This window comes from Pituophis catenifer, unplaced genomic scaffold, assembly GCF_029215685.1.
Source record: "Pituophis catenifer annectens isolate HBS135680 unplaced genomic scaffold, rPitCat1.0.hap2 SCAF_2, whole genome shotgun sequence".
Lineage (NCBI taxonomy): Eukaryota > Metazoa > Chordata > Lepidosauria > Squamata > Colubridae > Pituophis > Pituophis catenifer.
Window position 1 is genome coordinate 19,355,089 of NW_027256882.1, and position 72,089 is coordinate 19,427,177.

The 72,089-nt window shown below is 39.3% G+C and overlaps 3 protein-coding genes across 3 annotated transcripts in view; all 3 read right to left on the minus strand.

The window, feature by feature from the left end:
* Window positions 1-26,294: 26,294 nt before the first annotated feature.
* LOC139309963 (vomeronasal type-2 receptor 26-like) lies at window positions 26,295-27,197 on the minus strand. Its single transcript, XM_070934144.1, has one exon. The coding sequence runs from the start codon at window positions 27,195-27,197 to the stop codon at window positions 26,295-26,297; it is 903 nt and encodes a 300-aa protein (XP_070790245.1).
* Window positions 27,198-43,506: 16,309 nt separating this feature from the next.
* LOC139309965 (vomeronasal type-2 receptor 26-like) lies at window positions 43,507-54,785 on the minus strand. The gene is made up of 4 exons (XM_070934145.1): window positions 54,528-54,785; window positions 47,482-47,694; window positions 45,131-45,257; window positions 43,507-44,411 (listed from the first exon to the last, which is right to left on the minus strand). Exons 1-4 carry the CDS (start codon window positions 54,783-54,785, stop codon window positions 43,507-43,509), a joined length of 1,503 nt encoding a protein of 500 aa, XP_070790246.1.
* Window positions 54,786-63,242: 8,457 nt separating this feature from the next.
* Window positions 63,243-72,089, minus strand: part of LOC139309966 (vomeronasal type-2 receptor 26-like) — a 13,826-nt gene continuing 4,979 nt past the window's right edge. Inside the window, exons 2-3 of the mRNA XM_070934146.1 lie at window positions 64,866-64,992; window positions 63,243-64,147 (exon numbers count right to left, since the gene is read on the minus strand). Of these exons, the coding sequence (XP_070790247.1) occupies window positions 63,243-64,147; window positions 64,866-64,992 (1,032 nt within the window). The remainder of the gene's footprint in view (window positions 64,148-64,865; window positions 64,993-72,089) is intronic.

Below are 72,089 nucleotides of genomic sequence, written 5' to 3' on the forward strand. Positions count from 1 at the left end.
ATTAAATGGAAAGGACGAAAGAAGATAAAGAGATGGACTTTAAAAAAAGCAATTTTGAATCAGAATGAGTTTAAATTGAAAATGGATGAACAAATGTGCTTATTTTTTCAAGACAATAAAAAGGAAGATATCAATAACCAAAATTTATGGGACACTGCAAATGCCTTTTTGAGAGGAATTGCAATAGCTTATATGGCCAAAGAAAATAAACAAAAAAGGCAAAGACAGAAAAGTTTAGAAAAGGAACTTAGTAGATTGGAGGAGGACTTACAAAAGGAATCACAAAAACAAGAGTTGAAACAACAAATAGATGTCACTAAACATAAATTGAATATTATTGAGAAGGAGAGTTTGGCCCAGCAAATAAAAAGCATCAAATATATATATATATATTTTTGGAAAACACAAATAAACCGGGTGGCTAGCGTATAAATTACAGAAACAGAGGGATACAAGATGGATCAATAAATTACACAATGACGAGGGCAAATTAATACATCAAAATGAAGGGAAGAGAAGTGTAGCCTATGAGTTTTTCAAAAATTTGTATGAAGATAAGGAAAAGATAGATGAAGATAAGATATGGCAATATCTTCAGGAAACGGGACTGCCTAAAGTATCAGTAGAATGCAAGGAGATGTTAAATAAAGATATAACACCATTGAAAATTATTGGAGACAATTAAGAAATAAAAAGCTAATAAAACACCAGGCCCCAATGAATTGCCGTCAGAGATTTATAAAAATCATCAGTAGATATTAAGTCCAATATTGTTAGAAATATATAATGAAGTTTTAAATAAAGCAAAGATCCCAGCCTTGTGGAAAGAAGTGACAATAACTTTGGTTCCGAAGGAAAATTCTGACCTGACGTTTATTAAAAATTACAGACTGATTCTCTGTAGAATTCGGATTATAAAATTTTTATGACAATTATGGCCGAAAGATTAAAGAAATTCTTAGAACATTTTATCCATTCTCATCAAAATGGCTTTCTGCCCAGACGATATATAAGGAATAATATTGGGATCATGTTAGACATCATAGAATACTATGAGCTTCACAATGAGAAGCAGATAGTACTAATATTTGCTGATGCACAGAAAGTGCCTGACAATGTCAAATGGGAATTTATATTAAATCAATTAAATTATATGGATTATATGGATTTTGGGGAAAAGGTTTTAAGGATGTGTAGAGCAATTTATTCTGAACAAGAGGCTAAAGTGGTAATCAATGGGGAAACAATGAAGAATTTTCAAATCCAAAAAGGTATGATAAAAGCTTGTCCTCTATCACCGCTACTGTTTATTTCATCATTAGAAATTTTGAATAGAGTAATTTGAGAAGATGATCAAATTAGTGGTTTAGAAACGAATTTTTTTTATTGAAAAGTTTTAAATGTTTTACAAATAAATCCCCCCTTCCCCCACCCCTTCCCCTCTCCCTCCCCCCCCCAACTTCCCAGAACAAAATACAGGGTTGCATTTAACAAACATAATCTAACATAAGCAAACTAACTATAAACTCTTAACTTCCCCTTACTCTTTAACTCCGCCATAGGTACTAAGATATCAAAGTAGAAAAAAAAAATCATCTAAATATTTCATTCATAAGCTATTTGCAACTTTTTAGTCCCGTATTTGTTTTGTATATAGTCAATCCATCTTCTCCATTCCAGTACATATCTTTCATTCGAACGGTCCTTCAAATATGCAGAAATTTTAGCCATCTCTGCCAGATTGGCTACTTTTAATGTCCATTCTTCAATAGTAGGCATTTCTTCCTTCTTCCAGTATTGCGCCACCAAAAGTCTGGCTGCCGTTATTAAATTCAAAATCAAATTAGCCTCTATAACTGTACATCCTTCAATTATACCCAGTAAAAACAACTGTGGAGTAAATTTTATCTTCCTTTTAAGAATATTTTGTATAATCCACCATATCTTAATCCAAAATTTTCTTACATGTCCACCATACATGAAAATACGTTGCATCATCACATTTACATCTCCAACATGTAGGTTGTAAATTCGGGTACATACAGGCTAACTTTTGGGGATCTAAGTGCCATCTATAAAACATTTTGTAAAAATTTTCTCTTAGATTTTGGGCTTGAGTAAACTTCACATTTCTAACTCATATTTTCTCCCATACATCCATAGATATTGATTCCCCAAAGTTTTGTGCCCATTTTATCATACAATCCTTCACTAACTCAGTTTCTGAATCTATTTCTATCAGTGCGTTATACAACCTTTTAATATGCATTGGACTTTGATCTCTGATTTATTTTATTAAATTTTCTTCATTTTGCACAATACCAATTTTCTGATCTTCTTTCCACCTAGTATACAATTGCCCATATTGAAACCAGGTTTGAATTTTCCTTTCTTCCTTTAATACCTCTAAAGATTTTAATTGCAATATACCTCTTTCCAAAATAAGAAGCTCTTTATAAGTAGTCACATCTTGTTTCTGCTCCACGAAATGAAATTTTTAAAGTGCAAGTGTTTTGTTTTTGTTTTGTTTTTTGCTTTAATTTATATGCTGCCCTTCTCCGGAGACTCAGGGCGGCTTACAATGCGTTAAGCAATAGCCTTCATACTTTTGTATATTTATACAAAGTCAGCTTATTGCCCCCACAATCTGGGTCCTCATTTCACCTACCTTTGAAAGGATGCAAGGCTGAGTCAACCTTGAGCCTTGGTGAGATTCGAACTTGCAATAATTGCAAGTAGCAGATGTTAATAACAGTGCTTTAGTCCACTGTACTTCAGGCTTTTTCTTTGCGGACGATCTTGTCTTTATTATTGAAGAGTCCAAGCAGTCTGGTGTACGGCTGATGGAAATACTGGAGGAATATGGGGCAGTAGCAGGCCTAAACAAAGATAAAACATGATGGAGGAGGGAAAAAAAAGTTAGATGGAAAAATTGATATTCAGATAGTAAAAAAAAATAGATACCTAGGAATTCAATTGACTCCAAGATGTGTTACGCTCAAAGAAGAGAATTATGATAAATTAATTGAACAAATTAAAACTGATTTAGAAAGATGGAAAAAACTACAACTTTCTTCGATGGGGAGGATTGCCACTATTAAGATGACCGTTTTATCTAAAATATTATTTTTATTTTAATGTATACCAATTCAGCTTAAAAAAGATTTCTTTACAAATTTCAATAGAATTATATCAAAATTTATATGGCAGGGCAAAGAACCAAGAATTAAATTAAAATTATGACATGATGCAAAAGAAAGAGGGAGATTTGGCCTTCCTGATTGGGAAAATTATCATTAAGCAGCAACTTTGGTACGGGTAAGCAATTGGTTACATCTTAAAAATACCCTTAGATACTTGGATCAAGACTAAAAGAAGTAATTATATAGAAATCCCCAATTGGATATCGATAGTAGAAATGTTCACACATCCAAATCTTATTAAAGTAGGAAGGGTAGTTACATGTAAAGAATTTTTAAATGAGAAAGGAGAATTGAATTCAAGAAATAATTTAAAGGAAGAAGGAATCGAATTAGAATGGTGGGCTTATTTACAAATACAATCTAAATTTATGAAGGACAAAAAGGAATGGGGTATAAAAATAGCACAAACAGAATTGGATAAAATTCTATTAAGTACGGAGGGAAAGACTATAAAGAAACTATACCACTATTTATTAGAGCAAGACATGCTTGAAGAACAAATAAAGGAGATTATGATAACCTGGAGTAAATGTTTTGATTATAGTATTGATTTGGATATTTGGCAGAATCTATGGGAAAAAACATCAATATTACATTGGCGGATTCATATAAAGAAAACCTATATAAAATGTTTTACAGATGGCACTTCCCACCCAGAAGATTGGAAAAAATTAACAAAAAAATATTCTTCAAGATGTTGGAAATGTGAGATGGTTACAGAATTCTATTATCATATGTGGTGGGAGTGCTCAAAAGCAAAACACTTTTGGCAGCAAGTAAAGAGCTGGCTAGAAGAGATTTTAATGGTTAAAATAGAAGTCAAACCAGAATTTTTCTTATTGGGAATGATAGACAGTAAATATAATAAAAATGTAATATACCTAATATTACATATATTAACAACTGCAAGAATAGCATTTGCTCAGAAATGGAAGAGTAAAGAAACACCATCAGAGGAAGAAGTGCTATGCAAAATCTTCAATTGTGCAGAAGTGGACAGATTCACTTTGGAATCAATGTATTATGAAATCTGGACTAAATTTTATGAATGGTTAGACAAGAGGAAGAATGCCAAGAAGAGAGTGTAATGAATGTCTACAAATATATATGTCACTGTATATTGAATTTGCAAATAGGACTATGTAGTAAGCTTGACAGGTAATGAAGTAAGATATATGTAAATTTGTATATAGATTAAGGAATATATTACTTATTAATTTGAATTTGACAGAAATGTTAGAAACCAGAGATGTCAAACCATGTCCATTGTTTTTAAATTTGAATTATTAGTAAAAAACATTTTATATATATATATATAAAAAGAAATTTAGAGAATTGTCTTACATTTATTTCCTGGAAGGATTATTGCAATACTCTCTACATGGGCCTCCTATTCTAAATAACTGGAAGGTATCTCTGGTCCACAATGAGGTGGTATGGACATGGGTGCAGCTCATTACACCAAATTTACCACTGGTCCAAGTAGTCATTCCAGATTATTTGCAGGACTACCTTTCTCTTCCAGCCGTCTACATTTCAGGCGTCCTCTGATCCAGTAGGGTTCTTAGTAAGTGTGCCTTCTAAGATGAACTGATTTATCATTTACCAGGAAAATTCTACAGAATACACAGGAAACCATATTGGTCCTAGGATTTTCCCCAATTTCATAGACCTTAGCTCTGTATGGTTTAGAAAACTATGTTCTTTCTATCTTCTTTTTGAGGAGATACTAAGAAATAAATTTTACAAAACGCTGCTGGTATCAACTGCTATCTCAAAAAATGTTACTTGAACTCTAAAGGATAAAATGTTAAAGAAATATTGGTTTTTGGTTTTCTCAGATACAGAAAAATGCATCAAGTGTCCACATGATCAATATCCAAATAAGGAACGAATCCAATGTATCCCCAAAGTTATAACCTTCCTGTCCTATGAAGAAGATCTGGGCATCATCCTTGTGTCTTTTGCTCTACTTTTCTTCCTAACTACAGTCCTTGTCTTAATTATATTTATTCGATACCGAGAAACGTCTATTGTCAAAGCCAACAACCGGGATCTCTCTTATATCTTCCTGATCTCCCTTCTACTTTGCTTCTTGTCTTCTCTTCTCTTCATTGGTCAACCAAGGAAAGCCACCTGTTTTCTCCGACAAACTGTTTTCAGCATCATTTTTTCAGTTACTATTTCTTCTCTCTTGGCCAAAACAATCACAGTGGTGCTCGCTTTCCTTGCTACAAAACCAGGAAACCGAGTGAAGAGGTGGTTGGGGAAGAGTTTGGCCAACTCCATCATCCTTTCTTGTTCTGCTGTCCAAATTATCATCTGCTCCATCTGGCTAGGAGTTTTTCCCCCATTCCTTGACTCTGACCTCTACTCCCAGCCAGGAGTAATCATCCTGCAATGCAACGAAGGCTCTGCTGTCATGTTTTATATCACTCTTGGCTACCTGGGTTTTCTGGCTTTCATCTGCTTCACGGTGGCTTTTCTTGCCAGGAATCTGCCTGGTGCCTTCAACGAAGCCAAGCTGATCACCTTCAGCATGCTGGTCTTCTGCAGTGTCTGGGTGAGTTTTGTGCCCTCCTACCTGAGCACCAAAGGGAAATACATGGTGGCTGTGCAGGTCTTCTCCATTTTGTCCTCCAGTGTTGGGTTGCTCAGCTGCATCTTCATTCCCAAATGCTACATAATCATTCTGAGGCCAGACCTGAATACAAAGGAGCATCTTATGACCAGAAGAAATGCAGAAACGTGAAGAGAGAAAATCCAACTGAATAAATGTAGGAAATGTTCCAAGCAGTTCTTCATGCAGGAGTGAACCAATGATTTTTCTTGAAAAAATTAAAGGGCAGTTATACAATAGTGCTGTATATACAAGACTGTACATTCTTGTCCAGCAAAATAAAAGATAGTTGCATAGATCTTTTGAGTTTTTGAGATACTATATCTATCTTGTGCCCTTATGTTACCTTAGCCCTAATATGCCCCACCAAGATATTTTAAACAGGATACTTGTGCAGTAAGAATGTTGTTGGTATGCCAAACAACATCAACAACAACAACAACAACATGCAGGGTGGGGCTTTAAAATACCATTATTTTAATTGTATCATAGTTTATCTACAATTGTGGTTCTTTGCAGTATTAGACCCAGGATTTTAACATCAACAACATAAGGAGAATGGAAAGAACCTTCCAGTTGTATTAAGAGGAGCATAGTCTGGATTAACTTAGATATTACCCTGTTTTTCCCAAAATAAGACATCCCCTGATAATAAGCCCAATCAGGCTTTTGAGCGCATGGCAATAAGGCCAAGTGCTTATTTCAAGGTTCAAAAAATATATAAAACAGGGTCTTATTTTTGGGAAAACATGGTATGTAGAAGTTAAGCAAGAAATGAGCTAAAGTACAGTTTGATGATATTACCAGAAAAAGAATTCCAACAGAATTGCAGACTCTGTTCTCTAATTGACTATCCTATGGATGTTGTAAGGAAGAGTGGGGAGGTTAGACAAAAACACCCAGTCAGAAGTTGGGATAGTTTTTAAGTCTTCTGCTTGTGGACACTCTAGAGATATCTGATCAGTCATTTTGTCATAAATATGGGCACTGGCCTGATCGAGAAGACCTTTTCTTATTTTCTTAAAATGGAAGCTTGCAAGGAGTTCCTATTCACAGAAAGAAGTCATCCTGAAATCATTTATTCTTGAATATCGCAAAAATATGTATGGTTGGATGTATTGTATTCTTGGCTGTATCATATCTGTATCTTGCTAACATGCTAGAAGTTCTCAGCCTTCCTCATTCTCTTCTTGGTCCCAGTTGAATGTGCACCATCTCACAATCCAGACCATGAGGTTAATGAAATACTTTTTGGGACAAGATCTTTTAAATCCCCCATCCCTCCTCCTCCTCCTCTTCCTCCTTCTCCTCCTCCTCTGTTGCCATCTTGTCTAGCCATCCAAGGAGAACTGATGTCTTGTATAAGAAAATGGAAATGCTTTATCTGAAGATTATAGAAAAGTAGAATAGAAGAGTAAAGAGCCTGAATGATACTAGAATTTTTTCTTTCAAAAGACACCTGACCTGAAAAGGCATGGAAGGATTATTTTAGTAGTGTGCAATAGTGTGATCAACTTTGAGAGCAAAATAAAAATAAAATTATTACTCTTGTTTCCCAAAAAATAAGACCCTATGCTTATATTTTTTTTGCCACCAAAGAAAGGCACCAGGTCTTACTTTTTTGGGGTGGTGGGGTGGTGGATATAGTCCACTGATTCCCCACACTTGCATGCATCTCCCCCAGCCTCTTTTTTGCTATCAGAAGCCTCCAGGAACTTCTTCATTTGGTAAGGCCAGCAAAGCTTTCCTGAAGGCCTCTGCAGCCGATAACAGAGCTCTGGATCGATCCAAAGCTCTGTTATCGGCTACAGAGGCTTTAAGGAAAGCCTTGCTGGCTGCAGCAGAAGAAATGGGCTGAGGTGTGCAAGGCCTGGCTGCAACTGTCTAAAGGTAAATAGAAATCACTGGATCAAGTGGAAAAGAAGCCCAGAAGAAAAGACCCTCCTTCATTGGCTGGGATTGTGTCTCAGAGGGGACAAGAAACCCACCAAGAAAACCTGAAGTGTTTCCTCTTTGCAAGAGCACCACTTGCTCCGAGTGCCTCCCCATTGCAGCCTGCAATCTGGAAGAATCCCATTCCTTAGTCTCAGGGGTGAAATCCAGCAGATTCTGTCAGGTTCTGGAGAACCGGTAGCAGAAATTTTGAGTAGTTCAGAGAACCGGCAAATACCACTTCTGGCTGGCCCCAGAGTGGGGTGTGAATGGAGATTTTGCAATATCCTTCCCCCAGGAGTGGGAAGGGAATGGGGATTTTGCAGTATCCTTCCCCTGGCGTGGGGTAGGAATGGAGATTTTGTGGTATCCTTTCCCTGCCATGCCCACCAAGCCACGCCCACCAAGCCACGCCCACAGAACAGGTAGTAAAACAATTTGGATTTCACCACTGCTTAGGCTGCTGCATACTTCCAGCATTTCAGGGAAGAAGTTGCTCCTCACAGCCCCTCCTTCCACAAAGCTTGAAAGCAGCCATAGTACTGCACAAGGGGTCAGATCCCCTCTAAGTCAATGCCTGGGGATACAGTCAAAATTTAAATGGTCTTTTAAAAAAGGTCAGGACTGGAGCTCAATAAGTCTCAGGGAGGATGTTATTTTATAGGGCAGGTGTTGTGACAGAGAAGGGCTGTTTCCAAGGTCCTCGGTTTTCAGAATTGGGGAGGGGAATATAAATAGCAGAAATAAAACAGGGATTTGAAAATTTGTGATCTAAGTCAGGGTTGAAATGCTACAGGTTGTCTGGTTTGGGCAACCTAGTAGTAAAAAGATGCTTTAAAAAGTAAAAAAAACCAAAAGGTTCTGACGATCACAGCTGTGCCACGCGATCATCGTTACCTTTTTTTTTTTTTTTTACTTTTTAAAGAATTTTTACTACCTATTTGCCCAAACTGGTAGTAAAAAAATGCTTTAAAAAGATTTTTAAAAAGGTTCTGATGATCATGCGGCACAGCTGTGATCGTCGGAACCTTTTTTTTTTTTTACTTTTTTAAACCATTTGTTTACTACTGGTTTGAGCGAATAGGTAATAAAAATGCTTTAAAAAGTAAAAAAATAAAGTTGGTCACGGCCACCCAGTCACATGATCCCCACCAAGCCACGCCCACCGAACCGGTAGCAAAAAAATTTGCATTTCACCACTGGTCTAAGTGCTATTGCTATAGCTATAATGGATTTTCTTTTTTTGGTCCAGGCTAGCTTTTCCTTCCTTGTCCTTGGATTCACATCTCTGGGGGTTTCTCTTTCCAATTGGAAAGCTTTTAATGATCCCTTTTAATATCACATACTCCCTTTCTTTCACAACCTGTGGAGCCGTGGTCGGTTTCAAAAATTTTTACTACCAGTTCTGTGGGTGTGGCTTGGTGGACGTGGCTTGGCTTGGTGGGCGTGGCATGGGAAGGATACTGTAAAATCTCCATTCCCACCCCACTCCAGGGGAAGGTTACTGCAAAATCTCCATTAATTGATTATTTGATCATCTGTGGTTTTGGGGTGCAGTTCCATCAGTATGCTGATGATACTCAGCTGTGCATCTCCACCCCAGACCACCCCAATGATGCCCTTGAAGTGATGTCCTGGTGCCTGGAGGCCATGCGGGTCTGGATGGGGAGAAACAGACTCCGACTCAACCCCTCCAAGACTGAGTGGCTGTGGCTTCCGGCATTCCGATATAGCCAGCTGGTGCCATCGCTGGCTATTGGGGGCAATTCATTGGCCCCCACAGAGAGAGCTCGCAACTTGGGTGTCCTCCTGAATGCGCGGCTGTCTTTAGAAGAGCATATGATGGCCGTGGCCAGGGGGGCTTTTTGTCAGGTTCGCCTGATCCGCCAGTTGCGTCCCTTTCTGGATCGGGACTCCCTGCGCACGGTCACTCATGCCCTCGTCACTTCCTGACTGGACTACTGCAATGCTCTCTACATGGGGCTCCCCTTGAAGAGCATCCAGAGGCTCCAGCTGGTCCAAAATGCAGCTGTACGGGTGATTATGGGAGCGATGGGGCGCTCCCATGTAACACCTCTCCTGCGCGAGCTGCATTGGCTCCCAGTGGTCTTCCGGGTGCGCTTCAAGGTGTTGATTAACATCTTTAAAATGTTCCATGGCTTAGGACCTGGGTACTTACGGGACCGCCTTCTGCTACCGACAGCCTCCCACCGGCCAGTACGCTCCCACAGGGCGGGGCTCCTTGGGGTGCTGTCGGTCAGACAATGTCAACTGGCGAACCCCCGGGGGAGAGCCTTCTCAGTGGGGGCTCCTGCCCTCTGGTATGAGCTGCCCCCGGAGGTACGGAGGATCCCAGACTTGCGCACCTTCCACCGTGCCCTGAAGATTTTGTTATTCCAGCAAGCTGGGCTAGTCTAATTTTAACGGTTTTAAATTTTAAGTTGGATTTTAATGGGATGTTTTTAATTGTGGACCAAAGTATTTAATCTGGTTTTAAATTGTTTTTAACTTTTATATTTATGTATTTGATCTTGGCTGTTCACCACCCTGAGTCCTTCGGGAGAAGGGCGGTATATAAATGTAATAAATAAATAAATAAATAAATTTAATTAATTATCTGTCAATTAACCGGTTCGGTGACATCATATTGTCATTGCTACCGGCTCAGCAGAACCAGGCTGAACCGGGAGGAACCCACCACTGGAGAAGAAGCCAAGTTTACTTAACAACTGTGTTACTAACTTAACAATCTCAGTGGTTCACTTCACAACTGTGGTAAAAAAAGTCTTAAAATGGGGCAAAACTCACTTAACAAATGTTTCACTTAATGTAACAGAAATGTTGGGCTTAATTGTGGTCATAAATCAAGGACTAGGTATATAATTAATACATGTCCTCAAGTATATGGATCATTCTAGAACAGCTGTCAAATAAATTGAACAACAACAAAATTATTCATAAACTCCTAGGAAACAAGAAGTTGGTTACCAGAATGAAGAGTTTTTTCAAGATGAAGGTTGCCAAGCTAATCTATTCCCAGGTAGACTTGACAGGAAATATGAGAACATGAGCTACGTAATTGTACTTTATCAGAATGCTACTGAGAGAATTTTACAAGTCTGAAAGTTCAAATCTTCCACCAATTCTTTTTTTCAACCTGAAAAGTTAGGGAGGATCCTTTCTGAGTTTCTTCCTTTGCCCATTATACAGCTGCGGGTTCCCCCACCTCTTTTCCAATCATCCCTTAGGCAACATCTCTTCTCCCCATCACAAGAATTATTCTCACATCTCAATACAATTCCTTAATAGATTATGGGAATGTTATTTCAGCAAAATCTTAATACGTCTTGATTAGGAACCAAGTTAAAGTGAAGCCTGGGTGGCATGATAAATAAGTGGATAAAAGTATACTAAAATGTACTTGAATATTTTCCAATCTCTTAAATCTTTCTCGTGAAATTATGTAGCTATGAATAATAATTAGTCCTTGTCTTCTGTTCTTCTATATTGTCGTTAATATAGCAGAGCAATTGTGATTTTTTTGATGCAAGATTTATAACAATTCTGAGACAAAACTAATTTGATCTTGTTTTAAAAATATCAAGTTTCCCAATATATATTATATACATACATACATACATACATACATACATACATACATACATACGTGTGTGTGTATATAATTTCCTGAAGGACAAGCATGCATGAGTAAAAATAAAAATGTCTGATTTTAGCTACTGGGACTTGAGAAACTGTAGTATCTTACTGTATATAAGAATATTAAAGATGCACCAGAAAAAGGATGATCAAGTTGATAAGAATTTGTGAAAATGATTTCAAAATAGCAGTTGATTGCAAATCAAATCTCAATTGGCAGTGATATGCTCATGGAAAGAAGACAAATGCATCCATTAAAAATCTCTGAAAATCTCTGGTATGGGAAGTCCCATTCTCAAGTACAGTATCAGTTCTTCTCGCAGGCACCATGCTTGGAGAAGACATTGCAAAAAACCTGGATAAGTTTTAGGTATGGGCAATGAAACCAAGAAAGCAATCAAAGGAGCCATTTTGCTCTACGGGAGTGAAAAATAATGAGTCTGGGAACACCTTTTCCAACTACAACAGTGTCTTTGTTACGATATTTTCAGGATCAGACTCAATAAATGAATTAAGAATTAGATGTTCAAATAAAACACTGTTTATTTACAGAAGGCATTCTATATTCACTGAATAATCACAGATAGAAGCACAGAAGGAATGCATACAGCTCCTTATATATACATGGGGTGGAGCTAGATATGGGAGTGGTTAAATATGAATATATTAAGTAGTGAAGAATAAGTTAACCCCTGATACCCTGGTCGTGTACTATTTACATAATAAAGAATAAGGCATTTACTTGTGACAAATCCCCCTCTAAATGCCGATTCGATATACTACAACAATTACATTCAGATTCAGAACAATATAAAACTTGTAACTTAGAAGTCAGGTATTTATGCTGCTTAGAAGGCAAAGGCTTTGTCAATATGTCAGCTATTTGCTCTGATGTTTCGCAATGAACTGCTTTAATAAATCCATCCTGAGATAACTGCCTCACATGTTTGAATTTTATATCTATATGTCTGGACCTTTGTCCAATAGCATCAGATCTAGATATTTCAATAGCAGCCTTGTTATCTTCATGCATGATAAATGGTAATGAAGGTTTCTTCCAAGTGTTTGACAATAAGTCATTAAACCATATGAGGTTATTTGAGGCTTTAGACAGACAAACATATTCTGCCTCAGTCGTTGAGGTGGCTACTAAATCTTGTTTACCAGTGTACCAGTAAACTGGACAATCGTTAAGGAAAAATATATAGCCAGATGTGCTTTTTCTACATGTGGTATCGCCAGCCCAATCCGCATCGGCATAACATGTGAGGATGGGCTCTTTGACATTATTAGGTTCCAATAATAAACAGAAGTCCAAACTATTCTTCAAATATCTCAATATTCTTTTGACAGCTTCCCAATGATATAATAATGGTTTGCTGACGTGCCTAGATAACAAGTTGAGAGGCAAAGCAATGTCAGGTCTAGTCCAATTGGAAATATATAGAAGGGAACCGATGACTGATCTGTAAAGTGTATTATCTTTAAATTCAGGGGATGACTCATCTGTGTTCCTCAAAAAATCAGTTTGCATGGGAGTGTCACAGGGCTTAGCATTATTTAAGTTACATTTGTTCAGAAGTTCTATAATCTTATCTCTTTGAGAAAGTTTGAATCCCCTTTTTGTTTTACTGATTTGAACTCCAAGATACTTATTTACCTTACCTAATGATTTCAAAGAGAAATGTTCATTTAGTTTTGTTACAAATGTCTCTCTCCTCTCTTTATGTTTACCTATATACAAAATATCATCCACATAAATTAACACAAATTCTAGAGAATCACCCTCTCTTTTGACAAAGAAACAATTATCAGCAGTAGTAGCATTGAAATTCATAGTTTTGAGTACATTGACTAAACATTCATACCATCGTTTGCCAGATTGTTTCAACCCGTATAAACTTTTGTTTAGCAACCACGTTTCATTTTTGTTTGTGTATTGACTATGAGGTGCTCTTACATATATTTCTTTATCTAATTTTGCATGTAGATATGCAGTCTGTATGTCGTATTGGAATACATCAAGGTTAAGTGCTGATGCTATAACCAGAGCTGTTTTAACACTCTCAGTTCTTACTGTGGGAGAGTATGTGTCTGTGTAATCCTCGGGATATTTTTGTGCATAACCTTGTGCAACTAGTCTAGCTTTGTATAAGGTGTTGCCTCCCTCTAAGTTTTTGATTTTATATATCCACCTGGTGCCAATAACAGTTTTATCTTTAGGTGCAGGTGTAGGTGTGAATACATTTAATTTTCGTAAACTATCCATCTCTTTAGTCATGGCTGATTCCCACTTTTTCTTTTCTTCGGAGGGAAGTTTTAACACTTCCTCGTATGTGTTTGGTGTTGATATTTCTCCATCCATATACATTACATAATCTTTGTGCTTTAATGTATAGACAAACCCATAACGACTATAGTCATCCACAATGGTTAGAAAATAACGTTTTCTATATGTGATCGATGGTGTTAATGGACCAACTAGATCCATGTGTACCAAGTCAAAAATTTTGTTGGTTGATCTTGTTGACTTTCTGGGTTTGGGACTAGTTTTGAGTTTTGTAGATTTACATACTGAGCATTCCAAATAGTTTTTACAATTTTTTATTTTAACACCCTCAGCATGTTCAGTCATCTTTTGTACTACAGGAAAACTGGCATGTCCTAATTTCCTATGTAAGACATGAGCACACTCATCATGAATTGGTTTACCAATTTTAGGTTTTTTGTCATTGGATGTGTCTTTGTGATTATGAATTATCTCATGTTCCTCATTGTCACTATTACTATTGTCTCCATTATCTATGTCATTGTTATCTTCCATGTTGGAACCAATGTTGTGTAACCATCTCTCTTTTGTCATTAAATAAGGTAGACCTCCTTTGATAACCACAGTACCTATGTTTATTCTGTTTTTCTCTAATGTTGCTCTTCCTTTTGAGAACACAATATTTATGTCAGAATCTCTGCTTAGTTTTATTGCACTAAGTATGTTATGAGGTATTTCAGGTATTAACAATACCCCCTCTATTTTTCCTAGGCCAGGTAAGGTTATATTCCCTCTACCTATGACTTGGACCTTTTCTTGATTAGCTACTTTAATTACAAATTTATCTTCTACAAATGAAGATAATATATTTTTATTATTTGTAGTGTGATTTGTTGCACCAGAATCGATAAGCCAATCGTTGTCCTCTGGCTGTAGTATGTTAGTGTTGTCATGTTTGCTTAACCCATTCAGTGAACCAGACCTTCTATCTTTTGAATTATCCCTGCCCCCTCTATGTTCTCTATAGTTGGGTGGACTTCTATATCTATGTCTATCAATGGATGACTGTCTGTTGTGGTATCTATTTCTATGGTCTGATTTTTGTCTTTCTCTGAGGAGTTTAGGACAATCTCTCCTATTATGTTCCTTGGATCCACAGTTGTGGCATCCAATTGGTTCATGATATCTTTCTTGAAATGCTACCTTTTTATATTGTTTATGTTCCATGTGATTTTTACAACGACTCCTCCTTGAATTATCTTCAGCTATTAGCTTATTAGATAGATTTTCTATGGATAAATATCCTAAATTGATTGTGTCTAAATGTGATATATAGTTATCCCACGATGGGTCTAGTGAGTTAATGATAACACTCTTCATTGTTTGATCTGAAATTATCTCCCCCCTTAAATGCAGTTCTGCTCTGATTTTGTTTAAAGATATTAAATGTTCACTTATGGTAACCCCTGGCTTTATCCTAGCTGAGAAGAAATCTTTAGACATTCTTGTTGTAGTGGCTACACTTTCACTGTGAAATAATTTAAACATGCATTGAATAATTTCTGAGACAGTCAGATTTTGCTTAATACTGTGGTACATGGCAGGAGAAATACTGGAAATTAATAAGAAAAATGCTCTATGGTGTAGGCAGTCCAATTTTAGAGTCCAAGGTCTTTTTGGGGGGTTAGTAATAAAAAATAATAAGTTTTCTTTTAGAAAGACAACCTGGAGCTGCTGACACCATTCTTGCAAATTAATACCATCTATTCTCAGTTTTGGGAAGTCATTGGGTAAATTCCCAATATTGTTGGATCCGTTACTTACAACTGGGGGTAGTCCGTGATCTTGTAAGTGTTGAAAGTTGCAAAATGGCGTAGGTATGCTTGCAACGAGTCTGAATGGTTCTCTCCGCTCTTCATGTCCTCCGAAGCTGTCTGCGTAGTCTTGCACATGCACGTTGTTCATTTTGCTCCTGAAGCCGTCGTGAGAGGTTCTCTCTGCTGCAGCTCCCCCGCATTGCTCTTCCTCTGAGGAATCGGTCTCCAGCTCGATCTTGGGAGTCCTGGTGGTAGCAGGCGCTCACTTTCTTTCGTTGAGGACGCTGGTCCCTGGGATCGTCTGTGGTGTGGGGTGGTATCTGCAGGGCTCTCTGGGTTCAGGCGTCGGTGCTCTCGTCATTTGGATAGAAGCGGGTAGATTTTGAGATGTTTGCTTGCTTGCTTGTCTTTTCTTTGTTTTTTGACTGCTGTCTTTCGTTGATTCTTTAGTGATTTTCAATTTTGGTCCAAATGCTGCAAAAAGCGTTTTCATTGTTGACTTTACCCGCATATCTATTGAAGCTTCTTCGATTTCTGTGTCTGATTCTTCTGAGGTGTAAATTTTCTCCCTTTCATTTCTTGCATCGAGTAAGGCTTTTCGCGCCAGATATTTTGAATCCTGCTTTCTGATTGGCTCTGCTTCGCTCATCTTAGGGGTCTGTTGAAACCAAGATGGCTGCCATTCGAAATTTTGCGCGGGACTGTTAGTTTTCTTTTTCGCTGTATTTTTATCTGCAGGCAGATCGCTCACCGTTTTTGAGTTTTTAGATTCATCCGTAACAATGTGCTTCTCTCTCGCTGCTCCGTTGTTTTTTAATATGTCTTGGAGGTTCACGATGAGATTTTCATCGTTCTTTTGGCTTTTTAAGAGTTTTAGTATCTCTGACCTGAGTTCGTTGTTTTCTATTTCGTTTTCTTCTTGGTCATGAGTTTCATCCATTATTTCTTCATTGTCAGTAGTACAGTCTTCAGATTCTCTCGATATTGCATTCGTGGACTCATCGATCATTTCTTGATCTGCTTCCATTTCTTTGCTGTATGCCCTGGTGTTGGGCCTTTCTCTTTTGTTTCTGGAGTTTTCTCTCTCAGACATATTTAAAGTTTTATTGAGTCAATTCAACCATCCTCTGCTACCAGATTGTTACGATATTTTCAGGATCAGACTCAATAAATGAATTAAGAATTAGATGTTCAAATAAAACACTGTTTATTTACAGAAGGCATTCTATATTCACTGAATAATCACAGATAGAAGCACAGAAGGAATGCATACAGCTCCTTATATATACATGGGGTGGAGCTAGATATGGGAGTGGTTAAATATGAATATATTAAGTAGTGAAGAATAAGTTAACCCCTGATACCTTGGTCATGTACTATTTACATAATAAAGAATAAGGCATTTACTTGTGACAGTCTTAATTGGAGAAGGGAGGATACAGCACTCTTCCAATAACTGAAATATGTTACACAGAAGTTTGAGATCTTTTCATTGCTATTCCACAGCAATTTCAGAACTGAGCCAGTGAACCAGACAACTTGAATTTCCACTGCACAGGCTGTCTTAACAGAAAGATAGAACAGGCATCACTGAGCCACGGTGGCACAGTGGTTAGAGAGCAGTACTGCAGACTACTTCTGCTGACTGCCTGCAATTTGGCAGTTCAAATCTCACCAGGCTCAAGGTTGACTCAGCCTTCCATCCTTCTGAGGTGGGTAAAATGAGGACCCAGATTGTTGGGGGCAATAGGCTGACTCTGTTAACAGCTTAGAGAGGGCTGTAAATGCACTGTAAAGTGGCATATAAGTCTAAGCGCTATTGCTATCAGTCAGAGAAAATTCAAGTGGGATTCCTGCAGAGAGGAGGGGGTCTCCTTAAAATTTATAAAGGTAAAATTATATGATGCTAATCATAAACTATACATGCAGGAATATATTTAAAAATGCAAGCATGCTTTTAAAATTAGCAATAACGTTAGACTTATATACTGGTTCCTAGTGGCTTAGAGAATCAGCATATTGCCCCCAACAATCTAGGTCCTCATTTTACTGACCTTGGAAGGATGGAAGGCTGAGTCAACCTTGAGCTGGTCAGAATTGAATTCCTGGCAGTGAGCAGTGAGATATCCTAACCACTGTGCCATCATGGCTGTTTGATATTAAACACAACAATATTTAATATCAAAATATATCTGTTGCCAGCTCTTTGAAACATTGTCCCCTGAGGGATTAGATTGGCAAATCAGTTGGCCTTTTGTAGTACAAGGAGGTTGAAAGGAGGAACTAAGTTTGATGAAACCTTCTAGGTCCTCCATATCTGCCATGGCTTCAGCCTTTGAGTCCCCAACATCTCTTCACCCTCCTTCATTCTCCTCTGGATCTGGAGGAATATGCAGCATTTAAGACATGTGCCAGAGTTATAACAATAAAATAAACATAGTCACTATTTCGGAATGGGAGACTGTCCTTTTTTCTTTTGGGTCTCCAGTGGTGCTTTCTGGGTGCATCTTCTCCAGCCTTTGATAGAAAATTTGAGCTTTGAAAAAGAACAGTGAAAAGACTGGTCTTCAAACTGGGAATCTATAAAGAAATAGCGTTCAGAGGCACCATTTGTTTCCCGTTCCTTTGAAAGAAAACCAAAGCTCCAAATACTATGGATGTATTTGAAAGAGCTATGCTGTTTTATTGAATATTTTCCCAAAGTTGTGGTGATCCAGACTTTCTCTTCGATGGGTCCTGGAAAACTTTCAAGTGTTAAATGGAAAGGAAGAAGTGTTTCCGCAATGGAATCATATCCTATGAAATGAACAAAGACATTGACTTTTCTCCACTTAGAGAGGGCATCCCTGAGTGGTGCTATATGGCCAGTCAATGACAATCATTGTGAGATAACAACACAAATTCCATTCCTGACAAGCATAGGAGTAAACGTCCTAATGAAATTCTCTTCATTCTCTGTGTCTGAAGCAAAAAGACCAACCAAGGTCCATCTGAAATGGAGGAGCAGTTGGACAATTGCTGGGTACTCGATACCTTTTTTGGGGAGCAATCGATGGAAAAAAGGGAACCGGCTTTTATCACTCAGAGCCTCTGAAGCCATTTTATCCTGCATCTGAGAAAGCAATGAAGAATGCTGTGTTATATTTGGGGTCAGATCATGTTCAAAATATCAGCTTTTAATAAAGCAAGAGACCTTCTATCATTTCAGACAAATTGTCACTTCTTTAAAACTTCCAGTAATGGAGCACCCAAGCTTCACGGGGCAAGCCAGTCCACTGATTAATTGTTCTCATTGTCAGAAAATGTATCCTTAATTCTAGACTGAATCTCTCTTTAATGAACTTACACCCATTACTTCTAGTCCTGACCTCAGGTATTATGGAGAAAAAAAATCAACCCCTTATTCTCTTGACAGCCCCTCAACTATTGGAAGACAACTGACCTGTCACCGCTAGTCTTCTCCTTGTTATATTGAACATATTTAGTATATCATGCCGTTTAGCCTCCAGACTCCTTATCAACTTTGTTGCTCTTCTTTGTACTCGTTCCAGGGTTATTTTTTAAAAAATAATTCAGGTCAGAGTGTCCCCTCTAAGAGCTCTATTGCTCTTCAAGCATTTTTTTATGAATTTGATCAGTAATACACTAAGATAAAAACATGTTGACATATTGACTAATATGCCTTTTTAGTAACCTGGTTAATTAATGCTAGTGGCCACTATGAGTCTATAAGATTGATTGAACACAGAGCCATTCCTCCCCTTCACAAATGTGCAGCGATATCACCCAAAACATGGAACTATCCTAATAAGTTAAAGGTTAAAGTTAAAGTTAAAATCCTAATATGAAGATGATTTTTGATAAGTGACCCTTATCAAAATAAGCCATCCTTCCTCCCTTTAATATCAGGCATTGAATATAAATGAGCATATACAGTAGTGGCCAAAATTGTGGAAACCTTTTGGGAAAAGTATATTTTTGAGGTTTAATGGCTAATAACACCACTTTTTTTTTTTTTTTAGTTTCAAGATAATCATATTCCACCGTTGGAATGGCCTGGGAATAGCCCCAGACCTTAACCCAATTGAAAATCTATGGAGCCGACTAAAGAAACTTGTTAGTCAGAAGCGACCCAGCAATAAAACCCAGTTAATAGAAGCAATAATTCAATCTTGGTTTTACATTATAACAGCTGCAGAACTAAAAGATTTGGTTCACTCCATGGGAAGATGTTGTAAGGACCTAATTCATGCTAAAGGTTACCCAATTAAGTATTAACTGACATGGTGATAATTTTTGTATATCTCGTTTTTTCTATAGTGATAATTTTCCTATATTTCATTTCAATTTTTTTCTTTATAACTGCTATTCTAATAGCAGATCCTTCATAAAAGTTATTGCATTACATTCTTGATTAAATTATCTTTCTATTGATATATAATTTTATGGTACTACTTTAAAAAAAAAAGTGGCATTATTAGCTAGTTTTAGAAAATACACTTTTCCCAAAAGGTTTCCACAATTTTGGCCACTACTGTATAAATAGGCCCCCAAAAAAGGGAATTCACGGAAATCAAAATGATTCACGAAATTAGTCAGGTCCTTAAATATAGAAGTGGAACAAGAAGAAAAGAAGGAACACGTTAGAACTGCAGATGGAAGGAAAGCAACTCTATCACACTGAATGACTTACAGATGAATCTGATTGGAAGGATCCATGCTGAAATTTAACATTCTATGTTCTATAGTTGATGCCCTCATCACTATACTAATGAGATGGTTTCCTGGCATATAAAAGCTCCATGGTTTTTTTCCATCTTGGTCTTCAAAATACAGCGGGCACTTCATCCTAAGCTTCCCAAAGACCGGCTGGGACAACAGCAGCATCAGAACCAGAAGAAGGACTTCCATAATTCATGGGGATGAATCAATCCTCTCCCTGTTTCTAAAGAAGAATTAAAAGGATATAACACACTCTCACAAGATGGAAATGTCAGATTAAGACAGAGACAATCTGAGCTTCATCTGGAAAGGAGAGAAAGTACATTCCAAAACACAGCCCCTGCCTGTCCCAATGTCTGAGTGTGAATTGTGGCATTTTTTTCTTTTCTGATACAAGTTCCTCAGTCTGATGTTTACATCAAAGGCAATCACTGGTAAAGGAGCAGAAGAAGTCTCAAAGACCAGGATGGTGATAATTACAGTGAGAAGCAACTTCTTCCCTGGGTATACTTAATTTCTTCCAGACTCCATGTGAAGAATGGTAGCTGGAGAAAATCACAATAGTGAGAAGTCACAGATATACCCCTGAAAGCATTGTTCTATAGGGACTGTTTGGGGTTTTCCTTTCTACCATGTTTCCCCAAAAATAAGATCCTGTCTTATATTTTTTTGAACCCTGAAATAAGCGCTTGGCCTTATTACCATGCACTCAAAAGCCCGATTGGGAGTATTGTCAGGGGATATCTTATTTTGGGAGAAACAGGGTATCAGATCATATACTAATCCTAAATTGGAGCTAATTTTAATATTCCTTGTACCTAACATGAAATTTCATTTCCCATCTGCTGACAACATCTTGTCTTTCAGGCCAATACCGTCGATCCGAATTTAAAATTGGCTGACATATTTTGAACATTACATAAACTCTTATTGATGATTCAAATAGATATTATCAGAAGTGCTCTGAAAGTAGTGAATCAAACTGATTCAGGGGTGAAATGCTACCAGTTCGCACCGGTTCATGTGAACTGGTAGTGATAAAAGCTACCGATTCATCCAAACTGGTATTTCCGAGGATCAGCTGTGCCACGTGATTTATAGAGAATCTAAATCACGCAGCACAGCTGTTCCTCCCCCTCGCTGTTCTACTTACCTTTTTAGGCCTCCTTTTCCCACGTGAAGTGCATGTTTGGTGCGCACTGCACATGTGTGCATGTGCAGCATGCATTTGGTGTGCACTGCACATGCATGTGCGTGTGCAGCGTGCACTTGGCACACACTGCACGTGTGTGCATGCAGCGTGCATTTGATGTGCACTGTGCATGCGCGGGCAGCGAGCCAGTGGAAATCTCGGAGGATTTCACTACTGAACTGATCCCTCTCCCCCAGCAATGTGTAATGAGGCTGGAGAAAAGGGGCAGAAACTTGTTGAGGTGGTTGTATGATATCTGGGTGTATAGCTACTTTCCTTGCTTTGGGGGATTGAAGCCCACTTTCCCCGCTCATATTTTTATTGTAGTTTGCAAAGTGAAGCAAGAGAGTGTCAGAAGCTGAGAAGTAGCATGAAACGTTTATTTTGAAAGGCAAAATTGTCATTGAATGACCAGCATCAAGTGTGTGAAAATATTCAGAAAACATTCTCGGGAACTGAAATGGAACATAACTAAGGAGCCTTGGTGGCGCAGTGGACTAAAGTGCTGTTAAGTAGCACTTAGCTGCCAGCTGCCTGCAATTACTGCGAGTTCAAATCTCACCAGGCTCAAGGTTGACTCAGCCTTCCATCCTTTCGAGGTAGGTAAAATGAGGACCCGGTTTGTGGGGGCAATAAACTGACTTTGTATAAAAAAGAACACCGCTTGGGGGGCCCCGAAAGCCCTACTAAGGAGGTAAATACAAAAGTATGAAGGCTATTGCTTAACGTATTGTAAGCCGCCCTGAGTTTCCGGAGAAGGGTGGTATAAAAATCAAAATCAAAATCATCATCATCATCATCATCATCATCATCATCATCATCATCATCATAATATTTCCTGGATGTTATGTTGCCTGCATTTATGACAAAAAATGGTGGGTAGGCAACATCGTGGAAGTTTGGATTTGAGTACAGCAAAAACCACTGGGAACATCAGGTTGAGAAAGTTTTAGAGAATGAGAAACTCAAGATCTTGTGGGACTTTAGGATTCAGACTGACAGGCACTTGGTCCACAACACACCTGACATAACAATAGTTGAAAAGAAAAAAAGTATGGTTCATTGACATTGCAATACCTGGTGATGCACGAATTGAAGATAAGCAGCAAGAAAAAATCACAAAGTACCGGGACTTACAAGTTGAAGTTGAGCGACTGTGGAAAAAGAAATCGTGTGTTGTCCCGATTGTAATTGGAGCCCTCGGAGCAATACCCAAAGGGCTACCCCGCTATTTAGAAATTCTAAATTTGCCGGACTTGAACATTTTGACTCTACAAAAAACCACCTTACTCGGAACAGCTTACATCCTCCGACGATACCTTAACAGTTCCTAGGTCCTTGGTTAGGACTCGAGCTGCTGAGCTATTAACCAGCCTCAAAGGCTGTGAATCTCACTAAAGATTAACCAATAAATAATAATATTTCCTGGATGTTATGTTGCCTGCATTTATGACAAAAAATGGTGGGTAGGCAACATCGTGGAAATTTCAATTGAACAAAATGTTGTGTTGGTAACATTTATGCATCCACAAGACCCTGCTCATTCATTTTATTGGCCTGAAAGACAAGATGTTTGTTGGGTTCCTGAACACATCTTATTTGTGTGCTTCAAGCACCTTCAGTTACATCATCAGGTCAACAGTATAAATTCTGAGAAGCGACGCTAAATAACGTGGCACATAAATTCAATAATAAATAAGCAATCGTTGGAATTTGGCAGTTCATACGAACAGTACGGACTTTGGCTTGGGAATCATATAAGATACCCTCTTTAGGCTTGGGAACCTAGGATAAGGTGCCCAATTGCCATCTTGGGAACTGGACAGATACCCACACAAGGCTTTGGAACCTCGAGGAAGAAACCAAACTACAAGCTTAGGATCCTGAACCAAGAAACCCACTTGTGGCTGGTATTTCATGGCTATCAGGCGTGCCCCCTATGGCGATGGGGTTGCTTGGTCAAGTGCCTGAACTGATAGTGACAATGTCACCATGGACCAACACAATATAATAGTAGTAATGATGTCTATATAAAACAAACGACGAAACAATAATAGAATGCATGTGATGCTACCATAGCAACATCCACAACTTTGTCCCTATTTTTAGGGCTTTATACCTCAGCGATGAAAAACCAACCCTACTTTTTTAGGGGGCTTCAAACATGCTTTTTCTAATGAGAATGATTTAACAGAGTTTCCAGAAGTTTCTTTTCTTTTCTTTTCTTTTCTTTTCTTTTCTTTTCTTTTCTTTTCTTTTCTTTTCTTTTCTTTCTTTTTTTTTTTTTTTGTAAAATCGGGCTGAAAATACCCTATTTTGGGCATTTTTACAAAAACCATCAACTTTACACTCAATTTGTGAACTTTGGAAAGCATCAGGAGAATGAAATTTTATATTTGAAAACTTTGTGTTTTTAAGTTATTATGCACAAAGTTTCACGTTTCTCATACCTTTCCTTCCAGAGATGTAAGAAGCCAAACTTTAACCTTTTTTTACGCCACACTCATTTTTGGCCAACTTTACTCCAAATTATCTAGATGGAGATCATTCATGAGAATGTTTTTATTATTTTGTTTAATAGAGCACAACAAGTTGTACAAGATGTCCAAGTTTTGTTTCTCTCAACAAAATATTGCTGGAGATATTATGTCTCAAAGTTGCTGAAACCTCAGAGTCATACAGTAGAAGGCTACAGTATGGGGTCAAACAAATGACTACATCTCCTCAAGTATTGCGTCGGCAAATGTTCATTGGGGACATCTGTGCATATTCACGCCAAATTTCATTGAACTCCATGATGGTCAAGCAGACCACTTGACATGGAATGACCCCATTGACAGGTAGGACGTTGTAGCAGATAATTTTGTTTACTACGCTTAGGTCAGACCATAGGCAGAGTAGTTCTAGGTTGTCCAAGGCCCAACTTTCAATCCTGGTGGCATAAGGTATTCTATTGTGAGCAGAAGAGTGGAGTACTCTTCTCGGGAAATACCCCTGGACTCGCTCAATTGTATTAATGTCCGATATACAGTGCGGATTCTGGGCAGATGAGCTGTATTTGAGAATTGGTCTAGCAAAGGTTTTGTATGCCCTAGTTTGCAGTACAATGTTACTGGAGAATAAGCTTTGCAAGATTAGGTTAACAACTCTTAATGCCCTTTTGGCAATGCTGTTACAGTGAGCTCTGGCACTTAGATAGTTTGAGATGAATACTCCAAGGTCCTTGACAGAGTGAGGGTCATCTAAAGGTCGTATCCACCCATCTTGTATTTAGTGTTCTGATTTTTGTTGCCAATGTGTAAGACAGAGTATTTGTTGGTTGAGACTGATGTTATCTGCCACATCTCACTGAAGCCTGGTTGTGCCCTAAGAGGTAGAAGCCCCTTCTTGGTTGGAAATGTTCCCACCCCAGTTTGTAGTTATGATCCAGGGAATAGCCCAGGGAGAATAAACAGAGATGTTTATGGACTTGCTATCTCTATAATTGGCTCAACAGTCAAAGCAGCCCACGTCTACCTCAATATTAGAAAATTGGCCTGTTTAGTAATGAAAAGTATGAATTACTCTGCCAGAGCAATGCTTAGTAGGAATTTTTAGTTATTATTTCCAGGAGACTGTAAAGTTAAATCTGGTTCTCTTGTGAGATACATATGGTGACCTTCTTGAGGTCAAAATGGGGGGAAAGGATTGTGGGAAAAATCACTTCTTAGATGAGTGGAATTAATTAAATCAACTTGATATAAAATGATATAAGGCCAAAATTTGTTATCTCATTGCAACAATCGACAATTGACATCCATTACCTGTGAATATGTACACTTACATTATTTATTACTTATGCATTAGTCTCTCCTGCCATTTTGAGATGCAGAAATATGAGTGCATCTCTTTGTTGTGAGGGCAATGTCTCTCAATATTATTTCAGGGACACCCACCAGGACATGTTATAAAACACTGCAGAAAGAGTTCAATGCTTGCTTTGGGTCCTGTATTTGATTCTGAATTCTGAAAGAACCATGAAGAAGATGAGGTTGAGACCCTCCTAATTAACTTTGAAGATATCTACCAAGGTTAAAGCAGTCCAAAGCCCAGGATATGTTTCTTATCAGTAGTGGGATTCAAATCCCATCGCTACCAGATTGCTCAGGGGTGTGCACACGCTTACATGTGCAATGCTTCTGCACATGCGCAGAGCTGTCCGGGCGGGTGGGCGGAGCTTCCCACCACCGCCATTACCAGTTTGCCCAATCTGGGGTGAACTGATAGCAACCTACCACTGGTTCATATGTGTCCTCTCTTCTAGGGTTGCATAAGGCAAATATTGACTAACCTGTGTGCTGATGAAAAGGAGGACTACTGTAAGGTCTTGCCACTCCAATCTTCCCAAGAAAGCAGGACTCTTGAAACTGCAGTTGTTCCAAAAGGAGCTTTTATTGAAAGGTTTGTGATAACAAGAGATCTAGGAAAGAACTGAAGCTTCTCATTTAAAACCAGCTATTTAATGCAATGCTAACCAAACCCCTCCTACACTACATCATTGCAGGCAAACAGAAACAGAAACTTCATACAGAGATTAGCACAGTAATGCAGGGAACAGAAACAGAAACTTCATATACAGATCACTCCATTCCTCCCACCAAAATGCCAGCATCTCTGTAGAAATATCTGGGACCTGACAGCTACCAACAGTTTAAAAACATGAATATTAACTATGAATGTATTTTATTGTTTAGTGTTTATCTTGGATTTTAATTTCATTAATCTAACTATTTTTTTTGGTTTTAAATAACCAAATTGTCCAATAGAGGGAAACAAAGCATAAAAACCAATAAAAATTGCAATCAATAATTAAATATTATGATCCTAGGAAACAATTTAATTCTCAGTCCCCTACTTTTATCACTAGATGTTCCTTAGTGTTTAACTCTGGTCTAAGGATGATAATGTAGCACTTGGGGAAGAAGATGCATCCCAGTAGTCCAGCACTGGAGGCCAAAATGGAGAAGACCTGCACAGTCACCATGGACTTTCCTTTGGTGCTCAGGTAGGTGGGCAGGAAAGAGACCCAGATGCTGCAGAAGACCAGCATGCTGAAAGTTATCAGTTTGGCTTCGTTGAAGGCCCCAGGCAGGTTCCTGGCCAGGAAAGCCACTATGAAGCAAATGACAGCTAGGAAACCCATGTAGCTTAAGACAATGTAAAACATGGTAGCAGAGCCTTCATTGCATTGAAGGATGATCTCTCCAGGCTGGGAGTGAATGTCAGAATCAGGGAATGGGGGAGATACTCCCAGCCACATGACACAGATGAAAATTTGGACACCGGAACAAGAAAGGATGATGCAGTTGGTCAAAGTCTTCCCCAACCACCTTCTCATCCTGTTTCCTGGTTTTGAGGCCAGGAATGCCAACACCACTGTGATTGTTTTGGCCAACATAGAAGACACAGCTACTGAGAAGACAATGCTGAACACTGTTTGTCGGAGAAGACAGGTGGCTTTCCTTGGCTGGCCAATGAAGAGAAAGGAGGATAAAAAACAAAGCTGGAGGGATATCAGGAGGATGAAGGAGAGGTCTCGATTGTTGGCTTTGACAATGGGAGTTTCTAGGTATTGAAGGAATATGAGTAAAACAAGAGTTGTGATTAGGAACAAGAGTAGGGCAGAGGAGATTAGGATGATACCCAAATGCTCTTCATAGGACAGGAAGGTTATTCTTTTGGGGATACATTGGATTTGGTTCCTGTTTGGATATTGATCATCTGGGCACTTGGTGCATTTTTCCATATCTGTGAAAACAAAGTAACATTTCTTTTATAGTCTTTAAAATTTCAACAAAACCTTTGGATGAGATGTGATACTGAGAGACAGGAAAGCCTTGGTAAATTCTCACTCCTGCAAATAATATTCCCCAATATATACAATTATAAAAGCAACAACAACAAAATAAAATTAAAAGAACAAATATCTGGCATCACAACCTCACTTCTCTGATTCTTATCTTGCATTGACCTTAACTTATCCCAAATGCCTGGGAGAAGTAGCAAGTCTCCAGGCTTTCATTTGTTCCTTGAAATGAACTTCTCTCCCTCCATTGTTCTTCTCAATTAGATATTTCAGCTTATAAAAATTCACGATCTTCATAAATATTGTCTGATTAACAAATTGATTGGTGTAGTTTTGGGCTTTTAATGTTAAGTTGGTTTGAGTGAACAAAATCCATTGATCTAAAATTGTCCCTCAAGTTACAAAGAATTTACATGTTCCTAAGAAAGATAAATATGGAAGGACACATCCAAACTGGCAAATAAAAGAGAAGTTTCCTGCTCACGACATCCTTCTTCCTACCTCATAATTCAAGATATTTTTCTCTTCCCATTGTGGAAGAAATTGGACACAATGAAAATAAAAAAAACAAAAACCATCAAATGTATATGTGTCTTTAAGATGCATATTGATCAAAGCGCTCTGGGTGAACCCAGTAAGTTTCCCTATGGTGTCACCCACCTTTCTGAATGGAGATAGTTCCCTCTGGACAAGGAACACAGTCATAGCAGCAAATTGGCTCTCCTTCTCGAGCCTTTTTGACAAATCCAGGCTGGCATTTTTCCACACATTTGGACTGAGGCAGAGACTAAGAAGAAAAAGAAGAAATGGCAAGGAAAATATGTTGAGACTCATTATCTACTGTATGTAAGATGGAGGTAGATATGAACATTAGCCAAGTAGTCTCTGGGTTTCACATACACAAATATGAAATCTCTGAATACTTCCAAATGGTTACAGGAGATACAATTGCAGGCAGATGCCTCATTTAATTCCTCCTTTTTTCTTGGGGCATAAAGGTAAAGGTAAAGATTCCCCTCGCACATATGTGCTAGTTGTTCCCGACTCTAGGGGACGGTGCTCATCTCCGTTTCAAAGCCGAAGAGCCAGCACTGTCCAAAGACATCTCCGTGGTCATGTGGCTGGCATGACTAAATACCAAAGGTACATGGAATGCTGTTACCTTCCCACCAAAGGTGGTCCCTATTTTTCTACTTGCATTTTTTACATGCTATCAAACTACTAGGTTGGCAGAAGCTGGGACAAGTAACAGGAGCTCACCCCGTTACGCGGCACTAGGGATTCAAACCACTGAACTGCTGACCTTTCGATCAACAAGCCTCAGCATCTTAGCCACTGAACTACCGCATCCCTTCTTGGCGTATATCAGATTGCAAAAAAGTACATTTCTACTTAATAAAGTCTGGAAAGATGAAACTGAGAAAAGATTTAAGCATCAAGTGATACCTGGAGGTTCCACCTCACAGTGGAATTAACATAGCATTCCTCTATTTTTCATATAGGCATGATTTTAAAATAAGATATTCACTCATAATAAATTTTACTGTAAAAGATTTATTAAAATTTTATTCCATTAAATTTGTTAGAATAAAACTGTGATGAAGACAGAAACTTCTGACCAGTAGGATCTGGAAAGGTTCCTTCTGGAGTACATTGCAAAGCTGCTTCCCTTTGAAAGAATATATCTATCATCCATTCATCCATCCATTCATGCATCCATCCATCCATCCATCCATCCACCCACCCACCCACCCACCCACCTATCATCTATCATCTATCATCTATCATCTATCAATCATCTATCTATATCTATCTATCTATCTATCTATCTATCTATCTATCTATCTATCTATCTATCTATCTATCTATCATCTCCCAGTTAATATGCAGAGAAATAATGGCTGTCAACCTTAAAGGAAATGTATAGTTAGGAGAGATGGAAATGAGGTCATGAAAACATGTCCCTCAAAAAGCGTGAATCAGGCATCTTTTGTTGCAGCACATGGCACATGAGTATATGAGCCCTGTGTGGGAAAGGGATATCTAACACAAGGTACCCAACATGAGGTCCTTTCTGTTGAAAGACTACAATGAGATGACACAAACTCACAGGGAAATAGATACTCATATTTATTATTGGCTTGATTTGCTGCCTCCCCGAGTGTCTTAAGATAGCTAACAATCAAGATAAACAATTGGATTCAAGGGATTTTCAGATGAAGTGCACGCTTACAAGCCAATCCCCAAATTTAAGTAATATTTCCCTCAAATTTGTCCCTTATTACTTCTTATATCAGAAATTGCTTTTCTTTGCATCAAAATCATGCTTTAGTGTTTCAGTTTTCAAGCCATTATCATGGTGAGATAGGCAGAAAATAAATTTAATTAATAAAGAAATAAGCTCACATCAGACCAGTTATTATTATTTCATGTGAACTGAAAGCCTTGTACCTTCTTCCTAAATTCGTAAGCACACCAGAACCTGGAAGAGAGCAGCTGGCCAGTGCACAGGTGCATGGTGGCCAGCTGCTCTTCTGGGTTCTGTTGCATGCTTGCATGACAGACAGCTGGTCTGGCATGCATGCACACTGACCCGCTGCTGTCTTCCGGGTTCCATTGCACGCATGTGCGCCGGACAGTTGATCTTCTCATGTATGGAATGGAACCCAGAATAGCAACTGGTGACAGTGTGTATGCCCACAGAGAGGGCTCTGAGTGCCACCTCTGGCACATGTGCCATAGGTTCACCATCATGGCTTTAGTGCTTCAGTTTTCAAGCCATTATCATGGTGAGATGGGCAGCAAATAAATTTAATTAATAAAGAAATAAGCTCACATCAGACCAATTATTATTATTTCATGTGAACTGAAAGCCTTGGACCTCCTTCCTAAATTCCACTATCCCAGCTGGGTTAAAGAGATGCATGTATAACTATAGTCTCAGATGACTAAAAACATTGCAGACTATGGACCTGCAATTTTAGGAGATCCTAACTCCTACCAGGACAAGATGAAGTTTATTTCCCAATTGGACCAACAGAACCTCCATCCAATCTTGATTCCATTTCATCAGATTCAGTCCAAACCTGAAATCAGGCATTGGTTAACAAAATTACCTTCATCTTGGATAATTGAAGACAAGGAACAAGTGTACCTAAAGCTACTAGCATGACAATCTTCAGCATATGAGGCTTTTCTCACCAGTTTTATGGTGATTAATTGCAGAAGAGACATTAAATGGCAACAATTTGTGTCCAAAATAATAATCATACCAAATCTTATTTTGGATATACCTAAATCTGCTTACAACAGTGTTCAGCATTATAGCATCTGAAGGATACCTTGGGCCATAGAACTGAAGCCTCCTTATCTGTCTAAGAAAATTATGAAAGTTTTACTCCACACATTCAATTCTCAGAGAAGGTTTCCCGTCTTTTTGACTAGGTTTAGCTCACTTGAAATGGGTCCTAATTGTTTGGGGGGGGGCGAGAAAAGACATCAATATTTTCCCCACCTTGTTGAGCCATTTTAGCTGTGACAAAGCATCTTGCTTGATTATAAGTCTCTGCCTTTCAAAACTCCCCAAATCCTTGTCGATGGGATCCTCCTTAGGGAGAACCACCCTAATAATGATCTCCAGATCTGCTGATACGTCTCCATTTTGATCCAAGTACACTTTCATCAGGGAAAGATTGTACAATTCATTCTTCTTTAGAAATGGATGGATCTAGAATGGAAACATTGAGGAGTTTTAAAAGCAGAATTCTTGGCTTCTTATCTCACATGGTCTTATATTTGAATCTTTTTTCTACGGGTTTTTTTAACTTGCACATATTGTGAATTGGGAGAAGAAGTGTTAGCAATATCTTCAAAACTCTAGAACAAAGACTCGGTGTCAGGCCTGGAAGCCATCTTTTGCCTTGGAGCTTCAGTATTCATAAACTCCTTGAAAACAACAGAGTGGTTACCAGAAAGCAAGGATTTGTTAAGAAGAAAGTTGCAAGGCTAATCTTCATCCAGGTAGAGCAGACCAGGAAAATTGACCAGATGAACTAATTCTACTTTATTATAACATTATATCATGTTCCACTGACAATAAGACCTGGTCTTATATTTTGGGAGGCTCCAAAATAAGCACTAGGGCCTTCTTATAAGTACTAAGCACCTGCTGCTTGGACAGGTAATCAACTCACATGTGCTGTGTGAGCTGTGGCTTCTGCTGGACACCGTTGGCCACTGTGTGCTCACCACCTCCTGTGCTGGCCATGCCCACCCCCTTCACTTGGGCTTATTTTTTGGGGGGGTAGAGCTTATATTAGGCACATACTTAAAAATCAGGCAAGGGCTTATTTTTGTGGCAGGTCTTATTTTCAGGAAAATGTGATATTAACAATGTGAAGGACCAAATCTTTCAGGAACTCTTTTGATGGTTGAAAAAATTAGGGAGGATCATTTCTGAGTTTCTTTCTCTGCCTGTTATGCAGCTGTGGTACACCCAACACCACTATCATATCTAATCTTTCCTACCACAGCATCTCTTTCTCTGGTTCACCAAATCAATTCCTACATATCACCACATTTCCTTATTAAACTGTGTGAATGCTGGTGGTATAACTTGATTTTAGCAAAGAATCAAGAAAATCCTTCATGATGTGATGAATATGGATCTAATAATTGAGCACTGGATGGGATGATCATTATGTCTTTAAAATTGTACTCAAATAAAATTTAATCTTACTGATAAAATTGGGAAGTTATCAAATACAATTAGACCTTGGTCATTAATTCTTTTTTATTTTCATTACTAAAGGAAGTAGATAAATTATGTTTTGTGATGCAAAAATTATAACAACACTTGGACAAAGTATCTTTGATCTGCTTTTAAAAAATACCCAGTTTCCAGAAAATAAAAATATGATTTTGTGATAGAGAGAGGTACATAAGTAAAATCCAGTTGGAAACTAACTAATTTTTAGCATTTGGGACGTGATACATGATTGTATCTTGTATAACACAAATGAATGGCAGCCAAAATCTATATCTTTCTTTAAGCTTTCATTTGTAGTTTCTCTCACATTATTCTATATGTGGAATGGTTACTGATTATAGTAAAGTAGTAGTAATAATTTAATGATATGATAACCATATTACTAATTTGATGATAATGTCATTAATGATCCAGTGGAATCATACCAGGTCCTCTCGAAGGAACCACACTTGGAGAAGACGTTGCAAAAAAAATTTCATCAGTTTTAGGCAACGACAAAGAAGCCAAGGAAACAATCAAAGGAAGTGCTTTTAGCCTTGAGGAAAGACTACAAGGAGAAGAGTTATATTGGTTTACAGGAGCTTAAAATCAGAAGGAATCTCAGTACATTTGTTCGAATATACAAATCATCATGAAGGGAAGATTCAGGGCTTTTCCAACAAATACAAGATGTTGGACAGAAGCTTAAAATCTTAAACCACCAAGCTGAGAGAACATCAATGACCCTGAAAAGGAATTTAGTTTGATGTACCCTTGTTGGGACCCCATACCTTCCATGGTTGCAGCCTTGACACCCCCAACCTTTCTTCTCCTTTCTTTCTTCTCCTCTTGGATTTGGATACATCATTTAAGGCATGGACCAGAATCTTAATGACACTGTAATTGTAGCTTGAATTAATGATCCGAATCCTATTCTTTTTCTCTTGAGAATCCAGTGGTGCTTTCTGGGTGCATCTTCTCCGGCCTTTGACAGAAAAGATGTGTTTTGAAACAGAACAATGAAAATATTCATCTTGAAATTCAGATTCCACAGAGAAAGGTGTTTTATAGGCATCATCTCTGTTCCAACTTGCTTTCCACTGAAGAGGAAAGCTCCAAACACTATGGATGTACTTGAGAGTCCTGTACTTTTTAAATATATAAAATCCAACCATTGTCATGATCCAGACTTTCCCTTCAATGGGTCCTGGCAAAGCTTCAAGTGTTGAATGGAAAGGAAGAATTCTGTCCCAAATGGAATCAAGCTCTATGAAGTGAACAAAGACATTGACTTGTTTCCATTTAGAGAGGGCATCCCTGAGGGGTATTGTGCGTCCAGTCATTGACAATTGTTGTGATATAACAGCACAAATTCTATTCTTGACAAGCACGGGAGTAAAAGTTCTCATGAAATTCTCTCCCTTCTCTGTGTCTGGAGCAAAGAGACCGATCAAGGTCCATCTGAAATGGAGGAGCACTTGGACAATTGCTGGGTACTGGATTCCTTGTCTGGGGAGCATCGGATGAAAAAAAGGGTATTGACTTTGATCACTCAGAGCCTCTGAAGCAATTCTAACACTGGTCTGAAAAAAATAATAATGAAGAATTCTGTGTTATATTTGTGGCCCCACCAAGTCCCAATTTTTATGAGTTGGATTTTAATGAATCCAACTCTTTTCTCATGTACATATTAGAACAGTTTCTTGTTGATTAGTCATTAGGCCATATCAAGATACAAAATAGAAAACAGAGAGCATTAACAAAATAGCATATAAATGTGGATTTTTTTAAAAAAAAATAGTGCAATAGAATGAATATAAAGAATGAAAATAGTATTTCTTTACGATCCTAGAATTCACCACAATCAGACCATAATTTTCTTCCAAAAAGGGCTTTATTATATATAATTTTTGAATTCTGAGCACACAGGAAATGCATTTTTTTAAAATTTCCAAACTTTATTCAATATAAAAGATAAAACCTGTACAAAACATTCTTAACTCTAAAAATACATTCTATACTACTCACAAACAAAACTAACAAACAGGACTCCTTATCTATACGATCCTAGAATTTATCACAATCAGACCATAATTTCCTTCCAAAAAGGGCTTTATTATATATAATTTTTGAATTCTGAGCACACAGGAAATGCATTGTTTAAAATATTAGGATCCCAATAAGTTGTTTCTCTAAAGTGCAATCCAAGATATTGATTTCCCACTTTCTTATAGAATTGACATTCAAAATAATAGATGCATTACATCTTCTATCTCTGGACCTCCACAAAAGAAGTATACTCATTGTAAGGGATTTAACTGAATACGTGGCAATCTGGAAGGTACATTTGTATCATTTAATGGACTGAAATGTGCCAATCTTACTGAGGATGGCTATATCTTTCGTCGTTTTGAAAATTTTGTATCCTTTGTGCAGCATTTATTTTTCTCCAATTATATTAGGACTACGGTTCCTAATATAATTTCTCAGTTGTACATTTCAAGGCCTTTATAATAGAAATTTGTTTGTTCTAACAGAGGTTTGAGGTGGACAGTCTCCATATTATTAATTTCATAGAAAAAAGAAATACATGCCCTAATTTTAGAAATTGTATAAATTCCCAATTCAACTTTCAGGACAGCTGTTGAAGCCCTTTTATCCATCCCTAAGATACTTCTCAGATGATGTGATTGGATTTGTTCTAAATTCAGCTCAATATAAGTGCATGGTGGTGACACTGGCCTTTTCTACTTTAAAATTTCTGGCTAAGAAAGCTGCATAGCTATGATTTTCTAAAAATCCTTTTAACAATACATTCACTTGTGCCTTTAACATTTAATGTTGAGGGAGCCAAGATCTAGTCACAGAGAAAAAATACCCCAGTTAACCCCATAGCCATATATGGTAATGATGTCATTTTCCAAAGACCATAACTTTTGATTTTGACTTATCAATAATCAGATAATACTTAGGAGCCAAGTCTTCTTAAAAGTATATGAAACCCAAATCTCAGATTGGCAGCACCTTTGTCTTACCTTCTGCTAAGGATCAGTCCTACATCTCAGGCTCCGTTGATCCTAAAACATGGGTCCCCAACCTATGCACTATGGCCCACTAGTGGTCCATGAGGAATTTGCAACCGGGCTGCAGAAATAGCCGGCAAGTGTGCATCAGCACACATGCATCCTCACTTGTGTGCTCTATTAAGCCAGCTGCTCCCCTCTACCACCCCCAACCCCACTGGTCTGCAAAGCTGGAAATGTTGGGGAACTCAGTCCTAAAACAGACTTTCAAACAAATGAACATAGAACATGAAAAAAATGGAATAGAAGGGATATTTGAGGTCTTCTAGTCCAACATTCTGCTCACACAGCAGATCATATACTGGCCTGTTGTGTGGATATTTTGGTGGTTTAGGGGTGGGGAATTGTGATGGGGAGTTGTGTGTTTGGGGATTTTTATGTGTGTTGGACCTGGTCTTTGAGTGTTAAGTAAATTTCGTTGTATGGGTATACCATGTATACACGTACAATGACAATAAAGTTGTTACTGTTGTTGTTATTATTATTCTCTTTTATTCATTAAAAATGAAACTCAGTCAACTGGACATTTAAAAATGTGTCACAAACACCATCACCTAGTGCAAATCGTTGATACGGGTTGCTGCCAGTGTCCTATCTATCAACCAAGTACATTCTTAAAATATATGATGTTCTGAGTAGAGCAGGTTTTTTTGCACTTCCGCTGGTGTTATCGCAGGAAGCTGCAATTTCTTGAAGTGTTTTGTGAAATTCTTGGACATGGTTCCAAGTGCCCCGATGACAATCTTTCCCAGCATTAGGCTCTTCTCCAGTGAGTCCTTCCTTCTCATTAGGTGGCCAAAGTATTTGAGTTTCATCTTCAGGATCTGACCTTCTAAAGAGCAGTCAGGGTTGATCTCCTCTAGGACTGACCCGTCTGATCGCCTTGCAGTCCAAGGGACTCACAGGAGTCTTCTCCACTACGATAGTTCAAAGGCCTTAATTCTTTGGCGCTCAGCCTTTCTTATGGTCCAACTTTCACAGCCATACATTGCAACTGGGAAAACCATAGCTTGACTAGTTAATGTTAGTGGCCTCTAAATGTTCATAATACATATATGTTTTATCTTCAGTAGGAAAGGTAATCCCATAGGACTCTTTTAACAAATCTGACATTTTTCATGATTGAAGATATCATTATTTTGGCTAAGATCATGTAAAAATATATGAGTTTTCCATCAGTCCTGTACATTCCTATTGAATAGAAGACTCCTTGATTGAACAGAGACCCTCTCCTCACCTTCAAAAGGTGCAGAAGAAGCCCTCTAAGCAATGGGGATGATGTTATGAAAAGAAACGTCTCTTTTGATCCTTGCTCCCTCCCCACTGTATATCCCAATCCCTATTCATAACACTTACAAGTGCCATGGTGAAAAGCAGCTCTTGAATTCCATAGAGAAGAAATGGCTAAATCAATCACTAACACATCAATACCCAACTCACTTTAGAGAAAGGGAAAGACAAGCACAAACCTGTGGGACTTTGTAGGGGCCTACTAATGTTGACATCTGGATGGAGATGTCTCTGCTAGCTCCATCAACAAGAGCCAAAAGATTGTCCTTCCTTCCACAGCTGTAGTTGGGAACATTGGCTTCTCCAGTAGACAGCATATCCAGCAAGGCGTCTGAAGTGCCAAGTGTGTTATCATAGTTGTCATAGATGTTGTAGCCAAGTGTGAGATTTTGCAGGAGCTGGGGATTCTTCTTCACCATTTCAATATTGAAAATCATCCGTAGTATAATTTCATTTCCATAAAATAAACTAGTATAAACCATGTTTGTATTAATGTTAGCATCATCAACAGCAACAAAAATACTTTTTCTCTATTTAATCCTCTTTTTTCTCTACAAGCTGTGACTTAAGCCAATATTGATCTAAAATCAAAGGAAATAATAATCACCCATCACCCTTTAATATTGTGAGTGTTGAGGATGGTGATAGTCCTAAAAAGGTTTCAAATACCAGAAATATACCATTATTTTTAGCAGTACTAATATTAATAGTCTACTAGACAGGTTGCAGAATAATTCAGAAATTAAAGTACAACTGCCATAAAAGGAAGATAATTTTTGATAAGTGACCCAGAGAAGCTGTTCTAAAAACTACTCATCTTCTATTCCTTTGAAAATCACACATTGAATATCAATTGGTTATAAAACATGGAAATGCTTGGGCAAAAGAAATTAGAACCATTTCAATTATTACTCTCAACATAAGTCAGTATTCTTGATATGAATTTAGGATTGAACACAGAGAGGAAATTAATGTAGACTTCTCTCAGGTTTCATTTGCCTCATGTTTCTACTCTCAGAAAATAAGACAAAATATAGAAGCTGTGAAAATCAAAAAAATTCAAGAAATTAGTTAGGTCCCGCAATACTAGAGTAAGTAAAATAAGAAGAAGAAAAAAAAGAAGAGCGTTAGAACTGAAAATAGAGGTAATGAAACTCCATCGCTCCACAGTGAATGACTTACAACTGAATCTGACTAGAAGGAGCCATGTTGAAAGGTAATGTTGCATGTGCTATTGTGGATGCAGAGGTGACTATATTGATAAGAACATCTCCTGGCGTATAATAGCTCCGTGGCTTTTCTCCATCCTGGTTGTCCAAATTCAACGGGCATTTCATTCTAAGCTTCCCAGAGACTGGCTGGGACATCAGCAGCATCAGAAACAGAAGCAAGAGGTCCATAATTCATAGCGCTGAATCAACCCTCCTGTTTCTAAAGAAGAATTAGGAAGAATTCAAAGTGCTCTCACAGGGTGGAATAGCCTATGGCTTTCCTGATTCAAACAGAGACAAACCTGTAAGAGTACATTCAAGAGGACGCTCCTGCCTGTCCCATAACATGAGCCACAAAGAGCATAACCTGCAATATTTATCCTTTTCTAATGCAAGATCTCTTCACATTACTGCAGTCCGGTGTTTACATCAAAGGCAGTCACTGGAGAACTAGGAGAAGAGGTCTCAAGGCCGGTATGGTAATAATAACAGTGAGAAGAAACTTCTCCTCTTGGGACCCTGAACTTCTTTCATATAAGGAGGGGTAGCTGGAGAGAAGCATATTAGTGAAAGTCAGAGATAAACCTCCTGGGGCAACTGTTCTGTAGTGGTTACAGACCTTCGTTTTAGGATCTGTCCAGAAAATGGTGCTGGGGGAACATAGTTCAACAGCCAGAAAAGTGTCTTCTGCTGTTCTTCAATATGATATCTTGCCTCCAGGGATTGCTAGGGAAGGTCACCCAGAGCTATGGAATTTGGTGCCACTCGCGCTTGGTGGCACTTAACTCTAATGCTCACTGTGCTTGTAATGCTATGAGAGCATCTTTCTTTTTTTTTCCTACTCTGGACTGCATCAGAGGAAGGTTTCCTAAAAGAGAGAAGATTTCAACTCCTCCAGTTCTGAGGGAAGACAAGACACCCACCTCTCTTTCTCCCTAGTGGCTGCCTCTATTCCTGGTCTGGCCCTGTCATCTTGGCAACCCAGCAGCAGCCAATCAAACAGGAGTGAAGAGACAATGGTTGCCTGGAAACTCAGCCACCAATCAGCCTCATGGAGAAGAGTTTATTCATGGTTGAATAAACAAAGACAATGGGGCAGGAGAGGAGGGTATCAGGATAAAATTCAAATCTTTTTGTGATGAGGAAGAGACAAAAACTCCCAGAAATGCAGAGAGAGGGGTGGCTGGTCGGTCCTGGAAGGTTCCCCCCCCAACTAGAAATGGCTACCGCGAAGAGATTCTCTTCTAGTGGAGGCTCAAGTGGAAGCAGTAGCTGCCCAGGAGAGTCTGGCTGGAGGGTCTTCAGGGGCCATGAGGGACCCCCCAGGATGCCCCTTCCTTAGAGCCACAGAGGGTCCCTCTAGGAAAGACACCCCCCTTGCCTTTTCCTCCTAAGCAATGTCAGGTCAACATTTGAAGAAAGGCCCTACATGGCTTCTCCCTGACAGGAGCCTTTCTTGGAAACACACAAAGACAAACCGGAGCTTAATAATCCTTGGTGGCTGAGTTGCCCTAAAAAGCAACACTGAAGCCCAAAAAACAGGTTAATCTCTTCGCAGAATTTTGTGTGCATGAAGGGTTCCCCCAGATCCCCTCCCTCCTTCCTAGCCATCCTGGGCCTTTTCTGTGATGGCTCTGGGGCTTTGCTTTTCCCCCTGAGTGCCCTGTGTGTGGAAAGGAGTGGCAGCAGAATATGGGTCCCTTTCCATTCCCTTTCCTCCTCATGTGGGATGAAAGGCATCCTTTATTTCTCTAATTTCCCTCACACACTTTCTGTGCATGGGTGTGATTTTTTTTTTTTTTGAAACTATGCAAAGTCCTGATGAATAGTTTTTGACTGAGCTTAATTTTGTGGTTGGAAACTGGCCATGCTTTTTGCATCAGTCGTTTTGTCCTGGTGCCCTTGTGAGCATTAATTTTTCAAAATAAAGAAAATTTTGGCTTTAACTCTGTAGGAAGCTATTTCAGTTCTGTGACGTGTTCAGGGATGAAGTAGTTCCCGGGGGGTTTTCTCTTTAACCACTCTGTCAACAAAGTGTCACATTTGTTTTTCTTCAACCACAGGGGCCGTGTATTCCCTCAGGGGCCAATTTCCAGAATGGAACTTTTAAATGTCTCAATTCCTGTGACTGATTTAATTTTGGCTCTGCCCTAACATTTAAAACCGTACGGGGATTGTTTGTCTTCCATTTCTCTCCAGAGGAATGTCCACCAATCTCTGAATCCAAGAACTAGTTGAATTAGCCAGGAATCTCTCCTGACAAGGAGAGATTAATGTGGTCATTTCACCAATGGCTGGATTCACACTTGCAACTTTTAACCATGGTTTATTTTCAGAGGCTGAACCTGTTGGCCGATGGGTAAGTGAATCATGCATATTAATTCAGCAGCTGAAGAATCATTTATAAAGAAACAAGCACACAACATACTTCACCGAGAAAATGTGCTTGCAGCCCCCATGAGACAAAATACATGTCTAGGTGCAGTCATGACAAATTATGGAGGACAACAACCCCTCCTACACCTCCCTGTGCTCTCACCTAAGGGAAAAACCACAAAGTAAATGTCCACATTTCCAACTGAGGAGAGGTTTCCTCCTCTCAGGACAACTAGATTTCAGTGAGACATGGCAGTAACATCATGAACAAGTGAAGCCATTTTACATATCAACCTGGCATTGAAACACAACAGCTAGAACTGAGAACCATCAAAGATCTTATAGCTAGGCACTGCGAGTGGAAACTGAGGACTATAGAGTGAGACAATTTTCAAATAATGGACCTGGTCATCCTATGCTCCTCATTAGAAGGATGCACCGGCCCATCCCATCAACCCTCTCACTCAACCCCTCAGTTCTTCCTTCTAGGCCAAATTATACATATTAACATTCCCCCCTTCACAGTGGTGGGTTTCAGCAAGTTCTGACCAGTTCTGGAGAACTGGTAGTGAAAATTTTGAGTAGTTCGGAGAACTGGTAAATACCACCTCCAACTGGCCACGCCCTCATCTATTCTCTGCCTCCTGAGTCCCAGCTGATTGGGAGCGAATGGAGATTTTACCATCCTTCCCCTGGAGTGGGGTGAGAATGGAGAGTTTACAGTATCCTTCCCCACCACGCCCACCAAGCCACACCCACAGAAAAAAAAATTGAATCCCACCACTGATAAGAAATAGAATCCATCAAAGATCAACCAAGATAAATCAGAACACAGGGACTCCAAATTGGTCCTTTGAAGCACTTGGAGGTGTCCTGGGGTTCAGAAACAGAGCCTCGGAATGTCACAGGAGTTGCACCATACCAAGTGCACAACCAGAGGAACTGCCATTAGGTCCCCTTAAATCAACTTCTGGGTGATTGTGGCAAGAAATCAGATTACACCATCCACCACACTGTGGGTGTTCTACCCAAGGCAGGACATCTCAGTTGCAGACATCATAGCACACTTTATTTATTTATTTATTTATTTATTTATTTATTTATTTATTTATTTATCACCAAGCATGTATTTGATAACAGATACAAGTATAACATAATTATGGATACATGAAATGGATACGAATAAAAGGAAACATTAGGACAGGGATGGTAGGCACGCTGGTGCTATTGAGCTTACCCCTTAAACACCTCTTAGGAATGGAGTTAGATCTATAGTAGACAGTCTAAGGTTAACGTTTTGGGGGTTTGGGGAAGAAACCACAGAGTCAGGTAGTGCATTCCAGGCATTGACAACTCTGTTACTGAAGTCGTATTTTCTGCAGTCTAGTTTGGATCGGTTTGGATAGTTTGTATCTATTGTGTGCTCGTGTATGGATGTGGTTGAAGCTGAAGTAGTCATTGACAGGTAGGACATTGTAGCAGATGATTTTATGTACTGTCCTTAGGTCAGACGGAAGATGGCAAAGTTCTCAGTTTTCTAAGCCTAACATTTTAAGTCTCGTAGCATAAGCTATTCTGTTGCGAGCAGAGGAGTGGAGGACTCTTCTCGTGAAATGGGCTGGACTTGTTCGATTGTATTAATGTCCGATATGCAGTGCGGGTTCCAGACAGATGAGCTGACCTTGAGAGTTTGATGAAGTCACCTAAGGTGCCCTTTAGTTCCAGAAACCCCAGAAGGAAAGCCCAACAAAGACATTGTTCCAGGTTCCCAGGAAGTGAGCGGAAGAAAGAACAAAGTGAAGCTTTGACTATGAAATACTGAAGAACTCTGAAGATACATTTTAATTGACCTTAAGGCAATAGTCTTCCTAATAGGGAGCCTGGATAGCTCAGCAGACTAATGCATTGTAATTTAATTCCAGCTGTCTGCAATTAGTAAGTTCAAATCTCACCAGGCTCAAGGTTGACTCAGCCTTCCATCCTTTCTAAGGTAGGTAAATTGAGGACCCAGTTTATGGGGGCAATAAGCTGACTTTGTAAAATATACAAAAGTATGAAGGCTATTGCTTAATGCATCGTAAGCTGCCCTGAGTCTCCGGAGAAGGGTGGCATATAAATCAAATTTAAAAAAAAAAATAGAACAATTTTGATATTTAGGCTCATTCAACTATTGCATTTGCTTTGTTTTACTGTATTCTTACTCTTTTTCTCTTTACTTCCTGTCTTCCAGCAAAGCAACGGTTTTACTAAAAGTTTCATCTATATTGGCCAATGTGTAGGTCAATCATGAAGATATAAAATGAAGCAGCCACTGGACTGTCTGTTTGTCAATAACTCTTATTGATAGGCAGCCAATCTATCGATAGCACAGAATCATTCCACTTGGGGAATCTTTTTGTGCTATAAGGGAACGAACTGAGATTTTGTGTTCAAAACATTCTTTCTAGGGGCAGATGAGCAGTTTTTGGAGGTGTTTCATAGTATTTCTCAGTTGTCCCCAACACATAAACCACCCAGCCTTAACTCTCCAGGGCAAACCCTTTTCTATGTTGAGTCTACTCGCATCAGGCACCAGTAGGTCAGCCAAGCACTCTACTGGGGGGAAACCACTAGCAACAACAATAGCAATAGCAATAGCACTTATATCCCGCTTCACAGTGCTTTACAGCCCTCTCTAAGTGGTTTACAGAGTCAGCATATTGCCTCAAACAATCTTTACCGACCTCGGAAGGATGGAAGGCCGAGTCAAACTTGAGCCTGATGAGATTCGGTCTGCCAAATTGCTGGCAGCCAGTGATCAGCGCAAGTAGCCTGAAGTACTGCACTTTAACTACTGCATCACTGCGGCTCAATAGAAATCTCCAGGGGAGCAACTGTGTATGACTGCTTCATTGTCATAATAAGAATGCATGTCTCTTCTTATCACCAATCCGGGGCGAACCGGTAGCAACCCACCAATGGTTCATATGTGTCCTCTGTTCAAGGGTTGCATAAGGCAAATATTGGCTAACCTGTGTGCTGACAAAAATTCTTGCCTCTCCAATCTTCCTAAGAAAGCAGGACTCTTGGAACTGCAGTTGTTCCAAAAGGAGCTTTTACTGAAAGGTTTGTGATAGCAAGAGATCTAGGCAAGAACTGAAGCTTCTCATTTAAAACCAGCTATTTAAAGCAATGCTAACCAAACCCTCCCACATTACATCATTGCAGGGAAACAGAAACAGAAATTTCATATAGAGACTAGCACAGTAATGCAGGAAACAGAAACTTCATATATAGATCAGTTCATTCCTCCCCTTTCCTCCCACTAAAATGCCAGCGTCCCTGTAGAAATTTCTGAGACCTGACAGCTACCAACAGTTTAAAAACATGAATATTAACTATGAATGTATTTTATTGTTTAGTGATTATCTTGGATTTTAATTTCATTAATCTAACTTTTTTTAAAATAACCAAATTGTCCAATAGAGGGAAACAAAGCATAAAAACCAATAAAAATTGCAATCAATAATTAAATATTATGATCCTAGGAAACAATTTAATTATCAGTCCCCTACTTTTATCACTAGATGTTCCTTAGTGTTTAGCTCTGGTCTAAGGATGATAATGTAGCACTTGGGGCAGAAGATGCAGCCCAGCAGTCCAGCACTGGAGGCCAACATGGAGAAGACCTGCACAGCCACCATGGACTTTCCTTTGGTGCTCAGGTAGGTGGGCAGGAAAGAGACCCAGACGCTGCAGAAGACCAGCATGCTGAAAGTTATCAGTTTGGCTTCGTTGAAGGCCCCAGGCAGGTTCCTGGCCAGGAAAGCCACTATGAAGCAAATGACAGCTAGGAAACCCATGTAGCTTAAGACAATGTAAAACATGGTAGCAGAGCCTTCATTGCATTGAAGGATGATCTCTTCAGGCTGGGAGTGAATGTCAGAATCAGGGAATGGGGGAGATACTCTCAGCCACATGACACAGATGAATATTTGGACACCGGAACAAGAAAGGATGATGGAGTTGGTCAAAGTCTTCCCCAGCCACCTTCTCATCCTGTTTCCTGGTTTTGAGGCCAGGAATGCCAGCACCACTGTGATTGTTTTGGCCAACATAGAAGACACAGCTACTGAGAAGACAATGCTGAACACTGTTTGTCGGAGAAGACAGGTGGCTTTCCTTGGCTGGCCAATGAAGAGAAAGGAGGATAAAAAACAAAGCAGGAGGGATATCAGGAGGATGAAGGAGAGTTCTCGGTTGTTGGCTTTGACAATGGGAGTTTCTAGGTATTGAAGGAATATGATTAAAACAAGGCTTGTGGTTAGGAACAAGAGTAAGGCAAAGGAGATGAGGATGATACCCAAATGTTCTTCATAGGACAGAAAGGTTATTCTTTTGGGGATACATTGGACTCGGTTCCTGTTTGGATATTGATCATCTGGGCAATTGGTGCATTTTTCCGTATCTGTGAAAACAAAGTAACATTTCTTTTTTTAGTCTTTAAAATTTCAACAAAACTTTTGAATGAGATGGGATACTGAGAGACAGGAAAGCCTCAGTAAATTCTCACTCCTGAAAATAATATTCCCCAATATATACAATTATAAAAGCAACAACAACAACAAAATAAAATTAAAAGAAGAAATATCTGGCATCACAACCTCACTTCTCTGATTCTTATTTTGCATTGACCATAACATATCCCAAATGCCTGGGATAAGTAGCAAGTCTCCAGGCTTTCATTTGTTCCTTGAAACGAACTTCTCTCCCTCCATTGTTCTTCTCAATTAGATATTTCAACTTATAAAAATTCACGATCTTCATAAATATTGTCTGATTAAACAAATTGATTGATATAGTTTTGGGCTTTTAATGTTAAGTTGGTTTGAGTGAACAAAATCCATTGATCTAAAATTGTCCCTCAAGTTACAAGAATTTACATGTTCCTAAGAAAGATAAATATGGGAGGACACATCCAAACTGGCAAATAAAAGAGAGGTATCCTACTCACAACATCCTTCTTCCTACCTCATCCTTCAAGATATTTTTCTCTTCCCATTGTGGAAGAAATTGGACACAATGAAAATTAAAAAAAAAACCATCAAATGTATATGTGTCTTTAAGATGCATATTGATCAAAGCGCTCTGGGTGAACCCAGTAAGTTTCCCTATGGTGTTACCTACCTTTCTGAATGGAGATAGTTCCCTCTGGACAAGGAACACAGTCATAGCAGCAAACTGGCTCTCCTTCACGAGCCTTCTTGACAAATCCAGGCTGGCATTTTTCAACACATTTGGACTGAGGCAGAGACTAAGAAGAAAAAGAAGAAATGGCAAAGAAAATACGTTGAGACTCATCATCTACTGTATGTAAGATGGAGGTAGATATGAACATTAGCCAAATAGTCTCTGGGCTTCACATACACAAATATGAAATCTCTGAATACTTCCAAATGGTTACAGGAGATACAATTGCAGGCAGATGGCTCATTTAATTCCTCCTTTTTTCTTGGGGCATAAAGGTAAAGGTAAAGATTCCCCTCGCACATATGTGCTAGTTGTTCCCGACTGTAGGGGGCGGTGCTCATCTCCGTTTCAAAACCGAAGAGCCAGCACTGTCCAAAGACATCTCCGTGGTCATGTGGCCGGCATGACTAAACACCAAAGGTGCACGGAATGCTGTTACCTTCCCACCAAAGGTGGTCCCTATTTTTCTACTTGCATTTTTTACATGCTATCAAACTATTAGGTTGGCAGAAGCTGGGACAAGTAACAGGAGCTCACCCCGTTACGCGGCACTAGGGATTCAAACCACTGAACTGCCGACCTTTCAATCAACAAGACTCAGCATCTTAGCCACTGAACTACCGCATCCCTTCTTGGCATATATCAGATTGCAAAAAAGTACATTTCTACTTAATAAAGTCTGGAAAGATGAAACTGAGAAAAGATTTAAGCATCAAGTGACACCTGGAGGTTCCACCTCACAGTGGAATTAACATAGCATTCCTCTATTTTTCATATAGGCATGATTTTAAAATAAGATATTCACTCATAATAAATTTTACTGTAAAAGATTTATTAAAATTTTATTCCATTAAATTTGTTAGAATAAAACTGTGATGAAGACAGAAACTTCTGACCAGTAGGGTCTGGAAAGGTTCCTTCTGGAGTACATTGCAAAGCTGCTTCCCTTTGAAAGGATATATCTATCATCCATCCATCCATCCATCCATCCATCCATCCATCCACCCACCCACCTATCATCTATCATCTATCATCTATCATCTATCATCTATCATCTATCATCAATCATCTATCAATCATCTATCAATCATCTATCATCTATCATCTATATCTATCTATCTATCTATCTATCTATCTATCTATCTATCTATCTATCTATCTATCATCTCCCAGTTAATATGCAGAGAAATAATGGCTGTCAACCTTAAAGGAAATGTATAGTTAGGAGAGATGGAAATGAGGTCATGAAAACATGTCCCTCAAAAAGCGTGAATCAGGCATCTTTTGTTGCAGCATATGGCACATGAGTATATGAGCCCTATGTGGGAAAGGGATATCTAACACAAGGTACCCAACATGAGGTCCTTTCTGTTGAAAGACTACAATGAGATGACACAAACTCACAGGGAAATAGATACTCATATTTATTATTGGCTTGATTTGCTGCCTCCCCGAGTGTCTTAAGATAGCTAACAATCAAGATAAACAATTGGATTCAAGGGATTTTCAGATGAAGTGCACGCTTACAAGCCAATCCCCAAATCTAAGTAATATTTCCCTCAAATTTGTCCCTTATTACTTCTGATATCAGAAATTGCTTTTCTTTGCATCAAAATCATGCTTTAGTGTTTCAGTTTTCAAGCCATTATCATGGTGAGATGGGCAGCAAATAAATTTAATTAATAAAGAAATAAGCTCACATCAGACCAATTATTATTATTTCATGTGAACTGAAAGCCTTGGACCTCCTTCCTAAATTCCACTATCCCAGCTGGGTTAAAGAGATGCATGTATAACTATAGTCTCAGATGACTAAAAACATTGCAGACTATGGACCTGCAATTTTAGGAGATCCTAACTCCAACCCGGACAAGATGGTTAACAGAATTACCTTCATCTTGGATAATTGAAGACAAGGAACAAGTGTACCTAAAGCTACTAGCATGACAATCTTCAGCATATGAGGCTTTTCTCACCAGTTTTATGGTGATTAATTGCAGAAGAGCGATTAAATGGCAACAATTTGTGTCCTAAATAATAATCAAACCAAATCTCAATTTGGATATACCTGAATCAGTTTACAACATGGTCAGCATGATAGCATCTGAAGGATACCTTGGGCAATAGAACTGAAGCCTCCTTATCTGTCTAAGAAAATTATGGAAGTTTTACTCCACACATTCAATTCTCAGACAAGGTTACCCATCTTTTTGACTAGGTATAGCTCACTTGAAATGGGTCCTGATTGTTTGGGGGAGGGAGAGAAAAGACATCAATATTTTCCCCACCTTGTTGAGCCATTCCAGTTGTGACAAAGCATCTTGCTTGATTATAAGTCTCTGCCTTTCAAAACTCCCCAAATCCTTGTCGATGGGATCCTCCTTAGGGAGAACCACCCTAATAAGGATCTCCAGATCTGCTGATACGTCTCCATTTTGATCCAAGTACACGTTCATTAGGGAAAGATTGTACAATTCCTTCTTCTTTAGAAATGGATGGATCTAGAATGGAAACATTGAGCAATTTTGAAAGCAGAAATCTTGGTTTCTTATCTCACATGGTCTTATATTTGAATCTTTCTTCTACAGTTTTTTTTTTTAATTTGCACGTATTGTGAATTGGGAGGAGAAGTGTTACCAATATCTTCAAAACTCTAGAAAAAAGACTCGGTGTCAGGCCTGGAAGCCATCTTTTGCCTTGGAGCTTCAGGCCTGCCACATTTACTACTGTGGGAAACTGGGAGGGGCAATTGTATGGAGCGTGCCTACCATCCCTGTCCTAATGTTTCCTTTTATTCGTATCCATTTCATGTATTCATAATTATGTTTACACTTGTATCTGTTATAAAATACATACTTGACGAAATACATAAATAAAATAAATATAGCCATAATAACATTCTTTCTCAGAGAGTCAAGGACAGCTTGCCCCGCACTTGGAGAGTTGGAACTGGGAGGCATTTCCAGTTGGGACGGTGCTTTGATTGGGCCATGTGATGGACATGTAGGTGTTGGGCAGGGACTTGGACTTTCCTTTGGGTGGAGAAAACTTGGAACCTTTCAGATTCGGGTTTTCCCAGATGTGCCGATATGACATCTCTAATAAAATGGAACTTTGAGGAAACTCAAGCCTGAGGGGCTTTTTGTCGGGGGTGTTACTTGGAACCCTGACACTCAGTAATATTTCTCAATCATGTAATATACCGACCAAAAGTATATTGACAAGATATAATTGATGAAAATTGTCATTCTAGGAAAGGTCACAAATCAATTAAAGAAAACCCCCAAATAACTGGAGTATTCATAACCTCCTTGAAAACATCAGGGTGGTTACCAGAGAGCAAGGATTTGTTACAAAGAAAGTTGCAGGGCTAATCTTCATCCAGGTAGAGCAGACAGGAAAATTGAACTAATTCTATTTTATTATAACACTATACCATGTTTCACTGAAAATAAGACCCGGTCTTATATTTTGGGGGGTTCCAAAATAAGCACTAGGGCTTATTTTCAGGGAAACACCATTTCAGGGTGATCAGCCCACCTGGGCACCCCACCCCCCATTGCACATACAAGAGATGGGACCGATGATATCTGGCAGCAGCTACAGCCCACCGGTCCCTTGGTTGGCACACTTTGGGGCTGTGCAGGTCGTGCAGCTCAGGTGAGTTGATTCGCTATCCAAGCAGCAGACTGATGCAAAACTGTGAGATGGGAGGCAGGTGATCCTGACATGCCGCATGGGCAGCAGACAAGCTGAGAGACACAAAGATGAACCTCTCATCACCATCTGCCCATGCCAGCCCACTGACTCTCAGCTTTCCTGCACTCCACTCATCATTCTTCTCCGGTAACATTACACTACTAACCAGAGCATACAAAACATTTGCTAGACCAATTCTTGAATACAGCACATCTGTTTAGAACCCGTACTGCATATCAGACATTAATCCAATTGAGCGTGTCCATAAATATTTCACAAGAAGAGTCCTCCACTCCTCTGCTCGCAACAAAATTCCTTATGCCACCAGACTTGAAATTCTGGGCTTAGAAAACTTAGAACTATGCCGTCTTCGGTATGACCTAAGCATAGCTCATAAAATCATCTGCTACAATATCCTACCTGTCAATGACTACTTCAGCTTCAACTACAACAATACACGAGCACACAATAGATACAAACGTAAAGTGAACTGCTCCAAACTCGATTGCAGAAAATACGACTTCAGCAACAGAGTGATAAATGTCTGGAATGCACTACCTGACTCTGTGGTTTCTTCCCCAAACCTCCAAAATGTTAACCTAACGCTGGCTACTGTTGACCTCACCCCATTACTAAGTGGTTTGCAAGGGGTGTGCAAAGAGCACCAGCGTGCCTACCATCCCTATTCTAATGTTCCCTTAAATTGGCTTTTAATTGACTCTTGGCTTTCCCACAGCCCATGCAGTGCATCCAGATCATGTGCCTCCCTCACTGCCTCTGCCTCCACCTGCTGCTTGGACAGGTAATCAACTCACCTGCACTATGTGAGCTGTGGCTACTGCTAGACACAATTGACTCCTCCACACTCGCTGCCTCCTATGGTGGTCATGGCCACCCCTTCACTTGGGCTTATTTTGGGGGTAAAACTTACTTTTGGGAAAACACGGTATTAATAATGTGAAGGTCCAGATCTTTCATGAACCCTTTTGATGGTTGAAAAAAATAAGGGAGGATCTTTTCTGAGTTTCTTTCTCTGCCTGGTATGCAGCTGTGGTACACCCAACACCACTATCTTATCTAATCTTTCCCAACACAGCATCTTTTTCTCTGGTTCACCAAACCAATTCCCACATATCATCACCTTTCCTTATTCAACTGTGTGAATGCTGATGGTATAACTTGATTTTAGCAAAGAATCAACAAAATCCTTCATGATGTGATGAATATGGATCTAATTAATTGAGCACTGGATGGGATGATCATTATGTCTTTAAAATTGTACTCAAATAAAATTTAATCTTACCGATAAAATTGGGGAGTTAACAAATACAATTAGACCTTGGTCATTGATTCTTTTTTATTTTCATTACTAAAGGAAGTAGATAAATCATGTTTTGTGATGCAAAAATTATAACAACACTTGGACAAAGTATCTTTGTTCTGCTTTTAAAAAATTCCCAGTTTCCAGAAAATAAAAATATGATTTTGTGATAGAGAGAGGTGCATAAGTTAAATCCAGTTGGAAACTAACTAATTTTTAGAATTTGGACTTGATACATGATTGTATCTTGTATAACACAAATGAATGGGAGCCAAAATCTATATCTTTCTTTAAGCTTTCATTTGTAGATTCTCTCACATTATTCTATATGTGGAATGGTTACTGATTATAGTAAAGTAGTAGTAATAATTTAATGATATGATAACCATATTACTAATTTGATGATAATGTCATTAATGATCCAGTGGAATCATACCAGGTCCTCTCGAAGGAACCACACTTGGAGAAGACGTTGCAAAAAAAAATTCATCAGTTTTAGGCAACGACAAAGAAGCCAAGGAAACAAACAAAAGAAGTGCTTTTAGCCTTGAGGAAAGACAACAAGGAGAAGAGCTATGTTGGTATACAGGAGCTTAAAATCAGAAGGAATCTCAGAACATTTGTTCGAATATACAAAACATCATGATTGTAGAAGGCAAGATTCAGGGCTCTTCCAACAAGTACAAGATGTTGGACAGAAGCTTAAGATCTTAAACCACCAAGCTGAGAGAACATCAATGACCCTGAAAAGGAATTTAGTTTGATGTACCCTTGTTGGGACCCCATACCTTCCATGGTTGCAGCCTTGACAGCCCCAATCTTTCTTCTCCTTTCTTTCTTCTCCTCTTGGATTTGGATAGATCATTTAAGGCATGGACCAGAATCTTAATGACACTGTAATTGTAGCTTGTATTAATGATCCAAATCCTGTTCTTTTTCTCTTGAGTATCCAGTGGTGCTTTCTGGGTGCATCTTCTCCGGCCTTTGACAGAAAAGATGTGTTTTGAAAGAGAACAGTGAAAATATTCATCTTGAAATTCAGATTCCACAGAGAACTCTGTTTTATAGGCATCATCTCTGTTCCAACTTGCTTTCCGCTGAAGAGGAAAGCTCCAAACACTATGGACATACTTGAGAGTCCTGTAGTTTTGAAATATATAAAATCCAACCATTGTCATGATCCAGACTTTCCCTTCAATGGGTCCTGGCAAAGCTTCAAGTGTTGAATGGAAAGGAAGAATTCTGTCCCAAATGGAATCATTCTCTATGAAGTGAATAAAGACATTGACTTGTTTCCATTTAGAGAGGGCATCCCTGAGGGGTACTGTGCTTCCAGTCCTTGAAAATCGTTGTGATATAACAACACAAATTCTATTCTTGACAAGCACGGGAGTAAAAGTTCTCATGAAATTCTCTCCCTTTTCTGTGTCTGGAGCAAAGACACCAATCAAGGTCCATCTGAAATGGAGGAGCACTTGGACAATTGCTGGGTACTGGATTCCTTGTATAGGGAGCATCGGATGGAAAAAAGGGTATTGACTTTTATCACTCAGAGCCTCTGAAACAATTCTAAAACTGGTCTGAAAAAAAATAATAATGAAGAATTCTGTGTTATACTTGTGGCCCCACCAAGTCCCAATTTTTATGAGTTGGATTTAATGAATTCTACTCTTTTCTCATGTACATATTAGAACAGTTTCTTGTTGATTAGTCATTAGGCCATATCAAGATACAAAATAGAAAACAGAGATCATTAACAAAATAGCATATAAATGTAGATTTTTTTAAAAAATAGTGCAATAGAATAAATATAAAGAATGAAAATAGTATTTCTTTACGATCCTAGAATTTATCACAATCAGACCATAATTTCCTTCCAAAAAGGGTTTTATTATATACAATTTTTGAATTCTGAGCACACAGGAAATGCATTGTTTAAAATATTAGGATCCCAATAAGTTGTTTCTCTAAAGTGCAATCCAAGATATTGATTTCCCACTTTCTTATAGAATTGACATTCAAAATAATAGATGCATTACATCTTCTATCTCTGGAGCTCCACAAAAGAAGTATACTCATTGTAAGGGATTTAACTGAATATGTGGCAATTTGGAAGGTACATTGTATCATTTAATGCACTTAAATGTGCCAATCTTACTGATATATCTTTCTTCGTTTTGAAAATTTTGGATTCTTTGTGCAGCATTTTTTTTCTCCAATTATATTAGGACTACAGTTCCTAATATAATTTCTCAGTTGTACATTTCAAGGCCTTTATAATAGAAATTTGTTTGTTCTAACAGAGATTTGAGATGGACAGTCTCCATATTATTAATTTCATAGAAAAAAAGAAATACATAATTTTAGAAATTGTATAAATTCCCAATTCAACTTTCAGGACACCTGTTGAAGCCCTTTTATCCATCCCTAAGATACTTCTCAGATGATGTGATTGGATTTGTTCTAAGTTCAGCTCAATATAAGTGCATGGTGGTGACATTGGCCTTTTCTACTTTAAAATTTCAGGCTAAGAAAGCTGCATAGGTATGATTTATTAAAAATCCTTTTAACGATACATTCACTTGTGCCTTTAACATTTAATGTTGAGGGAGCCAAGATCCAGTCACAGAGAAAAAATACCCCAATTAACCCCATAGCCATATATGGTAATGATGTCATTTTCCAAAGACCATAACTTTTGATTTTGACTTATCAATAATCAGATAATACTTAGGAGCCAAGTCTTCTTAAAAGTATATGAAACCCAAATCTCAGATTGGCAGCACCTTTGTCTTACCTTCTGCTAAGGATCAGTCCTACATCTCAGGCTCCGTTGATCCTAAAACATGGGTCCCCAACCTATGCACCATGGCCCACTAGTGGTCCATGAGGAATTTGCAACCGGGCTGCAGAAATAGCCGGCAAGTGTGCATCAGCACACATGCATCCTCACTTGTGTGCTCTATTAAGCCAGCTGCTCCCCTTTACCACCCCCACCCCCACTGGTCTGCAAAGCTGGAAATGTTGGGGAACTCAGTCCTAAAACAGACTTTCAAACAAATGAACATAGAACATGAAAAAAATGGAATAGAAGGGATATTTGAGGTCTTCTAGTCCAACATTCTGCTCACACAGCAGATCATATACTGGCCTGTTGTGTGGATATTTTGGTGGTTTAGGGGTGGGGAATTGTGATGGGGAGTTGTGTGTTTGGGGATTTTTATGTGTGTTGGACCTGGTCTTTGAGTGTTAAGTAAATTTCGTTGTATGGGTATACCATGTATACACGTACAATGACAATAAAGTTGTTATTGTTGTTGTTATTATTATTCTCTTTTATTCATTAAAAATGAAACTCAGTCAACTGGACATTTAAAAATGTGTCACAAATACCATCAACTAGTGCAAATCGTTGATACGGGTTGCTGCCAGTGTCCTATCTATCAACCAAGTACATTCTTAAAATATATGATGTTCTGAGTAGAGCAGTTTTTTTTGCACTTCCGCTGGTGTTATCGCAGGAAGCTGCAATTTCTTGAAGTGTTTTGTGAAATTCTTGGACATGGTTCCAAGTGCCCCGATGACAATCTTTCCCAGCATTAGGCTCTTCTCCAGTGAGTCCTTCCTTCTCATTAGGTGGCCAAAGTATTTGAGTTTCATCTTCAGGATCTGACCTTCTAAAGAGCAGTCAGGGTTGATCTCCTCTAGGACTGACCCGTCTGATCGCCTTGCAGTCCAAGGGACTCACAGGAGTCTTCTCCACTACGATAGTTCAAAGGCCTTAATTCTTTGGTGCTCAGCCTTTCTTATGGTCCAACTTTCACAGCCATACATTGCAACTGGGAAAACCATAGCTTGACTAGTTAATGTTAGTGGCCTCTAAATGTTCATAATACATATATGTTTTATCTTCAGTAGGAAAGGTAATCCCATAGGACTCTTTTAACAAATCTGACATTTTTCATGATTGAAGATATCATTATTTTGGCTAAGATCATGTAAAAATATATGAGTTTTCCATCAGTCCTGTACATTCCTATTGAATAGAAGACTCCTTGATTGAACAGAGACCCTCTCCTCACCTTCAAAAGGTGCAGAAGAAGCCCTCTAAGCAATGGGGATGATGTTATGAAAAGAAACGTCTCTTTTGATCCTTGCTCCCTCCCCACTGTATATCCCAATCCCTATTCATAACACTTACAAGTGCCATGGTGAAAAGCAGCTCTTGAATTCCATAGAGAAGAAATGGCTAAATCAATCACTCACACATCAATACCCAACTCACTTTAGAGAAAGGGAAAGACGAGCACAAACCTGTGGGACTTTGTAGGGGCCTACTAATGTTGACATCTGGATGGAGATGTCTCTGCTAGCTCCATCAACAAGAGCCAAAAGATTGTCCTTCCTTCCACAGCTGTAGTTGGGAACATTGGCTTCTCCAGTAGACAGCATATCCAGCAAGGCGTCTGAAGTGCCAAGTGTGTTATCATAGTTGTCATAGATGTTGTAGCCAAGTGTGAGATTTTGCAGGAGCTGGGGATTCTTCTTCACCATTTCAATATTGAAAATCATGCGTAGTATAATTTCATTTCCATAAAATAAACTAGTATAAACCATGTTTGTATTAATGTTAGCATCATCAACAGCAACAAAAATACTTTTTCTCTATTTAATCCTCTTTTTTCTCTACAAGCTGTGACTTAAGCCAATATTGATCTAAAATCAAAGGAAATAATAATCACCCATCACCCTTTAATATTGTGAGTGTTGAGGATGGTGATAGTCCTAAAAAGGTTTAAAATACCAGAAATATACCATTATTTTTAGCAGTACTAATATTAATAGTCTACTAGACAGGTTGCAGAATAATTCAGAAATTAAAGTACAACTGCCATAAAAGGAAGATAATTTTTGATAAGTGACCCAGAGAAGCTGTTCTAAAAACTACTCATCTTCTATTCCTTTGAAAATCACACATTGAATATCAATTGGTTATAAAACATGGAAATGGTTGGGCAAAAGAAATTAGAACCATTTCAATTATTACTCTCAACATAAGTCAGTATTCTTGATATGAATTTAGGATTGAACACAGAGAGGAAATTAATGTAGACTTCTCTCAGGTTTCATTTACCTCATGTTTCTACTCTCAGAAAATAAGACAAAATATAGAAGCTGTGAAAATCAAAAAAAATTCAAGAAATTAGTTAGGTCCCGCAATACTAGAGTAAGTAAAATAAGAAGAAGAAAAAAAAGAAGAGTGTTAGAACTGAAAATAGAGGTAATGAAACTCCATCACTCCACAGTGAATGACTTACAACTGAATCTGACTAGAAGGAGCCATGTTGAAAGGCAATGTTGCATGTGCTATTGTGGATGCAGAGGTGACTATATTGATAAGAACATCTCCTGGCGTATAATAGCCCCGTGGCTTTTCTCCATCCTGGTTGTCCAAATTCAACGGGCATTTCATTCTAAGTTTCCCAGAGACTGGCTGGGTCATCAGCAACAGAAACAGAAGCAAGAGGTCCATAATTCATAGCGCTGAATCAACCCTCCTGTTTCTAAAGAAGAATTAGGAAGAATTCAAAGTGCTCTCACAGGGTGGAATAGCCTATGGCTTTCCTGATTCAAACAGAGACAAACCTGTAAGAGTACATTCAAGAGGACGCTCCTGCCTGTCCCATAACATGAGCCACAAAGAGCATAACCCCCCATATTTATCCTTTTCTAATGCAAGATCTTTTCACATTACTGCAGTCCGGTGTTTACATCAAAGGCAGTCACTGGAGAACTAGGAGAAGAGGTCTCAAGGCCGGTATGGTAATAATAACAGTGAGTTGAAACTTCTCCTCTTGGGACCCTGAACTTCTTTCATATAAGGAGGGGTAGCTGGAGAGAAGCATATTAGTGAAAGTCACAGATTAACCTCCTGGGGCAACTGTTCTGTAGTGGTTACAGACCTTCGTTTTAGGATCTGTCCAGAAAATGGTGCTGGGGGAACATAGTTCAACAGCCAGAAAAGTGTCTCCTGCTGTTCTTCAATATGGCATCTTGCCTCCAGGGATTGCTAGGGAAGGTCACCCAGAGCTATGGAATTTGGTGCCACTCGCACTTGGTGGCACTTAACTCTAATGCTCACTGTGCTTGTAATGCTATGAGAGCAATCATTATCCTTGAACCCAGACTAATATTAAGAGTAGGGCCTGTTTGGGACTTTCTTTTCAATGAGATCTTCATGTATTAATCTGAAATTGGAGCTGACTTTAGAATTCCTTGTAACTGAAGTGAAATTTCATTAGCCATCTGTTCTAGAAATATCATTTTTTCATAACAGCTGGCTAAGAGATAGGAACATGATAATATCATTGACTAAGAGAAAGAAAATTATAGAATGGATAGAAGTTTTTGATCCTTGGCCTAGAAGGGAGAACTGGGAGGTCTGAGTGAGAAGGGGAGTTGATGGGATGAGCAGGTCCATCCTTACAATGAGGAGCATAGGATGACAAATATCCCAGGTCCATTATTTGAAAGTTATCCCACTGTGTGGTCCTCAGCTTCCAATCTCAGTGCCTGGCTACCAGATCTTCAGTTTCTCCAGGTTCCAGCTATTGTTTCTGAATGCCAGGTTGATGTGCAACATGGCTTCTCTTGTCCATGATGTTACCTGCCATGTCTCACTGAAACCTACTTGTGCCCAGTGTCAACTCTGAAGCAAACCTGGCTGAAGTCATCAGGTGCTGCCTCATAGTTGCCATGAAGCCTGAGAGGGGGAAGGGAGGGGGAAGCAAATAGTCAAAACAAAGAGTTTTCCTGTGGGAACCAAGGTCATTGAACAGGTGGCTGTTGAAGGAGGAGAAGAGCCTGAAATCCATCTTCATTAGACTTGGGAGGGGGGATTTTTACTCTTTTAATTAGGTGAAAAAAGCAGGAACTGTTAGAGTTGGTTTTCACTGGCTGTGCCGATATGATGTATCCAATAAATGTGTTCTTTTTGTTGCAAATTCTATTTTTCCCCTTTATTTGAACCACCATTAACTAGATTAATACAGACTCAATACTCCAAAAGGACTGGAAACTTTAACAGATGATTTGGGTTTTCTCTCCCCATTGCCTGGAGAGACATTTTCATTTCACAAAAGCAAAATTTACACATCTTCTCAAAAAGGAATTGTACATTATAAATGCTTTCAATTAAAGCCAATATTAATCTTAATACTAAAATTGTTTTCTACTACAGCTCCCTATTTTTTATAAGCTCTTTATCCACACTATTTCCTTTAATGTCCCATTTCACTGCATCTTCCTACTTTTTATCTGTTTTTAGTTTCTGTTTCCTATTTTTCTTTTGCCAAAGCCTTTCCTTCACTTTTAAAATATTGTTTAAATATTCTTTCTTTTTTTTTTTCCTACTCTGGGCTGCATCAGAAGAAGGTTTCCTAAAAGAGAGAAGATTTCAATTCCTCCAGTTCTGAGGGAAGTCAAGACACTCGCCTCTCTCTCTCTCTCTCCCTAGTGGCTGCCTCTATTCCTGGCCTGGCCCTGTCATCATGGCAACCCAGCAGCAGCCAATCAAACAGGAGGGAAGAGACAATGGTTGCCTGGAAACTCAGCCACCAATCAGCCTCATGGAGAAGAGTTTATTCATGGTTGAATAAACAAAGGCAATGGGGCAGGAGAGGAGGGTATCGGGATAAAATTCAAATCTTTTTGTGATGAGAAAGAGACAAAAACTCCCAGAAATGCAGAGGGAGGGGTGGCTGAAGTCCTGGAAGGTCCTCCCACCCACAACTAGAAATGGCTGCCGGGAAGATATTCTCCTCCAGTGGAGGCTTAAGTGGAAGCAGTAGCTGCCCAGGAGAGTCTTGCTGGAGGGTGTTCAGGTGCCACGAAGGACCCCCAGGATGCCCCTTCCTCAGAGCCACAGAGGGCCCCTCTAGGGAAGACACCCCCCTTGCCTTTTCCTCCTAAGCAATGTCAGGTCAACATTTGAAGAAAGGCCCTACACGGCTTCTCCCTGACAGGAGCCTTTCTTGGAAACAAACAAAGACAAACTGGAGTTTAACAATCCCTGGTGGCTGAATTGCCCTAAAAAGCAACACTGAAGCCCAAAGAACAGGTTAATTTCTTCGCAGAATGGTGTGTGCGTGAAGGGTTCCCCCAGATCCCCTCCCTCCTTCCTGGCCATCCTGGGCCTTTTCTGTGATGGCTCTTGGGCTTTGCTTTCCCCCCTGAGTGCCCTGTGTGTGGAAAGGAGTGGCAGCAGAATATGGGTCCCTTTCCATTCCCTTTCCTCCTCATGTGGGATGAAAGGCATCCTTCATTTCTCTAATTTCTCTCACATGCTTTCTGTGCATGGGTGTGATTTTTTTTTTTTTTGAAACTATGCAAAGTCTTGATGAATAGTTTTTGATTGAGCTTGATTTTGTTCTTTGAAACTGGCCATGCTTATTGCATCAGCCGTTTTGTCGTGGTGCCCTTGTGAGTATTAATTTTTCAAAATAAAGAAAACTTTGGCTTTAACTCTGTAGGAAGCTATTTCAGTTCTGTGACATGTTCAGGGATGAAGTAGTTCCCGGGGGGTTTTCTCTTTAACCACTCTGTCAACAAATGTCACATTTGTTTTTCTTCAACCACAGGAGTCATGTATTCCCTGAGGGCCAATTTCCAGAAATGAACTTTTAAATGTCTCAATTCCTGTGACTGATTTAATTTTGGCTCTGCCCTATCATTTAAAACCATATGGGGATTGTTTCTCTTCCATTTCTCTCCAGAGGAATGTCCAACAATCTCTGAATCCAAGAACTAGTTGAATTAGCCAGGAATCTCTCCTGACAAGGAGAGATTAACGTGGTCATTTCACCAATGGCTGGATTCACACTTGCAACTTTTAACCATGGTTTATTTTCAGAGGCTGAACCTGTTGGCCGATGGGTAAGTGAATCATGCATATTAATTCAGCAGCTGAAGAATCATTTATAAAGAAACAAGAACACAACATATTTCACCGAGAAAATGTGCTTGCAGCCCCCATGAGACAAAATACATGTCTAGGTGCAGTCATGACAAACTATGGAGGACAACAACCCCTCCTACACCTCCCTGTGCTCTCACCTGAGGGAAAAACCACAAAGTAAATGTCCACATTTCCAACTGAGGAGAGGTTTCCTCCTCCTCTCAGGACAACTAGATTTCAGTGAGACATGGCAGTAACATCATGAACAAGTGAAGCCATTTTGTTATAGGAGAAATGACGGAACCTAGGCCAAGCTCTTCAATGCAGGAAAGAGTTTATTGTGCACTGTTCAAACAGTCCAAAGACAGCAAAGGGTCTGAACAATGATGGCCGCTTTCGGCCAGATATTTATACAGTATAAAGGCAAAGTTATTACGAAGAGTGAGACATTTCACATGTAGAGGTTACCCTTTAATCTATCTCTAGGAAAGACATAACAGCCCTTTTCCCACAGGCTCAGGTTCTCAGCTCCGGAGCTCAAGACATAATAAAAGAGGAGATAAGGGGCTGAAAGGCGCCTCAAGAGCAGTAAAGAGGACAGTAAGGGAAGCAGTATTTCTTCTCTAGAATATACATGACATTTGGGGTGTAATAAACATTAAACAACAGGATGTATCTGTTTAGGGTCAGTTTGCCCTTTTACAATTCTGTACCTACGTCAAATACCGTTTGTCATCTCAGCACCTTGGCACGGAAGAGGCACTTCTGTCTTGACCAAAGATTTGGATTTCTAATATTTGAGTTTTATACCAATATCGAATCTTAGCCTGGCTCAATTTTACATATCAACCTGGAATTGAAACACAACAGCTAGAACTGAGAACCACCAAAGATCTTATAGCTAGGCACTGCGAGTGGAAACTGAGGACTATAGAGTGAGACAATTTTCAAATAATGGACCTGCTCATCCTATGCTCCTCATTAGAAGGATGCACCAGCCCATCCCATCAACCCTCTCACTCAACCCCTCAGTTCTTCCTTCTAGGTCAAATTATACATATTAACATTTCCCCCTTCACAGTGGTGGGTTTCAGCAGGTCCTGACCAGTTCTGGAGAACTGGTAGTGAAAATTTTGTGTAGTTTGGAGAACTGGTAAATACCACCTCCAACTGGCCACGCCCTCATCTATTCTCTGCCTCCTGAGTCCCAGCTGATTGGGAGCGAATGGAGATTTTACAGTATCCTTCCCCTGGAGTGGGATGGGAATGGAGATTTTACAGTATCCTTCCCCGCCACGCCCACCAAGCCACACCCACAGTAAAAAAAAATTGAATCCCACCACTGCCCCTCCTGATAAGAAATAGAATCCATCAATGATCAACCAAGATAAATCAGAACACAGGGACTCCAAATTGGTCCTTTGAAGCACTTGGAGGTGTCCTGGGGTTCAGAAACAGAGCCTCGGAATGTCACAGGAGTTGCACCATACCAAGTGCATCTCCACAACCAGAGGAACTGTCATCAGGTCCCCTTAAATCAACTTCTGGGTGATTGTGGCAAGAAATCAGATTACACCATCCACCACACTGTGGGTGCTCCACCCAAGGCAGGACTTCTCAGTTGCAGACATCATAGCACACTTTATTTATTTATGTATTTATTTTTCACCAAGCATGTATTTGATAACAAATACAAGTATAACATAATTATGGATACATGAAATGGATACGAAAAAAAGGAAACATTAGGACAGGGGTGGTAGGCACGCTGGTGCTGTTGAGCATACCCCTTAAACACCTCTTAGGAATGGAGTGAGATCTATAGTAGACAGCCTAAGGTTAACATTTTGGGGGTTTGTGGAAGTAACCACAGAGTCAGGTAGTGCATTCCAGGCATTGACAACTCTGCTACTGAAGTCATATTTCCTGCAATCAAGTTTGGATCAGTTTACCATGAGTTTGTATCTATTGTGTGCTCATGTATGGTTGTGATTGAAGCTGAAGTAGTCATTGACAGGTAGGACATTGTAGCAGATGATTTTATGTACTGTGCTTAGGTCAGACAGAAGATGGCAAAGTTCTAAGTTTTCTAAGCCTAACATTTTAAGTCTCGTAGCATAAGCTATTCTGTTGCGAGCAGAGGAGTGGAGGACTCTTCTTGTGAAATGGGCTGGACTTGTTCGAATGTATTAATGTCCGATATGCAGTGTGGGTTGCAGACAGATGAGCTGATCTTGAGAGTTTGATGAAGTCACCTAAGGTGCCCTTTAGTTCCAGAAACCCCAGAAGGAAAGCCCAACAAAGACATTGTTCCAGGTTCCCAGGAAGTGAGCGGAAGAAAGAACAAAGTGAAGCTTTGACTATGAAATACTGAAGAACTCTGAAGATACATTTTAATTGACCTTAAGGCAATAGTCTTCTTAATAGGGAGCCTGGATAATTTAACTCCAGCTGTCTGCAATTAGTAAGTTCGAATCTCACCAGGCTCAAGGTTGACTCCGCCTTCCATCCTTTCTAAGGTAGGTAAATTGAGGACCCAGTTTATGGGGGCAATAAGCTGACTTTGTAAAATATACAAAAGTATGAAGGCTATTGCTTAATGCATCGTAAGCTGCCCTGAGTCTCCGGAGAAGGGTGGCATATAAATCAAATTTAAAAAAAAAAAATAGAACAAATTTGATATTTAGGCTCATTCAACTATTGCATTTGCTTTGTTTTATTGTATTCTTACTCTTTTTCTCTTTACTTCCTGTCTTCCAGCAAAGCAACGGTTTTACTAAAAGTTTCATCTATATTGGCCAATGTGTAGGTCAATCATGAAGATATAAAATGAAGCAGCCACTGGACTGTCTGTTTGTCAATAACTCTTATTGATAGGCAGCCAATCTATTGATAGCACAGAATCATTCCACTTGGGGAATCTTTTTGTGCTATAAGGGAACGAACTGAGATTTTGTGTTCAAAACATTCTTTCTAAGGGCAGATGAGCAGTTTTTGGAGGTGTTTCATAGTATTTCTCAGTTGTCCTCAACACATAAACCACCCAGCCTTAACTCTCCAGGGCAAACCCTTTTCTATGTTGAGTCTACTTGCATCAGGCACCAGTAGATCAGCCAAGCACTCTACTGGGGGGAAACCACTAGCAATAACAATAGCAATAGCAATAGCACTTATATCCCGCTTCACAGTGCTTTACAGCCCTCTCTAAGTGGTTTACAGAGTCAGCATATTGCCTCAAACAATCTTTACCGACCTCGGAAGGATGGAAGGCCAAGTCAAACTTGAGCCTGATGAGATTCGGTCTGCCAAATTGCTGGCAGCCAGTGATCAGCGCAAGTAGCCTGAAGTACTGCACTTTAACTACTGCATCACTGCGGCTCAATAGAAATCTCCAGGGGAGCAACTGTGTATGACTGCTTCATTGTCATAATAAGAATGCATGTCTCTTCTTATCACCAATCCGGGGCGAACCGGTAGCAACCCACCAATGGTTCACATGTGTCCTCTGTTCAAGGGTTGCATAAGGCAAATATTGGCTAACCTGTGTGCTGACAAAAATTCTTGCCTCTCCAATCTTCCTAAGAAAGCAGGACTCTTGGAACTGCAGTTGTTCCAAAAGGAGCTTTTACTGAAAGGTTTGTGATAGCAAGAGATCTAGGCAAGAACTGAAGCTTCTCATTTAAAACCAGCTATTTAAAGCAATGCTAACCAAACCCCTCCCACATTACATCATTGCAGGGAAACAGAAACAGGAATTTCATATAGAGACTAGCACAGTAATGCAGGAAACAGAAACTTCATATACAGATCACTTCATTTCTCCCCTTTCCTCCCACTAAAATGCCAGCGTCCCTGTAGAAATTTCTGAGACCTGACAGCTACCAACAGTTTAAAAACATGAATATTAACTATGAATGTATTTTATTGTTTAGTGATGATCTTGGATTTTAATTTCATTAATCTAACTTTTTTTAAAATAACCAAATTGTCAAATAGAGGGAAACAAAGCATAAAAATGAATAAAAATTGCAATCAATAATTAAATATTATGATCCTAGGAAACAATTTAATTATCAGTCCCCTACTTTTATCACTAGATGTTCCTTAGTGTTTAGCTCTGGTCTAAGGATGATAATGTAGCACTTGGGGAAGAAGATGCAGCCCAGCAGTCCAGCACTGGAGGCCAACATGGAGAAGACCTGCACAGCCACCATGGACTTTCCTTTGGTGCTCAGGTAGGTGGGCAGGAAAGAGACCCAGACGCTGCAGAAGACCAGCATGCTGAAAGTTATCAGTTTGGCTTCGTTGAAGGCCCCAGGCAGGTTCCTGGCCAGGAAAGCCACTATGAAGCAAATGACAGCTAGGAAACCCATGTAGCTTAAGACAATGTAAAACATGGTAGCAGAGCCTTCATTGCATTGAAGGATGATCTCTCCAGGCTGGGAGTGAATGTCAGAATCAGGGAATGGGGGAGATACTCCCAGCCACATGACACAGATGAATATTTGGACACCGGAACAAGAAAGGATGATGGAGTTGGTCAAAGTCTTCCCCAACCACCTTTTCATCCTGTTTCCTGGTTTTGAGGCCAGGAATGCCAGCACCACTGTGATTGTTTTGGCCAACACAGAAGACACAGCTACTGAGAAGACAATGCTGAACACTGTTTGTCGGAGAAGACAGGTGGCTTTCCTTGGCTGGCCAATGAAGAGAAAGGAGGATAAAAAACAAAGCAGGAGGGATATCAGGAGGATGAAGGAGAGTTCTCGGTTGTTGGCTTTGACAATGGGAGTTTCTAGGTATTGAAGGAATATGATTAAAACAAGGCTTGTGGTTAGGAACAAGAGTAAGGCAAAGGAGATGAGGATGATACCCAAATGTTCTTCATAGGACAGAAAGGTTATTCTTTTGGGGATACATTGGACTCGGTTCCTGTTTGGATATTGATCATCTGGGCACTTGGTGCATTTTTCCGTATCTGTGAAAACAAAGTAACATTTCTTTTTTTAGTCTTTAAAATTTCAACAAAACTTTTGAATGAGATGGGATACTGAGAGACAGGAAAGCCTCAGTAAATTCTCACTCCTGAAAATAATATTCCCCAATATATACAATTATAAAAGCAACAACAACAACAAAATAAAATTAAAAGAAGAAATATCTGGCATCACAACCTCACTTCTCTGATTCTTATCTTGCATTGACCATAACTTATCCCAAATGCCTGGGAGAAGTAGCAAGTCTCCAGGCTTTCATTTGTTCCTTGAAACGAACTTCTCTCCCTCCATTGTTCTTCTCAATTAGATATTTCAATTTATAAAAATTCACGATCTTCATAAATATTGTCTGATTAAACAAATTGATTGATGTAGTTTTGGGCTTTTAATGTTAAGTTGGTTTGAGTGAACAAAATCCATTGATCTAAAATTGTCCCTCAAGTTACAAGAATTTACATGTTCCTAAGAAAGATAAATATGGGAGGACACATCCAAACTGGCAAATAAAAGAGAGGTTTCCTACTCACAACATCCTTCTTCCTACCTCATCCTTCAAGATATTTTTCTCTTCCCATTGTGGAAGAAATTGGACACAATGAAAATTAAAAAAAAAACATCAAATGTATATGTGTCTTTAAGATGCATATTGATCAAAGCGCTCTGGGTGAACCCAGTAAGTTTCCCTATGGTGTTACCTACCTTTCTGAATGGAGATAGTTCCCTCTGGACAAGAAACACAGTCATAGCAGCAAACTGGCTCTCCTTCACGAGCCTTCTTGACAAATCCAGGCTGGCATTTTTCCACACATTTGGACTGAGGCAGAGACTAAGAAGAAAAAGAAGAAATGGCAAAGAAAATACGTTGAGACTCATCATCTACTGTATGTAAGATGGAGGTAGATATGAACATTAGCCAAATAGTCTCTGGGCTTCACATACACAAATATGAAATCTCTGAATACTTCCAAATGGTTACAGGAGATACAATTGCAGGCAGATGGCTCATTTAATTCCTCCTTTTTTCTTGGGGCATAAAGGTAAAGGTAAAGATTCCCCTCGCACATATGTGCTAGTTGTTCCCAACACTAGGGGGCGGTGCTCATCTCCGTTTCAAAGCCGAAGAGCCAGCACTGTCCAAAGACATCTCCGTGGTCATGTGGCCGGCATGACTAAATGCCAAAGGTGCACGGAATGCTGTTACCTTCCCACCAAAGGTGGTCCCTATTTTTCTACTTGCATTTTTTACATGCTATCAAACTACTAGGTTGGCAGAAGCTGGGACAAGTAACAGGAGCTCACCCCGTTACGCGGCACTAGGGATTCAAACCACTGAACTGCTGACCTTTCGATCAACAAGCCTCAGCATCTTAGCCACTGAACTACCGCATCCCTTCTTGGCATATATCAGATTGCAAAAAAGTACATTTCTATTTAATAAAGTCTGGAAAGATGAAACTGAGAAAAGATTTAAGCATCAAGTGACACCTGGAGGTTCCACCTCACAGTGGAATTAACATAGCATTCCTCTATTTTTCATATAGGCATGATTTTAAAATAAGATATTCACTCATAATAAATTTTACTGTAAAAGATTTATTAAAATTTTATTCCATTAAATTTGTTAGAATAAAACTGTGATGAAGACAGAAACTTCTGACCAGTAGGATCTGGAAAGGTTCCTTCTGGAGTACATTGCAAAGCTGCTTCCCTTTGAAAGGATATATCTATCATCCATCCATCCATCCATCCATCCATCCATCCATCCATCCACCCACCCACCCACCCACCCACCTATCATCTATCATCTATCATCTATCATCTATCATCTATCATCTATCATCTATCATCTATCATCTATCATCTATATCTATCTATCTATCTATCTATCTATCTATCTATCTATCTATCTATCTATCTATCTATCTATCATCTCCCAGTTAATATGCAGAGAAATAATGGCTGTCAACCTTAAAGGAAATGTATAGTTAGGAGAGACGGAAGTGAGGTCATGAAAACATGTCCCTCAAAAAGCGTGAATCAGGCATCTTTTGTTGCAGCACATGGCACATCAGTATATGAGCCCTATGTGGGAAAGGGATATCTAACACAAGGTACCCAACATGAGGTCCTTTCTGTTGAAAGACTACAATGAGATGACACAAACTCACAGGGAAATAGATACTCATATTTATTATTGGCTTGATTTGCTGCCTCCCCGAGTGTCTTAAGATAGCTAACAATCAAGATAAACAATTGGATTCAAGGGATTTTCAGATGAAGTGCACGCTTACAAGCCAATCCCCAAATCTAAGTAATATTTCCCTCAAATTTGTCCCTTATTACTTCTGATATCAGAAATTGCTTTTCTTTGCATCAAAATCATGCTTTAGTGTTTCAGTTTTCAAGCCATTATCATGGTGAGATAGGCAGCAAATAAATTTAATTAATAAAGAAATAAGCTCACATCAGACCAATTATTATTATTTCATGTGAACTGAAAGCCTTGGACCTCCTTCCTAAATTCCACTATCCCAGCTGGGTTAAAGAGATGCATGTATAACTATAGTCTCAGATGACTAAAAACATTGCAGACTATGGACCTGCAATTTTAGGAGATCCTAACTCCAACCAGGACAAGATGGTTAACAGAATTACCTTCATCTTGGATAATTGAAGACAAGGAACAAGTGTACCTAAAACTACTAGCATGACAATCTTCAGCATATGAGGCTTTTCTCACCAGTTTTATGGTGATTAATTGCAGAAGAGACATTAAATGGCAACAATTTGTGTCCAAAATAATAATCACACCAAATCTTATTTTGGATATACCTGAATCAGCTTACAACATGGTCAGCATGATAGCATCTGAAGGATACCTTGGGCAATAGAACTGAAGCCTCCTTATCTGTCTAAGAAAATTATGGAAGTTTTACTCCACACATTCAATTCTCAGACAAGGTTACCCATCTTTTTGACTAGGTATAGCTCACTTGAAATGGGTCCTAATTGTTTGGGGGAGGGAGAGAAAAGACATCAATATTTTCCCCACCTTGTTGAGCCATTTTAGCTGTGACAAAGCATCTTGCTTGATTATAAGTCTCTGCCTTTCAAAACTCCCCAAATGCTTGTCAATGCAATTCTTAGGGAGAGCCACCTTACTATGGATATCCAGATCTGCTGATACGTCTCCATTTTGATCCAAGTACACGTTCATTAGGGAAAGATTGTACAATTCCTTCTCCTTTAGAAATGGATGGCTCTAGAATGGAAACATTGAGCAATTTTAAAAGCAGAAATCTTGGTTTCTTATCTCACATGGTCTTCTTATACTTGAATCTTTTTTTTCTACAGTTTTTTTTAACTTGTACATATTGTGAATTGGGAGAAGAAGTGTTACCAATATTTTCAAAACTCTAGAACAAAGACTCGGTGTCAGGCCTGGAAGCCATCTTTTGGCTTGGAGCTTCAGGCCTGCCACATTTACTACTGTGGGAAACTGGGAGGGGCAATTGTATGGAGCGTGCCTACCATCCCTGTCCTAATGTTTCCTTTTATTCGTATCCATTTCATGTATTCATAATTATGTTTACACTTGTATCTGTTATAAAATACATACTTGACGAAATACATAAATAAAATAAATATAGCCATAATAACATTCTTTCTCAGAGAGTCAGGGACATCTTGCCCCGCACTTGGAGAGTTGGAACTGGGAGTCATCTCCAGATGGGACAGTGCTTTGATTGGGCCATGTGATGGACATGTGGGTGCTGGGCAGGAACTTGAACTTTCCTTTGGGTGGGAAAAACCTGGAAACTTTCAGATTCAGGTTTTCCCAGATGTGCCAATATGACATCTGTAATAAAATGGAACTTTGAGGAAACTCAAGCCTCAGAGTCTCCTTTCGTTGGGGGTGTTACTTGGAACCCTGACACTTAGTAATATTTCTCAATCATGTAATATACCGACAAAAAGTATATTGACAAGATATAATTGATGAAAATTGTCATTCTAGGAAAGGTCACAAATCAATTTGTGCATCCTGCTACTCCCATGTGACACCACTTTTGCGCAAGCTGCACTGGTTGCCAGTGGTCCTTCGGATCCGCTTCAAGATGCTGGTACTTACCTATAAAGCCCTTCATGGCACGGGCCAGGGGTATTTGCAGGAGCACCTCCTACTGGCTTCCCACCACCCAGTGCGCTCACATAGGGTGGCCCTCCTCCGGGTCCCAGACAGACAGTGTCGGCTGGCGGTCCCCAGGATGAGGGCATTCTCTGTGGTCACACCGACCCTCTGGAATGTGCTGCCCACTGAGCTCCAGACGGCCCCCGATCTCTGCACCTTCCACGCCAACCTAAAGACATGGCTCTTTCACCAGCTTCCCTGACCTGTTGTGGTTTTTACTTTGGGGTTTGGGAGATTTTATATTTGGTTTTAACATTATTTAAATAATTGTCGGGTTGTTTCATTATTTGAGCCACCCCGAGTCCTACGGGAGAAGGGCGGCATATAAATCTGACAATCAATCAATCAATCAATCAATCAATCAATCAATCAATCAATAAAAATCCACAAATAACTGGAGTATTCATAAACTCCTTGAAAGCATCAGGGTGGTTACCAGAAAGCAAGGATTTGTTAAAAAGAAAGTTGCAGGGCTAATCTTCATCCAGGTAGAGCAGACGGGAAAATTGATCAGATGAACTACTTTATTATAACACTATACCATGTTTCACTGAAAATAAGACCCGGTCTTATATTTTGGGGGGCTCCAAAATAAGCATTACGGCTTATTTTCAGGGAAACACCATTTCAGGGTGATCAGCTCACCTGAGCACCCCACCCCTCCATTGCACATACAAGAGATGGCAAGCAAGTGGGGACCGATGATATCTGGCAGCAGCTACAGCCCGCCGGTCCCTTGGTTGGCACACTTTGGTGCTGCGCAGCTCGTGTAGCACAGGTGAGTTGATTCGCTGTCCAAGCAGCCGACTGATGCAAAGGCGTGAAATGGGAGGCAGGTGATCCTGACATGCGGCATGGGCATCAGACAAGCTGAGAGACACAAAGATGAACCTCTCATCACCATCTGCCCACTCCAGCCCACTGACTCTCAGCTTTCCTGCACTCCACTCATCATTCTTCTCCGGTAACATTACACTACTAACCAGAGCATACAAAACATTTACTAGACCAATTCTTGAATACAGCTCATCTGTATAGAACCCGTACTGCATATCAGACATTAATCCAATTGAGTGTGTCCATAAATATTTCACAAGAAGAGTCCTCCACTCCTCTGCTCGCAACAAAATTCCTTATGCCCCCAGACTTGAAATTCTGGGCTTAGAAAATTTAGAACTACACCATCTTCGGTATGACCTAAGCATAGCTCATAAAATCATCTGCTACAATATCCTACCTATCAATGACTACTTCAGCTTCAACCACAACAATACATGAGCACACAATAGATACAAAAGTAAAGTGAACTGCTCCAAACTCAATTGCAGAAAATACGACTTCAGCAACAGAGTGATAAATGCCTGGAATGAACTACCTGACTCTGTGGTACCCCCCCCCCAAAAAAATGTTAATCTAAGGCTGGCTACTGTTGACCTCACCCCATTCCTAACAGATTTGTAAGGGGTGTGCAAAGAGCACCAGCATACCTACCATCCCTCTTCTAATGTTCCCTTTAATTGTATTCATTTTATGTATTCAATTCATGCTTATACTTATATATATTATCTAATATGTACTTGACAAAGAAATGAATGAATGAATGAATGAATGTCTGGATCACCTGCTTTTCCTCTCTTTGCCTACATCTCCATCTGCTGCCAGTGCTGCATATGAAGATGAGCCTTCCTTGTCCAGCTGCCACTCCAGCCCATTGGCTTTCCCACAACCCATGCAGTGCGTCCAGATCATGTGCCTCCCTCACTGCCTCTGCCTCCACCTGCTGCTTGGACAGGTAATCAACTCACCTGCGCAGTGTGAGCTGTGGCTACTGCTAGACACAATTGACTCCTCCACACTCGCTGCCTCCTATGGTGGTCATGGCCACCCCTTCACTTGGGCTTATTTTTGGGGTAAGTCTTACTTTTGGGAAAACACGGTATTAACAATGTGAAGGTCCAGATCTTTCATGAACCCTTTTGATGGTTGAAAAAAAATTAGGGAGGATCTTTTCTGAGTTTCTTTCTCTGCCTGTTATGCAGCTGTGGTACACCCAACACCACTATCTTATCTAATCTTTCCCAACACAGCATCTTTTTCTCTGGTTCACCAAACCAATTCCCACATATCATCACATTTCCTTATTCAACTGTGTGAATGCTGGTGGTATAACTTGATTTTAGCAAAAGAATCAACAAAATCCTTCATGATGTGATGAATATGGATCTAAATAATTGAGCATTGGATGGGATGATCATTATGTCTTTAAAATTGTACTCAAATAAAATTTAATCTTACTGATAAAATTGGGAAGTTATCAATTACAATTAGACCTTGGTCATTGATTCTTTTTTATTTTCATTACTAAAGGAAGTAGATAAATCATGTTTTGTGATGCAAAAATTATAACAACACTTGGACAAAGTATCTTTGTTCTGCTTTTAAAAAATTCCCAGTTTCCAGAAAATAAAAATATGATTTTGTGATAGAGAGAGGTGCATAAGTTAAATCCAGTTTGAAACTAACTAATTTTTAGCATTTGGGACTTGATACATGATTGTATCTTGTATAACACAAATGAATGGCAGCCAAAATCTATATCTTTCTTTAAGCTTTCATTTATAGTTTCTCTCACATTATTCTATATGTGGAATGGTTACTGATTATAGTCAAGTAGTAGTAATATTTTAATGATATGATAACCATATTACTAATTTGATGATAATGTCATTAATGATCTAGTGGAATCATACCAGGTCCTCTCGAAGGAACCACACTTGGAGAAGACATTGCAAAAAGTTTTTCATCAGCTTTAGGCAAGAACAAAGAAGCCAAGGAAACAATCAAGGAAGTGCGTTTAGCCTTGAAGAAAGACTACAAGGAGAAGAGCTATGTTGGTTTACAGGAGCTTAAAATCAGAAGGAATCTCAGAACATTTGTTCGAATATACAAAACATCATGATTGTGGAAGGGAAGATTCAAGGCTCTTCCAACAAGTACAAGATGTTGGACAGAACCTTAAAATCTTAAACCACCAAGCTGAGAGAACATCAATGACCCTGAAAAGGAATTTAGTTTGATGTACCCTTGTGGGACCCCATACCTTCCATGGTTGCAGCCATGACACCCCCAACCTTTCTTCTCCTTTCTTTCTTCTCCTCTTGGATTTGGATACAGCATCTAAGGAATGGACCAGAATCTTAATGACACTGTAATTGTAGCTTGAATTAATGATCTGAATCCTGTTCCTTTTCTCTTGAGTATCCCGTGGTGCTTTCTGGGTGCATCTTCTCCGGCCTTTGACAGAAAAGATGTGTTTTGAAAGAGAACAGTGAAAATATTCATCTTGAAATTCAGATTCCACAGAGAAATGTGTTTTATAGGCATCATCTCTGTTCCAACTTGCTTTCCACTGAAGAGGAAAGGTCCAAACACTATGGACATACTTGAGAGTCCTGTACTTTTTAAATATATAAAATCCAACCATTGTCATGATCCAGACTTTCCCTTCAATGGGTCCTGGCAAACCTTCAAGAATTGAATGGAAAGAAAGAATTCTGTCCCAAATGGAATCAAGCTCTATGAAGTGAACAAAGACATTGACTTGTTTCCATTTAGAAAGGGCATCCCTGAGGGGTACTGTGCGTCCAGTCATTGACAATTGTTGTGATATAACAGCACAAATTCTATTCTTGACAAGCATGGGAGTAAAAGTTCTCATGAAATTCTCTCCC

Coding starts and splice junctions, on each gene's coding strand:
- LOC139309965 (XM_070934145.1), bottom strand. CDS start 54,785: ATGATTTTCAATATTGAAATGGTGAAGAAGAATCCCCAGCTCCTGCAA. Junction 47,695..54,527: donor GCCCCTACAAAGTCCCACAG/GTTTGTGCTCGT, acceptor TTTCCATTCTAG/ATCCATCCATTTCTAAAGAA. Junction 45,258..47,481: donor AACTGGAATGGCTCAACAAG/GTGGGGAAAATA, acceptor TTTTCTTCTTAG/TCTCTGCCTCAGTCCAAATG.
- LOC139309963 (XM_070934144.1), bottom strand. CDS start 27,197: ATGGAAAAATGCACCAAGTGCCCAGATGATCAATATCCAAACAGGAAC.